Here is a 72,089-nt window from a genome sequence, read left to right as displayed (position 1 = left end):
AAAAAACTAATAAATTTTTTATTACAATCGCAAATTCCTTGTATAAGAAGACTATAATCTTCTTTTCTATTATAATACACATAATGGTGTTTGGAGGCTGATTTTTTAATTTTTACATGGCTTCCATCTATAGCTCCAACTACCCCATTAATTCGATGCAATTTATAAAATTCAGATTGTACTTTGTGTAGTTGTTGACCAGTGGGCCATACAATATACTGTCTACTTTTTTACTAGAAATGTTATTATTTTTGTGATGATACGATGATAAGAGCTTGTGGTAACATTGAACCTGACGGAACATTGTCGAAATGTCTCTGTATTAGAAAGATACCAAAGAGTCATTAAAACTGCTTTTCGTACACATATTTTTTGCCTTCCAAATTTATGTTAAGATAAAACATGTTCAATTTCAATCTGATCTGAAATTTATGCAAACATTGTAATATTTAAACATTGTAATTCAGTTCAGTTTATTTATCATATTTACTTATTATTAGATCAATAGTTGAATGATTTAATCGAAAATGTTCTTTAAATTCTTGGTCATCGTATTCTCTTACAATGTTCATGAAAGTAGTTATTCGATGTAACTTTCTTCTGGGAGGATTAGATAAGTCGGAGCAGTCCAAGGATGACGATTCAGAACAGGAAAAAATTTTAGATTTATTTAAATCTGAACTAGTCCAATCTGATTCCAAATTGTCTTCTAAAATCTAAAATGTATTATTCTGTATAATTTTAATGTATTTAATTATAAATAATAAACAATTAGCAGATATCAACTTACCTTCATAATAATATTTGAAACAGTAAAAGAAATCATATTTTTAGCGTCTTTAGTTAAAAACTAAAACTCACGATACAATTTACAATATAATGATTTGAGGTTGAGAAAATTTTCTTACTTGAGCGTTCCTTTTACTCATAGATCAATTGACATCTTATCTGAGTATAAAATTCACATAACTAAGTGACTCAGTATCACTTGAGTGCGAATGGAAAGCAGCTATTCATTGCATCCTGAAACCCTTGCTATATATGGAGACAGGGTACCTGACATGAAACATGAAGACATGATTTGGAATCTTTTGTCCCTCAAAGATGAGCGAGACAGAAAGAAAAGGTACGTGAGTGGTGGATGAGGATGAATCTTCTTGAGAATTCATGTGAAAGACTCTTGTAATTCTCCGATTCATTCTAATGACAACTTTGATACGGCTTGTGATATTGTTTAAAATCATATGCTCAATGAGATCTTGTGGAACGTCTCTGATAATGCCTTTCCTAGAGATGCGGAAGGGAGGAATGAATGATGCTTCTAGATTTTTAAGAGTGAGTCTCTTGTCTTCTACTAGGACGTTGGCAGTCTATCTAGTTTTGAAAAATACCGAGACTTTTGAATATCCTATTTTCATAATTTCCATGATCTCTTTTACATTAAGCTTGCATATTGCTCTTCCTACAAAAGTGAGATGTAGCGAAGACTTTGAGTTAGAGAGGCGTTGAATGTGAACGTCAAAGAATCCGGCATTATTAGCCGAATATCGATTGTCACGGATGCTGTTTGAAAGAAAGATAGAAGATCCAGAGGTTGGACCATGAAATGAGTTAACGCTGCTTTCAGTATTTGAGGTACTCAACATTATTATTCACCGAGAAAGCATCGTCACCATTTGTAGACTCAGAAGAGACTTCCGCCGAAGTGGTAGCCGATGTGCTAGTTGTGATTTTGTTACGAGTTAATTCAAGCATTTTCTACTGCTTTTTTCTACCAATTCTTTTCAGAGCTTCATTATTTTTACCAAGGCACTTTATTATACATAAAATTCAGTGCGCGGTCCAAGTTACCTCCTAAAATAGGGCGTCTTACGCCTCGGGTCTTTGTTCGGCGTTCGCCCGCCATATTACATCGCCTCATTCTTTGCGTCGTCTCTGTGCTTCTACCTATTATATTCTTATCGTATTTTTCTCATTAACCACTACTTATCTTGATTTCTTGCCGGCAAAAACCCAATGCCAGTATGCCTCCTCCTCCGGACCCTGGAGAAATAAAAGGACATTTTCATAACACAGCTAATCTAAATGTTCCCGACGCTGAGACACAGGAGATGGTTCTAAACCTCGTATCAAACAATTTTCCTCTTATTTCTGAAAATCTCAAAAACGACATGGCTACTAATCCTTTAGCAGACATCTTCTTAATGCAGCAATCAAAGCAAGATCAATTATCTAAAAATCATTCTTCGATCTCCGCTGATTCTAAAGTTTCAAGTACCAAAAATCTCAAAAGACAAAAAAAAGCAAGAAGAAGATTCATCCCTAACCAAAAAAATCAATACCTCAAAACAACTTCCAGATGAGACACTAAAAAATAGATACTCGATTAGCTCATTTGAAATAATCGTCATGTCTTCAGAAGAGGTTAACATTTCCCTACATCTCTTAACAATGGGCCGCCTTCTCAGCTCCACTTTAAAAAAAGACATCACGCAGCTTAAAAGAAATCAAGCAGCTTGATTTTTTTTAAATATCAGTCCTATTTAATTCGTAAAGCAGCCAATAATTTAATTAATAATCCTAAAATCCAAAAATCTAATAGTCTATATTCCTTCTTACAGAGTTTCGAGACAAGGAGTGATTAGAAACGTATCACTAGACCTGACTGAATATAATATCAAAGAAAAAATGATTGACTGTCTATTTGGAATTTCCTCTGTGCGAAGGCTCAAAAAAAAATTATCGATCCATCGACAAGAGCGGTGAGCTATTCACCATCCAAATCCATTGCAATCACCTTCGAGAGTCAGAAAATACCACAATATCTCTACTTGTTTATGGTCAGGTATGAAGTTGCCCCGTTGATATCTAAAATATCTAAAACCATCACTTTGTTACTCTTGTTATCATTACGGACATATTAAATCAAAGCGTAAAGGCCAACCCTGCTGTCCTCACTGTGGCGATAAATCTCATGACATTGATACTCCCTGTCCCAAAAGCAATCAAACTCCCTCATGTATCAATTGTAAAGGTCCCCATAAAATAAACGATCCATCCTGTCCAGAATGGCTCACTCAAAAGAAAATATTAGAACTAGCTGCTCACAAAAATATTGCTATTATCGAAGCTAGGAAAATCATACGCGGAAACAATAACATAGCAACCAATCCTTACTTAGATTTCTCAAATTTTCCCAAACTTAGTAACTCTCCTATCCTCGACATGCTCTTTCTAGCACAGCCTTCTCTTAGAGTTAACACCGTCCCTCTTTCCTCTCTTCCCCGCTCCTCCGCGCGCGGAGGCTACTAACACTTCGCACAAAATGTCTTCTAATCTTAACTATGGTCACTCAAATAAACCCACTCACCTTTCGACTTCTCTTCCTCATCTCCACTCTAATACTTATTCTCTGTAAGATATCGGTGAGGAAATAAACTCCCCTAGGCCTAGACTCTAAGAACCTTTATTAACCAGGAGATAACATCCCTAGGACAGTTATATATTAGCCCGCGAGAGGCAGCTCGAGATCTTCATCTTCGCATTCTTCTTCCAGTGAGTGTGGTGCGCAAAAGTACTTCAGAGAAAGTCGGAGCAAATGGCAGGAAAATTCCAAGGAAATCGACTATTTCTAGGACGACGGCAGCCGATGAGGAAAGGGAGGACAAGGATTCCAGATTGGAGCAGCCACGGAGCAGATTCCGAGCATCGGAGCTACATAGTGGCCACGCGGCATGCACGTCATATAGAGGCCATTTTGGAGCACGGCTACGCGGCGCTTAATAAAGAAGGCCACATATAGCACATTGCAGAGAGAACGCTGAAAAAGAAGTCACCATTAAAAATTATCCTCATTACATTAAAAAGACTATAAATTATTATAAAACTATCCCCAGCTTATCGAACCTGATAAAATTACACTATTAAAATCTTACACTCTCCATTACCATCTTCATCTTCTCTTCATTCCACCCACTCTAATTCAAACTTCAATCGATTTTTCCACTCAATTTTCTCCTAATCGCTCCCAACGGATGATTCCTCTTTTCATCATCTTCCTATGGTTTATCCTTCCTCTGCTCCTATCTTATCCTCCTCTCACGATCCCTCTTTCACCACCCATTCTCCTCCTATCTTCCAATTCCCTCCTTCCTCTTCTGACCATCAGATGTCTCTTACCTTCCTAATCTCTAATAAAATTGGTCATCGAAAAAATTTCTCCGCTCTTAAAAGCTTTTGGTCTCTATGATGATGTAATAAAAATCTTTCAACAATCTCACAAATTCTAGCCCTCTTACACTTCTACGACCTTGCTACTCAACATGTTTTCATTTAACAGGTTTACAATTTCGAATTCTTTCTCTCCATTAGAATTCTACAATGGAATTGCCACTCGATCCTAAACAAAATCGACTCTTCGCTCTATTGCGGAAGACTATGACATTATCGCGCTGTCTGAAATCTGGTTTAATTTAAACTCTACTCTATTTCTTCAAAATTTTCACATCTTTAAAAAAGATATCCTCTCACGCAACTCAGGAGGGCTTGCTTTAACTATCAAACTCAATATCCCCTTCAAAATTTTGGATAACTATCCTCAAATCCCAAACAGACTTGAATGTCAATCTGTAATTATCCAAATCGAAAACCAATTCCTTCAAATTACATCCATTTACATTCCCTCACTCCTCCCTCTGCTCTTTTAAATGAGACGAGTTACTTAGTTTTTGTAACTCCTCCTCCTCTTCTCTTTTAATTGGAGATTTTAATAGCCACCATACGGAATGGGGCTCTGACCGCATTGACAGTAGTGGTCTTCTGTCACTTAATCACTCTTTCATTTGCCTCAATGATGGTTCCCCACCTTTTTGTCTCGACCCAATTAATCCAAATCCGTTATCGATTTATCTTTTGGCCTTTCCTTCTCTCTACAATCTTTGTGAAATGAGAATCCTTCCTAACCTCTACAGCGATCACTTCCCCATTTCTATCTCAATCAACTGCACAATCAAAAGACGTACCTTCTTTTCTCATAAGATTAAAATAAAAAAGAAAGACCAACAATAATTCATCTCGAATCTCACTCCCAATTTTCCCTCTCTCTTAGAAAACTTATCCAACTCTCACTCCTTTATAGAAAAATATGACAACTTTACCTCTCATATCATGAATCAACTTTCTTTGCATCTTTCTCGCCTACATAAATCTAAATCTAATTTGCACAAACTTCTTCTAAAACAATCCACTCTTCCTGCCCCTTGATGCGAAACAACCTCTTTCAACTGAAAGAACGCTCTTAACACATACAAATCAAACCCTTCCATATATAATTTTATAAATTTAAAGAAATTAGAAGCAATTGCAAAACGCACTTTAAGAGTTGCAAAAAGAAGGGGGTGGAAAAATTTCTGCTTTTCTCTCCGTTGAACGCACTCCCATCCAACATCTATGGAAAATGATCAGAAGATTCAAATCCAGACATCTCGGTCTGTCATCCTTCCGAAACCTAGCTAATTTTGAAATCCCAGATGGCATAAAATCACTAATCTCATCTTTTTGTCCTCCTTCTGTTCTCTTTAAGAAATACTCTTCTCTCACAGATTTTCCCAACTCTACATCTTGTAATATATTCGACACCCCTTCACACTTTCGGAACTTACTAACCATATCAAATATCTTAAAACTAAATCCTCTCCAGGAATGGATCGCATAGATTATAAAATGATCTCACTTTTATCTAATCAACATTTATTTATTCTCTTAAATATATTAAACAGTATTTTCGAGGAGGAAACCTTCCCAGAATCATAGCAGCATTCTATTGTTTTCTTGCTTTCGAAAAACTCACCTAACAGATTTAGACCAATCTCTCTCACCTCCTGTCTCCTTAAATTTATGGAAAAGCTTATCCACTCTCGTCTAGAATGGTGGATTGAAAAGAACAACTTTCTTCCTTCGAGACAATTCGGTTTTAGAAAGAAAAAATCTTGCCACGACAACATGGGTATCCTTTTATCGGACATCTATAATGGTTTTGCTCTTAACAAACTCACAGCTTGTCTATTTCTTGATGTCATCGAGGCATTTGATAACGTGGTTCCTAACATCCTTATAGCTGATCTTATAGTCCTCGATCTTCCCCCCAAACTATGTCAATTCGTATATAACCTTATCCATCTAAGAAAACTGCAATTCATAATCAACGGGGATATCTCTAATACCCTATTCTCTTTTCTAGGGTCTTCCCCAAGGCTCGATTCTAAGCCCTCTTCTCTTTAATATTTACATCTCAAAATGTTAAAAAATTCTCAACAATAAATGTGAAATTCTACAATTTGCTGACAAAATTGTCCTATATTTCAGATCTTTGAATATCGACCAATCATTCAAGATTCTTGAACAATCAGCAAACAAATTAGCCTCTTACCTAGAATCTAAAAGACTTTCGATATCTCTTTCCAAGTCGGCTCTTGTGGTATTCTCCAAACAAAGAAAAAGTTCTCTCTCCTACTCTATCAACCTGCAAAACTTGATCAAATCAAATCATCTACGACTCATAGATTCCTTGGAATCACACTTGATTCTAAATTGCATGGTAATTCACACATCGATACACTCTTCAAAAAATGCACCAAACTTTTTAACATTCTCAAATCCTTACGTGATATCTGGTGGGGAGCAATCCCAATCTCCTCTTAAGCATCTACAAATATTTAATTAGAGGATCGATGGAATATAGCTTTCCGTATATCCGAATCAATAATTGCACCCAATTGGAAAAATTAAAGAAAAGACAGGCTCTCCGTTTATGTCTGGGTCTACGACAATCGACCCCTTCTAACGTCACTCTCGCAGAATCAGACATCGGACCTCTCAAATTCAGATTCATTTACCTGGCGTCCAAATTTATCATCAAAAGTTTCGCTTCTAACGACAGTTTAATTATTGACAAACTTTACGACTTGCAAATCAACCTCCTAAATAACAAACAATTTGATAATTCGAATAACTTCATCCTCTACAATGTTTTCCTTAAATTCAAACCTTACAAATCTAAAATTGCTTCCTTTGACCTCTTGCCAATGTACATTCATGACTTTGATTTTTCTCCTACCTCAATAGACATACATATTACGCCCCCCGATATCATTAAGGATATCAAAAAAGCCCCTGTTCCACAGATAATTTTCATGGTCTACTACTAATTCAGTGCTGGGATTTACTTGCACATTTCGGTCCGATTCTGTGGCTCATGCCTTTTGCTCCCCACTCCTCGCTTGCACGTTAGCAACGAGTTACTTAGTACGCGTAACTAAGAAGCGCGACGCTATGTCTCGGGAGCGTCCGTAAGAATGCTTAAATATAATAAGATATTTTTCTGAAAATATCGTAAAAATTCTCAAAATTAAAATTTTTTCTTTAATGTTTTATATTTCATTAATATAAAATATTATTATATTTTTTTTTTTAAATTATTACATCAATGTAATAAATTATTTAATCTGTTTATATAATTTACATATTTTTATGATACTTTATTTAAAGTTTCCTCTTAACCCGCTTTACAATAATAATTATAATATAGGACAATTGCAATATAGTTATAATATAATTATAATTTTAAGACAATAGATTTCCACATCACCAATGAGGTACTATTGTTAATGCGTTTTTTTAAAGTGGTTTCCCCAGGCCTATTCCACTAAAGAAGATTAATCCGTTCGCGTACACACACACACACACACACACACACACACACACACATATATATATATATATATATATATATATATATATATATATATGAAAAGGAAAAATTATATTAAAGATTAAAAAATAAAAGAACGAAAAAAGAGAACAATCGCATAAACAGTAATTTGATTGACATCAAAGTATACCAAACTTATAAAATTTAGTCTTCAAATTTTTTCTATGTTCGGCTCTACGTATTTATGTGAATGTTTATTTTCAAAATTAAAATATACAAAAATCGATAAACATTGATGTTTGAGCGATATATCATTATCTTCGTTGATGCGTTCTAATTCATCTAATATTCCCGTAGATATTTTATCCCTTGTAAATTCACATAAACAGCTTAGAAAATCAAATTAATGTTCATGCGATTGTTCTTCTTTTTCGGTCTTTTACTTTTTCATCTTTGATATAATTTCTCTTTTTCATATATATATGTACGCGAACGGATTAATCTTCTTTAGTGGAATAGGCCTACTGAGGAAACCACTTTAAAAAAAATGCATTAACAATATCGTTACTAACAACGCGCTAGCGAGGAGTGGGGAAGGGGGGCAAAAGGCGTGAGCCACAGAATCGGACCGAAAGTGCAAGTAAATCCCAGCACTGTACTAATTCATCCACAGAAGTCAATGTTTCTATACCAATGCCTCTAAAACGGATTCCAGTGACTACGTCGGATTCGCTTTCTATTCCTCTACTCCTCACACCCAACATCTATATAAGATTGATGGACATGCCTCAATCTTCACAGGTGAAACTTTTGCTCTTCTTAAATGCCTTGACTTTATCCTTTCAAATCAATTCTCGAATTCCACCATTTTCACTGATTCTCGCAGCCCCGTCTCTTTTTTTAGCCAAACCATTGAAAGATCAAAACCATTGAAAGATCTCATATTCGATATCAAAAAAAAATTAAAAACACCTGTCGAATCTCACTATTTCTATTATCTGGATTCCCAGCCATTCGGGCATTCTAAGGAACGAAACAGCTGACCTCCTAGCTAAAAGAGCCATCCGCACAGGGAAATCAATACTAGAGCTTATACCTCATAGTGACTTCTATTCCTTAGCTCATATATTACATATCTTTATCCAACCGCACCTTAGTTGCTCAGGCAAATCTCACGGGAAAAAACTACTTCAACCTAAATCCTTCCTTCTCTCCCCACCCTTGGTTCAAAAAGGTCCTAGGACTCGAGCGCAAAGAAATAACTACTGCATGTCGCATCAAGAGCAACCTCCAAGCCAACCTCTATAGCTGCAACATTTCTTCTTCACCTGCATGTAAGTGCGGCCATCCTCTTCAAGACATTGATCACATCCTCTGGGCCTGCACCAAATACCGGATCCACAGATCTCATCTACTTCATCAACTAAGAAAAAAAATCAAGAAACCTACTCCTCCAGACATCTTCAGGATACTCTCAAAACCATCCCCAGAAATCATCTCATGTCTAGCCTCGTTTTTAAAAAAATTCAACTTAAACATCTAATACCATAGTTTGATATTACTTTTATAGAAGTTCCACCCCCATCATTCATTGACTTGGCCGTGTGGGTCAGTGTATTCAGGTCCGGAGCCATTAAACAAAAGAAAAAGAAGAAGAAGTAGACTCAGAAGCGATCACTACGCCCTCAACTGCACCACTGTAACTTGGTTCCAGACCCCTCCTGCTCATGTGAATTGCCGAGACAAGACGCAGATCACATCTTTTGGAGTTACCCACACTACACGCACAAAGAAAGTTGCTTCTAACTCAGCTGACGAAATACAAGAAAACATTACCATTTGTGATTCAAGAGATTCTGAGGAACCCTTCCTCTAGAATCATTCACGCTCTCTACTCTTTTCTTAAATCCTCCAATCTCAACATATAACTTCACTCTTTTCCCTGTTATTTCTCTATTTTCTTTTTTACTCTTGATAACCAATTGTTGGTCCGAATATCTTGATCATACCTAGATCGGACGTGGCCAAAAAACCAAAGAAAAAGAAGAAGAAGCATCGTCACCTGCTGTAAGCTTAAAAGCAATCACTACGCCCTCAATCACATTTTACACCGCTGCAATCTGGATCACATTCTAAAACTATCCACTTTACTTTATGCTCAAAAGACGTTATTCTTGGCACAGCTGGTTAAACTTAAGAAGATCGCGAAGACTCCGCCGTTCAAGATACAGGATATTCTGAAAAAAACCCTTTTCTCGGGTCATCCATGCATTATATTCCTTTTTCCCTATCCTAAAACCTATCTTATAATCCTATAATCCTATAATCCTATATCCTATAATCCTATAATCCCTTCATATTTAATATATTCTGAATTTTCTCCCTGCTCCTTTACTCTCTTATATATTTCTCTAAACCGGTTGTTGGCCTAAATATATTGATCACACTATAGATCAGAAGTGACAATTTAAAAAACAAAAAAGAAGAAGAACAGATAAATTCTGTAATTGTATAATTACAATATCGAATAAGAAGAGATGACTTCACTTCGTCTCAAGGATGGAAATTCAAACAGAAAATAAGAATATCATATATGTTATATGATAACATATATGATATAATAATTATATTATATATGTTTCCTGATTTTATAATAGACAAAGGAAAGAACAGCCAACAGCCTTTCTTCTTCTATACTGCAACGTTTCCAACTACCATAATCAATTCAAAATTATTTCCTTCTTTCTCTATAAAATCTGCTCAGAAGTAGTTGTGACAGGACCGCCATCTTGGTATCGATTGTGTTAAGACGTATTTTCGAGTGCCTCCGTATAAACTACAAAATCAGCCTATTTCTGGGCTATCTTGTGTATTAAAAGTGAAAATATCAACGTTTTTCATCGTGCGCCTCCTCTGGAATATTGAATTTTTGGCGGCCCTTCAACGATTGAACCATTTTTCAACCTTCAAAGACATCGGCCTTTGTTCGAGGCTTCGGTCTTATGCCTCCTTTGTTCTCTTTCCAGAGATTTCTTATCTTTCATCTTTTTCTTCAGATTTTTTTTCCTATTTCTCTTCCTCTCCCTAGAGGAAGGGTTTTGGCGTCCTACGAAAGAATACATCATTCTTTGTAAGTAGATTCTCATCCTATCTACAAAATGACCATGGAAGTAAACGACTCCCAATTGGCTGCCGCCCTTAATGCTTTAATATCTGAATCTGGTTCTATACCTGAGTTACGCGCTAAAGCTCATGTTAAAAGATCCAATGAGAAAGAATCATCATCCTCTTCCACCAAGAATCCGCGTACAAACACTGATAGCAGCGGTAACTTGTCTCATGGGTCAGTCTCCGGATCTTCTATCTCTCTTATAGATAGCATTCGTAATAACCGATATTCGAACAGTAACGCCGGCCCATTTGACAATCATATTCAACGCCGCTCCAACTCAAATTCTTCACTACATCCTTACGTAGAAAGAATCATATGTGAGCTCAATATAAAGGAGATTTTAGAAATCAAGAAAGTAGGATATTCTAAAGTATCAATATTTTTTAAAAAAAGAAGCTGCTTGTACCTTAGTAAAGGACAAAAGATTTTCTCGTAAAGAGAGAGCTCTAATAGCATGTATTCCTCCTTTCCATACCTCCAAGAAAAGTATTATTAAGGATGTACCATTGGATCTCGCCCTCGGCCGGTGGTTGAGTACGCTCCATCTCAACGTCCGGCGTGTCCAGGAGTTCGCCGCTATACAGCCCTTCGAAGTATGCCTGGATCCGCTGTTTCGGCAACTGGCACGATTCAGCGGGCCCCTGCAGCACTTCTCGGACTGCCCTGCGACGGTTCGCCCTATACAAGGCCTGGAGACGCGTGGCTTCGCGTACCCAGCCCCCGCGTCCTTCTCCCGACTCCTGGGGACCAGCCGGTACCGGCCCCCGACTGTCGCCGTCTCGCGCCGGCACTCCCCCCGCACCCCGACGCACTCGCGCCCCACGCTACCGATCCGGGCGATCACGAACCCCCGCGAGCCACACCCGGTGCATCCTCCCCGAAGAAGTTCGCGACCAAGGCCGCCAACTCCTCCAGGTCCGCAATCGAGGCGACGGTTTCCGCCCGCGCCACCAGCCCGTCACGAATGGCCAAGCGTTCCCGCCTGCGTTGCCTTGCAGCAGCCGCAGGGATAGGCTGACCACCGGAGGGCCGATCGCGCGGAGCGGCCACACGCCGCGGGCCTCGGGGATGCTCCCCGCCTCCGCCCCTATAGACTGGCGGTGTCAACTCGCTCACTCTGGGGCCGCCGGTTACGGGTACGCCTCGCCGACGACCCATCACCCCGGGGACACTTACTTGGGCACTCGAATCTTACTGAACAAATTATTACAAGTAACATATCAAGCCCCATCAAGATTGTAGCTGCAAATAGACTGAATCGTAGAACCACTACAGCTTTTAATACGAATTCACAAGAAAATTCATCTTCTAATTTCTCTTATGTACCTTCTCTTTCTATTTCGCTCATTTTTGAAGGACAAAAAATTCCAAACTACGTGTATATATATCATGTCAGATATCTCGTATCTCCATACATTGTAAGAGTCTCACGATGCAATAATTTTTTAGTTTTAGATTTGGACATATACAAAACAACTGTAAAAGCCAACCACGCTGTGTACATTGTGGCGACAAAGGTCACGTCTTTTCTATGGATATTGTCCACATGTTCTCCATCCTCCGAAGTATGCCAACAGGGAGAACATAGAATAGACTCTCCTCTTTGCTCCAAACTTGCTACACAAAAGAAAATTAGGAAATACGCAGCCTATAAAAACATCTCTTTGTTAGATGCGAAAGAGATCTTCAAAGGTAACAAATCTCCTCCTCTCTACTCCTCGTCCTCTGAAGATTTCCCCAACTTATCTTCTGCTCATTTTAAATCCGATTCCCCTCATTATAATTCCCACTCTCTCATTCTTCTTCTCCTTCTTTTACTTCGCCTTTTATTTCCTATGCTAATGCGGCTAATAATTTCTCTTCTAGACTCAAATCACAACCTGCTTCCCTTCCTAACCTCAAATCTAAATCTATTTCTTCTTCCCTACCGAAACAGACCAAACTTCTCTCTAATTCTCTTTGCTCTCAAAAATCATTTCGTCTAAATGTTTCCTTTTCTTCTCCCCCCTCTCCTATTCCGGTCTCTTCTTTCAATTCTTCCGTCAACATCAAATCCTCCTCTAATCCAACAACTCTTCATGAGGTCTTGTCTTTTTATCATCCCTCTTCTTACTCAATTGTCCCCCTTGCTTTCTATTATTAATTGGTCTGATGCCATCCCAGCAATTATTCAAACTCTTTACGCTTTTTTTATTAATCTGACAAATGATTCCTCTTCCTCCACTGCAAATGACTAACAATCGTATTCGTGAAGACTTCTCCCTCTTTCAATGGAATTGCCATGGCATCTTAAATAAAATGGAAACCCTTGCGCTAATAGACAATCAATACGACATACTTACTTTTTCAGAGACATGGTTAACATCTGATAAAAATTTTTCTATTAGAGATTATAATATCATTCGACAAGATGGAACCTCTAACAAATCAGGAATCCTATTAACTATAAAACACTCAATTTCTTTTATGAAAATTGATTCTACTTTCAACTTAGATGGTATTTTGGAAACAGTTGGGGTAAAAATTCTATCTATCAATAATATCTTCATTTATATTTATTCTATCTATCGCCATCCTGTATACCTTGATTTCCCCATCTAGGATAGACTTTTGAATTCCATTACCTCTACTTTCTAAATTATAATTACAGGAGACTTCAATGCTCATCATGTTTCTTGGGGTTGTAATTATTCTTCCTCTTCTGGCATCTCTCTCTTTGCAACTTCTCAAGATTTTTCTTTTTTTCCTATAAATGATGACACTTCAACTTTTATTTCCTATTCTTCTCATTCCTCCTCTGTAATAGATCTTACTTTTGTCTCTTCGGATCTTACTGCCTTTTGTCATTGGAAACCTTTAGACAATATTCTTGGCAGTAATCATATTCCTTCTATTACCACTATTTCTCACCCGATTAGATCTCGCTCCTTCTTCTCTCACGATCTTCACACATCTAAATTCTTTACTCCTTCTTTTTAAATCAATTTTCTTCTCTTTCTCTTCGCTTAGAATCTGCCATAATACTCCTATTGAAAAGTATCATATTCTTTGTGATGTACTAAGAGACTCTGTAAGTTCTCTCCTTTCTTGTCGTAAAAAGAACGTTAGTTTATCTGGCACTATAAATAAAAATAATTTTAATAAGAACCGAAAGAAAGAAAAAAATAATCATCATTAATCTCTTCCGCCAGCATCCTGGTGGAATGAAAACTGTACCATAGCAGTTAATCTAAGAAAAATGGCCTTGAGTAACTTTCGAAAAAACTTTCGAAAACCTTCTCCATCTAACTATCTTTTCTTAAAAAAGCACGAAGCCGCCACTAAACGTGCTCTTCGTAAATCCAAACGTAACAGATGGAGATCTTACTGTGAGATTCTCACTTCTTTCATAAGAAGTCATCTCCACACTATGGAGAATTATTAAACGTTTTAAAAATAGATATCTTAATTCTGTTAATCTCTCCTCCACGTGCAGTTATGGCATTTCTCCCACTATTGAAAATTTAATTAACACTATTTCTCCTTCCTCATGTCTTTATAAATTTCCTTCCTCTAGCTTTGACTCGAACCATGAATATTCATGTTGCATATTTGATAGTTCTGTTCGTCTAAAGAAACTCTTTTATGTTACCTCTCCTCTTAAAAAAAAAATCGTCTCCTGGCTTAAATCAGATAGATTATAATATGTTATCCAATCTTCCCGATCATTACTATCCTCTTATCCTTTCCATCCTTAACGAACTCTTTTCTACTGGCGCTTTTCCTGAATCTTGGCAGCAATCATTAATTTATTTCATTCCACTCCCGGAAAATTTTGCCCCATTTCTCTTACATCTTGTTTTCTTGAGATTTTAGAAAAGCTTATTTTCCTTAGATTGGATTGGTGATTAGAACGCTTTGAAAAACTTCCTTCTTCTCAATTTAGATTTCGCAAATATCGCTCTTGTACGGATACTCTATTTTACCAATCTATTCTTACCACACAAATCCACACAAGTTTCACTCAAGGCACAGCCACGGCTTGTCTATTTTTAGATTTATCAAATGCTTTTGTTGATGTTATTCCTGTTATACTTATTTCCGAAGAACTATCTTGAAGAACTGGGCTTACTTCCTCGTTTATGTCAATTTGTTTATAACCTCATTCATTTTCGAAAATTACAGTTTGTCAACGGAGAGCTTACTGATGAATACTATTCTTACAAAGGTGTACCTCAAGGTTCCATACTTAGTCCTATTCTCTTTAACATATATGTTGCCAAACTTCATAAGCACATTGAGAAAGAATATGATCTCATCCAATTCGCTGACGACATAGCAATCTTTATCAATTCTAACAAGATAGAAAAGGCCCTTCTTGCATTAGAAAAATCGGCTAATCAAGTTTTTAGGTTTCTTTCTCGAAAAGATCTCACAGTCTCTTCCTCTAAATATTCCCTAGTTATTTTTACTAAAAAACATATTCATCCCTCAGCTTACTCCATTAAATTAAACTCTTCCACTATCCAATCCGTTCCTTCATGCAAATTCCTAGGAGACACCTTGATTTTAGACTTTCCGGAAAAGATCACATTCATGCTCTCTCGACCCGTTGCTCTAAATTATTAAATATTCTTGATGTTTTGAGAGGAACATGGTGGGGAGGAGCTTTCTCTTCCCTCCTTAACATTTATAAGTCTTTTATTAGACGTTCTATTAAATATGGCTATCTAGTTTTTCCTTTCAACAATTATACCTTAATGAACACTTTGGAAAAAATTCAATATCGCGCCATTCGCCTCTGTTTAGGTCTTAGGAGAACTACCCCCACGAACGTACTTCTCGCTGAAGCAGAAGAAGACCCTTTAAAATTCAGATTTAATCTTCTTTCATTCAAATACATTCTCAAAATCTTCTCTCTTGACTCTCATCCGCTTCTAGATAAACTTTTTTCTCTTCTTTGGTATTCACGGAAAATTCACAAAAATTAATCCCTCTGAAAAATTCCTTTTATTTAGATCCTTTTTCGATTTGCTTCAAAAGAAATCCTATATCGCTAAATTTAATTATCCAGCCGTCTATTCCATTGATTATAACGCTCTTACCTTCCTTCATTCTATTATTTTCACTACTCCTTGGAATATAGAAACAATCAAAAATGCTCCTATCCCTCAAATTATTTTCTTCGACATCTATAATCAACTTATTTCTTCCTGTACATCTTTCTTTATTGACGCTTCTAAAAATCAGCTTGATAATGAAGACACTACTGATAATTATATAGGTTTCTCTGTTTATTCGCCTTTCTTACATCTTCAATTCCTTCTTAAAACTCATTCCTTTTCTTCTATATTTATGGCAGAAGCATTAGCCATACTTCACATTCTAGAATACATCCTAACCAACTCAATCTCCAAATCAGTAATCTTTACCAATTCCAAAAGTGTTACCGAAACTCTTCTTTCTATTAATCAAGCTCATTCACTTAATCACATCATCTTTGCCATTAAACAGAAACTCTATGAGATTAAATCTGCTAGATTTTAAAACTCCATTGTATGAATCCCGGCACATTCAGGCATTCTCGAAAATGAAACTGCAGATTATTTGGCGAAGAAAGCTATTTCCAGAGGTCAGATGTCTCCTAAATTACTTCCTCACTCGGACATTTACTCTATTCCTCGGAAGAGATACTATAATACCACAACAAAATTCCTCAAGAATCAAGGCAACCGCAAAGGAATCAAATACTTTAGTTCTTTTAAAATAACTTCTTCTTCTTAATTTGGCTGAGAGACTACCCAAAGGAATTGTCTATACACCATTAGCTTGATATATCATAAATGATTGTAGATCTATATGGATAGATTCTTTGGCAAAGTTAAATAAAAGTCGATATATTTTGATATTATTAGTAAAAGCCAGTTCTGGAATATTCAATGAGATGTTGGGAGTAATTTTTTGCAGTGCAGTGATAAGTGCACTTGAGTTGTCGTATGTGATTGGGCAATGAAAGAAAACGTGATTAAGATCTTGGAAGAGGTGACCACAAGAGCATTCAGATGAGTTGGAGATTTTTTTCCCAAAGATGACTTTTTGTTGTTGTGTGATAGATTCTTATTTTTGAGATAAATGTTATGATTGGTCTAGGGAGATCCTCCTTAGTATTAGAGTACCACGGAGGAGAAAGGATGTTGTGAATATGCTTGAAATATCTTGATCCTTTAAATAGACTTTCCGATTGAATAATATGAACGGCCTTATTCTTAATCAAGGTTTTGAATTTGGAGTATAAATTAGTATAATGGCATTTACTAAGAAGAAAGGGATCAGGAAGGTGCAGAGACTCTTTGGCTAGCAAATCAGCTTTTTCATTACCCGGGACGCTCTTGTGACTAGGAATCCAAAAAATATGCATTTCTAGTGATTTTCTTGAGTATTCGAAAAGAGAATTACGAATTTGGAAGATTCTGTGGTGAGAGATGCTTGTCACAGCCGGATTATTTAGATTTGATATTACACTCAAAGAGTCGGAAAAAATCGCAGATATTTGTTTATTGTTTGTTAGTATAATATTAATCACATACTGGATTGCTAAAGCTTCAGTTTCAAAAATTGTGTTATTATTGTTGATTCTTTTTTTGTATTCTAAACCAGACTCTGAAGAGAATACAGCGAAGCCAATCTTATTATCAGACTCTGTCTTAGAACCATCAGTATAATAAGAGGCGTCGAATTTAAAAGTTGAATGAGATGAATGAAAGAATTAAGAGTATCGGAAACTGATAAAATTTGGGAACCTAATTCGGTATTAATAATGGGATTATAAAGATTACAGTTATATGGAAATTCAAGGTATCCTGGAAGGAGAAAATGTCCAATTTGATTTAGAAGTTCCGCATGCTCAATGAAAGAATCAATCAGAAAGCACACATTATCTTTTTCAGCATCGGGCTGTTTAAAGATATTAGATATTATTTGGTTTAACGGATGGGATTGACATGATCTTACTTAAAAATTTTAGAGTAAGATAATGCCAGCGAACAACAAGCGGATATTCTCCGTTAATATTTAGCAGGACATTGGTGGGGGTAGTTCTCATGAGTCCAGAGACGGCACGTAATGCCGCGAATTGCAAACGACTAGCCTTTAAGTATAATTGTTCATTTAAAGGGATAAATGCTTGACATTCCCAATCTAATATAAGTCTAATAAAGCCTTTATATATAGTGAGTAGGATTTTAAGATGGGCGCCCCAACGAATACCTGCAATTGCTTTAAGAATGTTGATTCTTGGCAAACGATTTTTCATATGGTTGATATGTGCTTTCCAATTGAGCTGAGAGTCTAGAACAATGCCCAGAAAACGTGAAGAAGGAGAAAATAAAATGTATTCGTTGTCTACTTTTAAAGAAAAATTATACCTTTTTAAAGGATGCGGAGATTACGTTGTTTAAAAGATAAAAAAATCATGAAATTAGATTTCAATGGGGAGATTTTAAAACCGAGATTATTGAGAAATTGATGTAAGTTGTTGAGAGTAGTGTTTAATTGATGTTTGATGAGTTCTAATTGATGATCAGAACAATAGATAGCGATCATCAGCATAATAAAGTATATTAACATTATTAGGAATAACAGAAAAAGAAAGAGCAATGTAAAGATTGAATAGAATGGGACTCAGTATAGAGCCTTGTGGAAGGCTAATAGTAGTGTAGCGGCTCTGTAAATTGATACCTGCGGCAAAGCCGATGAGATGTCTGCGAGAAATTAAAGCATTAATAAATTTAATATTATTTTGCGGAAGGCCAAATTTGGAAAGGAGCAATAAAAGGATTTCAGGGCGAACCTTGTCGAATGCATCTATAATATCAAGCAATACAACACCAGTGAACTTACGATCCTTGTCCAATGTGTATATCTGTAATAAGAGTGGAGATGTTATCTATGCAGGACAGGCCCTTTCTAAAAGCAAACTGAGTTTTATAAAAAAGGGAACTATTTTCTGCCCACCAAACGAGTCTTTTATAAATTAATTTCTCAAAAATTTTTAGGAGGTTGTTGGCGAGAGATATCGGTCTTAAAGAGTCTTTTTGGTTTGGTTTGGATATGAATATGGTGAAATATTCAGTCCATTAGTGAAAATATACACTTTTGTTAAATTAAAAATTTTTTAAATAAGATGTAACTCTTTGGGGACTTTTTTAATTATTTTGTTGGATATTAAGTCAGGACCAGAGGCTAATCTGATTTTAAGTATGGATAAGGCTTCCTTGTATTCATGTATAGTAAATGAAACGAGTAAAAATTCTTTATCAACATTTATGTCAATGTTAGGTAAATTTGAAATAAAATTGTGAATGTTAGGAAAGGGGGGTGTAAATAAGAGAAACCAGTTTATTAAAGGCGTCTAAAAAGGAGCTCTCAGATATATTAGATTGTGGTAAGTTATTAGAATTTCTATTAAACGCTCTTATATGCTTCCAGACATTCGTTAAAGGAGTGTTCATATTTAGGAAAGAACAAGATTTCTGGAAAGCTATTTTTTCTGTTTGGCGAAGAATTTAGAAGCATATTTCTTAAATTCGAGATATTCTTCAAGATTCTTAGATGAAGGAAAGCGTTTAAATCTACAAAAAATTTTATTTTTTTGGAGAATTATTTCCTTGCATGCTTTGTCCCACCAAGCAGTGGGAGGTTTTTTCCTTATACAATTAGAAGGCTGCTTTCTTGCACCAGATGCTAGTAGAGCAAAGTGAATGGCGTTAATCAAATTATCGTAAGTTGAATTTAAATCATTTGATATGAAACTGGTGCACAAATTTAGAACATTTCAGTTGAAAAAGATGCCAATCTATTTTGGACGTGAGGAAGAATGACCATAAGATGGAATAGGGATAGCATTATTAGAGATTGTTATGGTAATAGGATAATGATCGCTACCAAAATTTTCATCAAGGATCAATTCCAGAGCATTTATGAGCAAAGGATGGAGAAGTTAATGTAATATCAAGGGCTGAGGTAGAAGAAAAGTCAATAGAAGACCAGGTATAGTTACCAACGTTGAGGCAGGACAGATTGAGTTGTGAAATAGCATTTTCTAACAAACTTTCTTCATGATCCGGGCCTGATATGTTTGAGGACCAGAGAGAACTTTTTCCGTTAACATCGCCGCAAATAACGACAGGGTCGAAATTAGAACAATATTGGAGAAGGGAAAACCTTGTATAATTGCTACCGCGAGGACGGCTATAGAGAGAGCAGATGTGAATGGATTTATCTGAACCAAGCCAGATTTTACCAAAAATGAATTTAATATTATTTTGATTGCAAATGAGATATATATTATCATCAATAATTTGTGTGAATCTGAATTTTTTTCAATGAGAATACCGACACCGCCTCCATGACGATTACGGTTACAGGAGTAAATATCGAAATTATTTACGATGGGTCTAAAATGTTCATTTAGTCTGGTCTTTCAAAAAGCAGCGATGTTAATATTAAATTTGTCAAGCAGAAAAGCAATTTTAGGGTTTCTCCTCTGTAATGAGCGACAGTTCCATTGTAGGATATTGATGTTCATAGAATTAGAGATTTTAAAGATTTAAAAATTAAAGATTTAAAGAGGAAAAAATGGATTTTAAATTTAAGAAAGTAGCGCATTGTTGAGAAGGATTCCCATTTGAGATAAAATATCCGAATTAATATATTTGACAGAGGAGAATCAGTTTTGGCATTCCTGGATCCACTTATTTAGAATTTCGGAATGTGGAGAGAGGATATTAGAAGGACTGAAAGATGAAAGAGTGGAGATGGTAGTATGATCGTTGGAAGATGAGGACTTATGAAATTCGAACGTAGAAGAAATGCTAGGGGGGAGTTGGAAGTATTAGAAGAGAGAGTTGATGATGAGGGAATGGAAATAGAAGAAGTCTTATTCTGAGAATGAGAACAAACTTTAGATTTAGGTTTAGAATTAGGTTTAGATTTAGGTTTGAATAAGTTGAAAGAGGAGTTATTTAAATCCTGCTGAGACTTAATTACATTAGGAAGGAAAGTTTTTTTAGGAGAAGGGGCAGAGTTGTGATTGTAATTCGTGTAAGTGTTTATTGAAGCAGCTTCTGCATAAGACTTTGGAGGAGTCAGAGGAAGGAAATCTCCAAAAGTAGGAGAAGGAATACCATGTAAAGGGTGTGAGTAGAATTGTATGTCGTTTAAAATTTGTGATTGAGAATTAATATTTTCTAATAATGAATTAGCTTTCGCCTGAGAAATATTATGATAAGCCATAAGCTTTTTAATTTTTCTTTGTTTTTGGAAAATGGGGCAAGAGATAGAAGATGCCTCATGTTCCGCGACAGAGTCCGGCAACTTATGCCTTTTACAATTAATACAGACAGGCTTTTCAGCCAAGCAAGACTCGTTGTTGTGAGAGGATAAATTCTTACTGCAATGTTGGCATATGGCGTTCTTATCCGGAGTCCGGCAGATTCTCGCAACGTGACCAAATCTTTGGCACTTAATGCATCTTCTAACTTTTTCAATAAATGGGTTGAGATAGAATCTCTTTCCCATATATATCACGCTAGGAGGAATAGAAGTTATCCTGAAACGTATGAGTCTGAATCAATATATTTAATGGAATACGTATTATCATTATTTAGAGTGCAATTTGGTTTTTTAATTCTAGAAGCCTCAAATGGAGACTGCCACATAATGTTCCAATCCGTTGGGGGACGGATGTTTTTTATGATTTCTTCAGGGTATCGTCATCGTCAATACCTTTAACAATGAATTGTCTAATAACCCTATAATTGGGAATATAAGTTATCCAAATTTCATTGGGAAACATATTATAATGTTAACTTTTTTGTTAAAATTATACCAAACTTTATTTGCGGAGTTGTTATCTAAGAACGTAACCGAAAACTTGTTTTTGCCAATAGTTTTCAGATCATAAGCTGTTGAAAAATTATTAATGTCATTGGTGATGCGCTTACCAAAAGTGATGATACCATAAGACCAGTTGTGGATTTTTGATTAGGATTGGAATTGGAATTGATCTGTGAATACCTCAATGTGTGTGTTCTCAATATTATTGCTAGCATTTTTGTCTATAGAGTCCTGCACCTGAAGAGGGGGTAAGAGTTTGTGGGTAATCTTTTCCATTTATATTATGAAAGGAGGCTTGGCATCATAGTTGTATTTGTTTAAGAGTCGAAGAGAACATCGTATGCTTAGTTCAAAGTCAGTTTTGAGTTAATTACAGCATTACCTACTGCTCTTCTCTATCAGCTCTTTTCAGAGCTTCTTTATTCCTACCAAAGTGCTTCACCATACCTAAGTTTTAGTTGACCAAGTTATTCGCTCAAACACGGCGTTTTACGCCTTGGGCCTTTGTCCGGCGCCCAGCCGCCATATTTCATCACCATCCTTTTGTCGTTTTTGTAATTTTACACTCTTTCATTGCATTTTTCTTGTCGGCAAGAACTCAATGCCATCATGCCTCCTCCTCCGGACCCTGGAGAAACAAAAGGGCACCTCTACAATTCAGCTAACCTTAACGCCCCCGACGCGGAAATTCAGGAGGCGGTGTTGAATCTCATTTCAAGCAATTTTCCTTCTCTTCCCGAAGATCCCAATGAAAGCGACAACGAAATGGATACGGACCCTTTAGCAGAAATCTCCTCAAAGCAGCAACCTAAGCAAGATCAGCTACCAAAAAGTCATCCTTCGACCCCCGCTGAGGCTAAAGTATTAAGCACCAAGAACCTCAAAAGACAAAAAAGACAACAAGATCAAGATGAAGACCCATCCATAACCAAAAAAATCAACACTTCGAAGCAACTTCCTGACAAGGCTCTAAAAAACAGATACTCAAACAACTGTCATGGTCCTTTCGAAATAATCATCATGTCCTCAGGAGAGGTCAACACTTCCCTACATCCCTTAACAGTAGGCCGCCTCCTCAGTTCCACCTTAAAAAAAGACATTATAGAAATCAGGAAGCTTGGTTTTTCTAAAATTTCAGTCCTTTTCAATTTTCGTGAAGCAGCCAATAATCTAATCAATAATCCTATCCTAAAATCAAAAATCTAATAGCTTACATTCCCTCTTACAGAGCCTCGAGACAAGGAGTGATTAGTAACGTCCCACTCGACCTCACTGAAAATAACATTAAGGAAGGAATCGACTGTCCACTTCGGATTTCTTCTGTGCGGAGGCTCAACAGGAAAATTATTGTTCCATCGACGAAAATAGTAAATTATTCTCCATCCAAAACTATTTCAATCACCTTCGAGGGTCAAAAAATATCACAACACCTCTACTTATTTATGATCAGATATGAACTCACCCCGCTGATATCTAAACCTTCACTTTGCTACTCCTGCTACCGCTATGGTCACATCAAATCTCAGTGAAGAGGCCAACCCCGCTGTGGTGACAAATCTCACGACACTGACACTCCCTGTCCTGAAACTAATCAACCTTCCTCATGTATCAACTGCAAAGGTCTCCATAAGACAAACGATCCATCCTGTCCGGAGCCATCAGAATGGCTCACCCAAAAGAAAATTCTAGAATTAGCAGCACACAAAAATATCTCTATTATCGCCAGGAAAATCGTACGTGGAAGCAATAACATTACAACCAATCCTTACCTAGACTTCTCACATTTTCCTGAACTCAATAACTCTCCCATCCCCGACATGCTCTTCCCAGCACAGCCTTCCCCTAGGGTCAACACTGCCCCTCTTTCCTCACACCCCCGCTCTTACGCAGAGGCTATTAAGTCCGCACACAAAAAAATGTCTCCCAATCCCAATCTCATCCATGGCCACCCAAATAAACCCACTCTTCTCTCGACTTCCCTTCCTCATCTCCATTCTAACACCTACTCTCCTCTATCATCTCCATCTTCTTCTTATTCCACCCATTCTTACTCAAATCCCAACGCCAATCGACACTTCCCCCCTCCCCCCAATTCCTTTCTAATAGCTCCCAATGGACGATTTCTTCCTTCTTCATCTTCTCCCTATGCTTCATCTCTGGATTCCTCCTCCGTTCCTTCCCTATCCCCTTTCCACGATCCTTCTCCCCCCAACCCTTCTCCTTCTTACTTTCAATTTTCTCCCTCTTCTCCCGACCACCAGATATCTCTTATCCCCCTCATCCCCCTCATAAAATTGGTCATGGAAAAAATTTCTCCGCTCTTAAAAGCTTTCGGTCTCTACGATGATGTCATAAAAATCCTCCACGATCTAACCAATCCTAGCCCTCTCACATCCGATCTTGCCAACCAACATACCTTCACCTAATAAATCTTCAACCTCGAATCCCTCTTCCATCAGAATACTACAATGGAACTGCCATTCGATCTCAAACGAAGTCGATTCTCTTCGCTCCATAGCGGATGATTATATCATCGCGCTGTCCGAAACCTGGCTCAATCCAAACTCTACTCTATCTTTTCAAAACTTTCACATCTTTAGAAAAGATATCCTCTCACGCAACTCAGGAGGACTTGCTTTAGCCATCAAACGAGATATCCCCTTCAAAATCCTAGACAAATGCCTACAAATTCCAAACAAAGTCGAGAGCCAATCGGTTAACATTCAAATGGACAAACAACTTCTCCAAATCACATCCATTTAGAGATTCGCCCACTCCTCTCTCCGCTCTCTGGAATGGGACGAGTTACTTAATTTTTGCAACTCTCCTCCTCTCTTTTAATTGGCGACTTCAATAGCCATACGGAATGGGGCTCTGACCGCATCGACAGTAGTGGGGCGGCTCTACATTCCTCTACTCTTAACCATTCATTCACTTGTCTCAACGATGGCTCCTCCACCTTTCTATCCTATCCCAACCAATCCAAGTCCGTCATCGACTTAGCTTTCGCTTCTCCTTCCCTCTACAGCCTCTGTGAAATGAGAATCCTTCCTGACCTTTTTTTCAGCGACTACTTCCCTATCTCCATCTCAATCAACTGTTCAATCAAAAGGCGTACTTTATTCTCTCACAAGATTAAAATGAAAAAGGAAGACCAGAAACAATTCATCTCGAACCTTTTTCTCAATTTTCCCCTACTCTCGGAAACCTTATCCAACTCCCACTCCTCTTTAGAAAAATACGACAACTTCACTTCTCATATCATTAACCAACTCCCTTCACATCTCCCCCGTCCACATAAATCTAATCCTAATCTGCACAAACCTCTCCCAAAGCGATCCACTCTGCCTGCCTCTTGGTGAGACGATGAATGCGAAACAGTCTCTTCCAATCGAAAAAGAAGCTCTAACCGCATACAGATCGTATCTCTCTATATCTAATTTCATTAACTTAAAAAGACTAGAAGCAATCGCAAAACGTACTCTAAGAGCCGCCAAAAGAAAAGGATGGAAAAACTTCTGCCTTTCTCTCAACGAGCATACCCCCATCCAACATCTATAGAAAATGTTCAGACGTTTTAAATCCAGGCATCTCGGTATGCCATCCTTCCAAAACTTATCCAATTATGAAATCCCAGATGGCATCAAATCCCTAATTTCATCTCTTTGTCCTCCTTCCGTCCTCTTCAAGAAATATTTCGCGCTTACAGACTTTCCCAACTCCACTTCCTGCAACATATTCGACAACCCCTTTTTACTGAATTTACCAACCATATCAAATATCTCAAAACCAAATCCTCTCCAGGAATGGATCGTATCGACTACAACATGATCTCCCTCTTATCTACTCAATATCTAACCACTCTCTTAACCATATTCAATAGCATCTTCGAGGAGGGAGCCTTCCTTGAATCATGGCAGTACTCTATTGTCTTCTTACTGTCGAAAAACTCACCCAACAAATTCAGACTAATCTCTTTCACCTCCTGCCTCCTCAAACTTATGGAAAAACTTATCAATTCTCGTCTTGAATGGTGGATCGAAAAAAACTTCTTTCTTCAAGACAATTCGGCTTCAGAAAAAGAAAATCCTGTTACGATAACTTAGGCATCCTTCTATCAGATATCTATAACGGCTTTGCACTCAACAAATCCATAGCTTGCCTATTTCTTGATGTTATTGGGGCGTTCGATAACGTGCTCTCTAACATCCTCATAGACGATCTTATAAAACTCGGTCTCCCCTCCCAAACTATGTCAATTTGTATACAATCTTATCTACCTAAGAAAGCTGCAATTCGTAATCAACGGGGAAATCTCAGATACTCTATTCTCTTTTAGGGGCGTCCCCCAAGGCTCGATTCTAAGTCCCCTTCTCTTTAACATCTACATCTCAAAATGCCAAAAGATTCTCAATAATAAATGCGACATTCTACAATTTATTGATGATATTGTCTTGTACTCCAGATCTCCGAATATCGACCAATCACTCAAGTCCCTAGAACATTCAGCAAATAAACTAGCTTCTTATCTCGAATCTAAAGGAGGGATATCTCCCTCCAAGTCCTCTGGTATTCTCCAGAAGAAGAAAAAGCCTTCTCTCCCACTCCCTCAACCTGCAAAACTCGGTTATCATTTCATCCACGTCTCACAGATTCCTTGGAATAACACTCGACTCCAAACTGCACGGTAACTCACACATCGACTCACTTTCCAAAAAATACACCAAACTCCTCAACATCCTCAAATCCCTTCGCGGAATTTGGTGGGGAGCCAATCCCAATTTTCTTTAAACATTTACAAATCTCTAATTCGAGGTTCGATGGAATACAGCTTTCCTTACATTTGAATCAACAACTGCACCCAACTAGAAAAACTTGAGAAAATCCAGAGACTCCGTCTATGTTTGGGTTTACGTCAATCGACTCCTTCTAATGTCACTCTCGCAGAATCAGGCATCGGACCTCTCAAATTCAGATTCATTTACCTGGCGTCCAAATTTATCATTAAAAGTTTCGCTTCTAACGACAGTTTAATTATTGACAAACTTTACGACTTGCAAATCAGTCTCTGAAATAACAAACAATTTGATATTTCGAGCAACTTCATTCTCTACGCTTTCCTTAAATTCAAACCTTACAAATCTAAAATCGCCTCTTTCGGCCTCTTGCCAGTGTACATACATGACCTCGACACTTCCCCTACAGCAGTAGACTTACACTTTATACTCCCCGATATCGTCAAAGATATCAAAAAAGCCTCTGTTTCACAGATTATCTCCATGGCCACTTACTACAAACTCATCCACGCAAGTCAATGCTTCTACACCGACGCCTTAAAAACGGACTCTAGTGACTACGTCGGACTTGCCTTCTACTCCCCTACTCCTCACACCCAATTATATAAGATCGATGGCTATGCCTCAGTTTTCACAGGTGAAACCTTAGCTCTTCTCAAATATCTCGACTTTATCCTTTTATATCAATTCTCGAACTTCACCATTTTCACCGACTCTCGCAGTCTCGTAGAATCTCTTTTTTTAGCCAAACCTCTGAAAGATCAAAACCATCTCATACTCAATATTAAAAGAAGACTAAAAGTAGCTAACCTGTCGAATCTCACCATTTCTATTATCTGGATTCCTAGCCACTCAGGCATCCTAGGGAACAAAACAGCTGACCTTCTAGCTAAAAGAGCCATCCGCACAGGGAAACCATTAACAGAGCCCATACTTCACAGTGACTTCTTTTCATTAGCTCTCACTCACTATATATCTTCATCCAACCATACTTTAAGCGCTCAGGCAAATCTCAAGGGAAAAAATATTTCAGCCTACACTCTTCCTTTTCTCCTCATTCTTGGTTCAAAAACCTAGGCCTCGAGCGCGAAGAAATTACCACCGCTTGCCACATAAGGAGCAATCACTACAACCTCCAAGCCAGTCTCTATCGCTGCAACATCACTTCTTCACCCGCTTGTAAGGGTGGTCATCCTCTTCAAGATATCGACCACATCCTCTGGATCTGCATCAATTTTCGGCTCCATAGACCTCACCTACTTCAACAGCTCAGGAAAAAAACCAAGAAACCTCTTCCTCCAGATATCTTCAAGATTCTCTCTAACCCATCTCCAGCAATCATCTCATGTCTGGTCTCATTCTTCAAAAAAAATAATCTAAACATCTAACTCCTAGATTGTCACTAGTTCTACTGCAATTACTCCTCCACCACTCATCGACTTGGCCGTGTGAGTCAGTGTGCTCAGGCCCGGGCCAACAAACAAAAAAAGAAGAGCCGAGAATCTTGAGTAATGGGTGAATCCAGCGTGGATCTCTTTGTGGAAGAGGGCTTCTTAGTATCGGGGCAAAATTTCTCTTGCGGTTTCGGTAAATAATCTCGCGTACCTTTTCAGCAACATTATCATTTGGTTCAGAAAGGAGGAAATGAAGCTTGGGTTCTATTCTCATAATCGTTTTCATTTTCAGGTGAAATCTTCATTATGAAAATAATGATCAGGAATTGTGCAAGGATTTATCACACACAAAAAAAAATATCCAAGGAGAACAAAATGGCCGTAGCCACAATCGTATGCCGGCGCGAATTTAGCGCAACAAGCTAGAATTGGCTTAAATTCACAATGCTACCCGAACCGGTAAGCAGGAATGGATTAAACGTAAATTAAATACAAGAACTAATAAATATGTACATGCGAATATAGAATTAAATCACAAATTATTTGCGAAAGCGTAACAGCGATGCTCACTCTCCGAGAGAACAAAAGCCTTTTGAAATAACTACTCTAATCTTAAATCATGGTTCTACAAATTAAAACTTAATCGAGAGAATATCGTCACTATTTCTAGACTTAGAAGCGATCGTTACGTCCTCAACTACAGCTTACACCGCTGTAACTTGGTTGCAGACCCCTCCTGCTCATATGGATCATCGAAACAAGACGCAGATCACATCTTTTGGAGCTGTCCACATTACAACGAGCAAAGAAAGTTGCTTCTAACTCAACTGACGAAACATAAAGAAACATCATCATTTGGAATTCAATAGATTTTGAAGAGCCCTTCCTCTGAGATTATTCACGCTCTCTACTCCTTTCTTAAATCCTTCAACCTCAGTATATAAATTTGCTCTTTTCCTTGTTATTTTTCTTTATTCTTATTTCTACACTCGATAACCAGTTGTTGGCCCGAATATCCTGATCACATTTAGATCGGACGTGGCCATTAAGACTAAGAAGAAGAAGAAGTAGTTTTGACATATGCATATTTATTATAAATTTTATTAATTTAATTATATCTCAGGTTTATTATTATATGTGCATGTATATAAGAGTTAGAATGATTATAAAAAAAGATTCTCTTTAATTATTCAGAAAAATACATAAAATGTCTTAATGCCTTTATAGACATAATCCAGGTAAAGAACAAATATTTGTTTATAATATAAATATTTGGGTATTTTTTGATTGATAAGTATATCACTATACTAAGGATACACTTATATTTGGTTGTAAAATTTAACCAACCCTTAGTGTAATATGTTTTATCTCATTAGAGAAAATTCAAAAAAGAAGAAAATGTGAAATATCATATCTATGCCTGAACTTTTGAATATTTAATATACAGATTAAAAATATAAAAGAAAGAATATTGCAATTATTTAAGAATTATTTATTAATAATCATATATATATATATATATATATATATATATATATATATATATATATATTTATAGTGATAAGAATAAGAGAAAATAATAAAAACATACATATACATTCGATTTATAAAAGTTCTGAATACCGATTAAACACAAAAGATAATGTTTTGCTTTCTAAAAAATCTATAAACTATCTATTGTTATGTTTGTGTTATGTATTTCTCTCTTTTTCAAAATATATTATTTTGGAAAAAATTATATTTTTTTCCTTTTTTTCTTTTCGCTCTGCAAAAATCTTCTTAAATATTATTTATTAACCTTATACTTATTAAATAGACTCAATAAAACAAATTTTGCGTCTAATTATAAACTTTATTTATTAATTTATAAAATAAATCGATTTGTAAATATCTTAAAAACTATGAAATGAAAACTGTTATCTTTTTCATTTTCATATTGAGATTTATACACAAATATTTTGTACACTACTTTAATAATTTTTTAAAATCATTCAATGTGCTGCCATGATATCCACTATTAAGAGAGCTCATAGAAATATAAAATTTGTCATAAATAAATATTTCTATTATACTTAGAAGAAAAGATAAATTGCTTTTAATAATGAGAATTCGTGAGTTTTCCAATATATTATAAGATTTCTATTTTATGATAAAAATTTATGAGTGTTTTTCGAAAAATCCCTTCAAATTAAATGTCTATAATGTACCTAGAATACCACCCTTCTCTTTCTTTACGAATTTCAACGTTTAAAAAATTAAAGTTTTTGAAAAAATCAAAGACATTAATAATATTTAAAATAACATTTATTTTGTTTTTATTTTTATCACACTAAGAAAAATTATTTGAAAAATTGTTTTGCACTATCCGCAACTAAAAGGAAAGGGAATGTAATCAGGTACATTCTGAATCCTATTACAATAGCATTCTATCAGTCGGTTGTAGTTATTAATGATTGTGCGTCTAATAAGCTCTCTGTTAAAAAAATCGAATTGTTCATAATTGGGGCACTAATAGTATTTTTCGATCTTTTATTACTAAAGGGGTAAAAGCTATCAATATTTGTATGAAGAGAATAGATATCGATCTTATCTGTATCTATGGGTGAACCGCGATTATCGTTTATATTTATTCTAAGTTGATTGATGTTATTTTGTAATAACCTAATATAAAATTCGATATGTCTTTGTCCACCATTATGAATCTCAAGCGTTGGTATCCAACGAAAATAGCATTGCGTCCAAAGTTCTAAACAGGAAATAGCATATAAAGGTTTTATAACTGTCCTATTCTCTATCTTCTTGATACTATGAGAAATAAATAAAGGATTGTAAAATAACAATATATCCTGATCATTGAATTGCTCCCGCCAATCCCAAACACTACGAAGTACTAGAGGTGTATTAGGATCCTGAAAAAGGAAAAACATAATATTATAGTTATTTGTGTGATAAATCTAGAAGTACATTTTTGGCAGTAATTAATTAAAAATCTAAATAAATAATATTTATTACCATAGCTGCCACTGCTCGATCTCTTTCACAGTTGAAGATAAAAGTGTCAAAAATGGAAATATGTGCTGCATCCCATAATGTTGTCAAATATGTTTCCGTAAATTCAAACTCTGTTGGATATTGTTGATATGATTGCCAAACACAATCAAGGTATAAAAGAAATAATGGAGACTATATTAATAAAAAATATTTTTAGTTAATGTTTTAAGCATTTTAAATGTTTATAAAAATAAATATGATATTGTGAATACCTTTCCTGAATTAGATTTTACGATATGACCTAATCTATCACAAAATGGATGGCCTCCAGCAATCCATTCTTTTTGTAATAATGATTGAAAACCAGTTATAGTACGAAAATGAGGATCCAATAACAGTTGTGCTAAACTTGATATAACACAACATAAATCTCTACCAGCACCTTCTAAAAAAAATTTCTGTTATAGATCATTAGTTTCATAGATTTCTTAGATCACTATCTTCATTGTTTAGCAAAATATAATCATTTAGCAAAATATTAGTTCTATTCAATACAATATTAGTGTCATGCATGTTAACAAATATATATTATATATATTAAATATATATTATATATATATATATATATATATATATATATATATATATATATATATATATAATTATTATTATTATTATTATTATTATTATTATTCTGTTACAATATTCATCATTATCATTATTTATACTATACAAATTTTGACATCATAATACTGCATTATTTTAAGCTCTACCTTGTAAGATGACAGAAATTCCTAAATTAAGTTGTTCACAGACTTCAACTGCCTTTTGTAGGCAATATGATATATATTTAAGCCATTTTGTATTCTCTAACAATGAATAAAAATTATTATCTTGAATCCAGAATTGTCTGATATTTTCTGAAATATATACACATATATACATATGAACATGCATGCATACATATACTCTATATATATATATATATATATATATATATATATATATATATATATAGTGTATGCATGTATGTTCATATGTATATATAATATATTATGAAATTATATTTAGAAACTTTAAAAAATCATACATTTATATATACATATATATATATATATATATATATATATATATATATATATATATATATAAGTATATGCAATGTGTATGCATGTATGTTCATATGTATATATAATATATTATGAAATTATATTTAGAAACTTTAAAAAATCATACATTTACACAATATAATTTAAATTTTACCTGGTGAACATAAACTAATAAATTTAGTAAAACTTGCTGCTATTAATTTAACATTAATTTCTTTATTCAATTCAATAACAACTGGTGGCATCTTTTGAGGATGACTTTTACGAACATTTTCAAACATAATATTTTCCTGTATTCTCTCTGTTATCGTTGACAGCAATTCAGGCATTTTTACTAATGCTGCACCATGTGAGTTTGTCCAGGACCATACTGGTGGTCTATTATCTTGAAAATGTCGAGCTGCATCTATCAACTGGCTATCAGTCACAGATGCAGGCACAACTATGTATTGTGACAAACTGCAAATAAACAATACATAATAAAAATTAAAAAATTATGTGTTTTAAACGTTATAAATATAATTGTATAAATGTATTCAATGTATCTAAGATAGAAGCTAATAAACAAGCTACCTAGGACAAAGTTGAAATTTGGCATTAACCATAGATAATCTCCAACCTTTCCGTATTTCATCGCTACACAATATTCTATTCAATTCATTTTGCCAATCCAAAATATCTCGAAATAATTGAACATTTTTATCAAGGCTACTATAATACGCCTCCCTGTAATATAAGTGAAACAAAAATTAATTTTAAGCTAAATATTATATAAATTTTTTTTTTAAGAGTAGTGGATATAATTTTACAACTTTTCACGCAAAGTTATACAAAAAATACAATTTTTTTTATACTGTAACTACAGCTTTTCAGATTATTTCCACGATTTGGGTCATATTTGTAATTTTTCATTAGTTTATATAAATAGTTTGATTTGTTACAACTACATTACATAATTTAGTTATAACTTTTACAACTTACTACATTGCTCATAAAAATATTTGTAAAAAATTTTAGAAACTTTTAAAAATTTTTAAATATTTTTTATAATTCACTATAACTTACTATAAATTTTTACAATTTACACAAATTTGTAAAAAGTTATAAGTTGTCAAAAATTTTAATTTTTCATACAAATATGTAAATTGCTGTAAAATTATTTCAGGGAATTTTTTGTTACAATTGTAATACAATTGTATATTTTCCGCTTATATGATACTAACTTGTAATCATAGGCAAACAACAGCTGATGTCTGCTAGGAAAAGCATGATGTAGTAATGCAGTCAAGAGATTCTTACCATGTCCAATAGGTGAAAATTTAAAAGAAAAAGACCATGTCCTTAGATTCTGTAAGTTATAACCATAATACATATACAAAAGTTATATTACAACTATGTGCAGCATATATATAACAAAATTGCTTTAATTTTAAAATAATTGTTAGGTAATACACATAAAGAAAACTGATTACATTTATTTATATTTTTCATTTATGGCATGATATTAATATTAATAATAATTAATAAATGATCTTAATATTAATTGAAGAGTTAATTTATATTAGCTTGTTATATCATAAAATTAAAAAAACTCACTTTGCAAATAATAAATATTCCTTTTACTTTTGATGGTACTGTATTTCCAGAGACTAGCTTTCTTTTCTTATCACCTACCATTACATAGATCTCATCGATATTTGTCAAACATGTATCAGTATATCCATATAAATGATTTTGTTGATGAGTAGTATCCTATAATAGAGATCATTTAATATTTTATAAGTTATGCTTAGACTTGACTCTTTAATAGTATATAATTATAAAATTATAAAATTATAAAATAGTATATAATTATAAAATTATAAGTGGTTGTTACCTCTCCATTTGAGTCATCACTGGTAATAAATGTAAGTTTGAAATTAGTCACTGACAAAATACCAGATATACCTTGTTTTAGATCACTGACAGGTGAAAACATAAGAACACTTTGTGCTTCGGCAATAAGAACTTCTCCTGGTAATAGCTTTATACTATTTTCAATTAATGAATTACGTCGACTAGAGCTAAAAGTCTGCAGAAAAAGTTGATTAGAGATATTTGATTTGTTCTAATTTTATAAATTAAGAGATTAGAATGAGTTCATGCACATAAAAACATTAAAAAAAACATGTCAATTCCAAAAGTCGAAATGTGTACATAGATGAATATAATTACAATTACCTGCATCTTGTGCTCTTCCAATTCCACATAACTAATAAAATTGTTACTATTTTTATTTTCCATAATAATTATCCAACATACAATATCTTAATATCAATAAAAATTAAAAAATTTGCAGTTTTACTACGGATCATACATAGATAATAGTAACAAAAATTGAGATAATTCTATGTTTAATGTTGTTCTTGTCATTTCCATTACCGCAATGTGTGAAATAATATAAAAAATAAATGATTAGCAAGTATCGAAATTTTTATATACGCATAAGTTGACATACATAAAAAAGTTGTAATAAAATATAATAACATATAATGTAAGTAAACAATGTCTAAGGAATAACAAATATAAGATTCTCCAATCACGTAAATAAAAAAATATCGATATGAATCGCAATGTGTGTAGAAATTCTTTATATTTTATTTTCAACCAATGTCGATTAACTTTTCTATGTATGTACTTCACCATAGACTATAGACTTCTATATATTTAATATTATCAGAAAGAAGCCATTATCAGAGAGAGAGCGGTCATTCTGGCGTTTCTTGTACGCCGATAACTCTTGGTTCCGCAGCGCCTCTACGTCCGCTTTTACGGCCGCTTGGAACTACATGACCACGTCCATTTTCAGACAGGATAAAACAGCCGAATGGTTCATTTACGTGCTACGTCCTTTCCAATTTTGGTTCATGCTGTGCTATATCCACTTTTCGATATTGTCGATAGTGATAGTACTTTAATTATTAGACATCTCATCGTTTCTCTTTCATCGCGTATGTGTGTGTGTGTGTGTGTGTGTGTGTGTGCGCGCGCGCGCGCGTGTGTGGTGTGTGTTAATTTTAGATATTAATTTTTATTTAATTTGCAAAGTATATTTTATTTGGTTAAAATATTTAAGAAGTTTAATACAATTTTTTTTGCTTATATAAATATACTTTTTTATTTAATAATATAAATTTAATAGTATCAAATATATGCATATATATATATATATATATATATATATATATATATATATATATATATATACATACATACATATATACAGGGTGTCCCATTTTAAAAGTTTCACCCTCATAACTTTTCAGGATCAACGTTTGAAGGAAAACAATTCGGATAAAAGTTGTAGGGAACAAAGGGAGCTATCTAATAGTGATCTTGGATTTGACATTAAAGGTCATTTTCAAGGCTATTTGACTTCAATTTATAATCTTAAAATATCATAAAAATAAAATTCACAAATTAATAACATTAATAACAACAAAAATAATATTTTAAAAGTTTTTAGTAATTTAAATTTTCCGCCAAGAGTGTAGACACAGGCTGGGTTCGGGGAGCACGCTTTTAGCGCTATGAGCGTGCTCTATCCTTGTTCAACTTTCAATAAATAACAAAGATAGAGCACTCTCATAGCGCTAAAAGCGTGCTCCCCGAACTAGCCCACAACTTTAATGGCCTCCGGTGTTCTATTGGTCACAGTCTCTGATCAGTGCCAATTAGTCTCAACGACTAATTAGTCTCATATGATGATAATCATTGGTGAACTGTAAAATGTGATGTGATATGATGCAAGAGCAGCCATTTTCAGTTGAGCAAAATGTCATATCGGGTGTCGCAAAATTCGATATGCTCTATCTCTTTCCAATGAATAATGTTAAAAATTTTTGAAAAAAGTTTTTAAGAACATGTAAATAAATATGTAAATTTTTAAAAACATGTAAATAATTAAGTACTCTTTTAATCATTAAAAAAATATTTATATTAATATCCAATAAGCAAAGAGTATTTTTTAAACATATTTTTAATATTTATTATTCATTAATTGTATATTGTACAATATTTACATACAATATTATTTATTAATTATATATTGTACAATTAATGAATAATAAATATTATGAATAATAAATATTAAAAATACATTTAAAAAATATTACCTGTTCATTAGATATGAAAATAAACATTTTTTTAATGATTAAATAGGACTTAATCCATTATTTTAACGTTTTTCAAGACATTTGTAAAAATATTATTTTTCTCATTAGGTTGATAGTGAACATATGTATGTACAATCAGGGTCAGAAATATACATATTTATATACATAATCTGACATATACATAATTTGTAAAAAATTATCTTAAATTTTATGCTTTTATTTTAAACAACAATTTTTAAACAAAAATTAAAATACAACAAGTACGTATGGGCTCTTCTTTTATTTTTATTAATATAGTTCTACACAAGGAAATATATATTAACTTATTTCACCAAGTGGGTAAAATAAAAAATACAATACATATGTCTCGCGCGCGTTGTTTTTTTTTCACAGTCTTACATGCGAGAAAAAAATAAGAAACGAGTAATATAAATATTATAAAATCTATAGACAGCATTCGTTACGGCGAGATACTAAATACATAAAGTTTGGTTTCCTTTCTGGCTAATAATAGCTCGCACACAATATTTTACAATAAAATACAACTTTTATTTAACGCGCAAATCATATTTTTCTATATGTTTTTAATAAATATTGCAAATAATGCATTATTATTATAAAAATGTGTATGAAATAAAAAGAAAGAAAAAGGACAGAATGAAGGAAAGAATAAAAGAAGAAAAGAAAGAAGAGGAAAAGAGAAAAGGAAAGAAAAAAAGGAGAAAAGAAATGGGAGAAAAAAAAGAAGAGGAGAAAATGAAAAGAGGAAGGAAAGAGAGAGAAGGGAAAGAAAGGGAGAAAGAAAGAGAAAGCTAATCTAATATGCAAAGTAATGAACAATATAATCTTACTGTTATATATCAATAAAGATTAACAATAGAGTGAAACGCTTTGTTTCTTCGACCCTCTATAACCCAATTACTATAGCATTTTTTAATGTACGCCTTGTTCTATAAACAATAAGTAATTGACACCATACGCTGTTATTTTTTGATTTTTTGGGAGGCAAAATTATCTATAAATAAAGAAATTATTTATTAATTAATCATTATCCTCTAGAAGATAACTTGAAATAATGTTTTTCGGTATATAAGTTTTCTTAATTCGTTGCGTACATTGCAAAAATAGTAGTACAAAATAACATTATTCAAAATGTTATTTTGAATTACCTTTAAATATAAAAAAATGCTTGGATTATACAGGATAAAAAAAAGATAACTGTCAATTTATATAAAAAATGCTACTTATGTTCATACAATCTGTATACATAAAATGTGTCTATGTTGTACAGAATACCGTATATTTCAGTATTTGATAAAAACAATACTTCTGTATAATATCGTCATTTTTATATGTGAAACGATGAATTGGTTAATATTCTTTTTTAGTAGCCCTATAAAATATGTATAATATAAATAATGATAGACTTGCAAATCAATTGGGATCATTGGGAATATCTTGGATAATTCTTTACAAAAACGTACGTAGCACAGGCGTGCATAAATCACGAATATATTTATTTATTGTCTTAATCTTGATAAATATATGTTGTAAATGATTTATTTTTAAGTAATATATACTTGAAATCAGGCAGCGCTCTCTTATAGTTATTGAGATATTTTAAGTTAAAGATACATGGCTAAGACTAAAACTGAGAAAAACATTTTTTAAAGTTATATAGTGTCCAAAATATATTGTAAAATATTATAAAATATTTTAAAAATTGGAAAGGAGCGGGTTGATTTCAAGCGCATGTTATTCAGAAATGAATTCTTTACTCTTATAAATCAAGATCAAGGTGATCAACAGTAAGTTTTTGTAAAGAATCTTTCTATATTTTTAAAATAGATTCGAAAAGTAGACCAAAACTGAGTTATTTATAAAGATATATGAAATCATGTTATATACAGGAATGACAATTCCTTTCGTGTATCGATGCATCGATCGCCGAAAAATGACGAGACAATAATATATGAACAGTCGATATTTCTCACCTTTAAACCCTTAAGCAATAATAACGGAAGATAGGCTGATTATTGAATTCTATCGATAAGTACAGTGGTACGTCCATTTCATATCTCTTTCGATTGCCATTGTAGTTCACTTTAAATTCCATTTCACTTGCGTTTACTTTTTAGTACGGACAACAGTGCATTATATATACGATACAATTGTTCACGACAATAATACTAACCGTTTCTTAGTATAACATTTCTTCTTCCATTTAGAATAAGACTATTAGGTCTATAATAGTCATCTTATAATGATAGTTATTTATTATATAGTATAGAGGGAGAGAGCAAATATAAAGGTATTTAAAGTATAATTGCGTAATGTTTCTCAAATGTCGCGCGATATCTTCGTATCCTTATTTAGTTATATTTGTGAATAATTCAACTTTTTAATTTTGCAGGTTTTTACGAATTTTCTATAAATTTTAAAAAATTGTGTTAAAAAGATGTGCACAGCAACATAAAACTATAATCAATGAAATTATAGCAATTTGTTCGAGTCTTTTGATCATTAAGTAATATTATATCGTACTTAAGCTACTGGCATAGTATCCTGAGACAGTTGTCTTCTTGTACCAATCCTTATGATGATTTTCTCATGGTTATCTTTTTAATAAATGTATATATAAATGTATATATCTTTCTTATACTTTAAAATGTATACATTTAATTGTTTCAAAGTGCGTTTCAAATAATTTAATTTAATTAATTTAATAATTTAATTTAAATTTAAATAATTAAATTCTCTCCTTGATTTTATATATCAATGAATAACTAAAACTATAAAAAACCGATAGCAAAAAAAAAATCATTTAATCATAGTTATTAATTACAAAACGCTATGTATTTGTCTGAAATAAATTTGTTCCATTTGATTTTACATCTTGCATTCTCTGCGCCTTATACACTCATTACATAAAAATAATGAAAGCATTGTAATTTGTAACATATACGTCACATTATTTAAAACATAATTCGCATATATAAAAAATAATTTATGATTGATCTTGACTCAATGATAATATTTCCTCGTCTTCATCCTCCTTATAACAATTTCCCTAATTTCGATACATTATACTTAAACGTATTTAAGTGTGATCTTTTTTATATATTAAGTAATTGCCAAACTGTAATAACTTTTTTCCTATATTTCGCACTGGTATTATCAAATAATCCACGCTGAGAGAGGTTGTATTAATTGATTACGACTTCGATCAAAAAATGAACATATAAATTGTCAAAAGACAATACTTTCTTATTCTATTTTCAGTTGGAATACATTCGATATACACACGATACATATTCCTGGCGCGTATCTTTGATACAACGAGGCACCACGTATACCCTATAGCGCGTACAAGTGAGTGCAATAACTTTTCTTACTAACTATTATTATCAGCAAGAGCTCTCTCGCAACACATTACATGATTATTCTATTATTCACACGCCAAATAATACCATGTATAATTAGTGCATTATGACATAATAAAAAACTAGTCATAAGGCATCGAATCGATTCGCGCTGTATCTAAATGCGTCTTGTTAACGTCGCAAACGGAATAGTCACGCGAGGCGATAAACACTCTTCCAAAAGCGAAAAATCGATCGAGCAATTTTGTGAATTATAAACGTCAACTTTATTGAATTCACTTATGAAAAAAATTCCCGCGAAAGAACTATCATCTATTTATATATGCGGTACATTGACGTAAATAATCTTGTTATGTGTGTGTAACATGTTATTATTAAAGAGTTTGTTCACCTTAATGAAGATACTAATTACATAAAAATTGAATATTCTTTGTGTTAACATATTCGCAGTTAAAATTTTGCATAATTAATCTGCATAGTTTGTGAAAAATTCAAAGTTATAAAACGCTATTTTTACGTATGTCTTTACGAGTCAGAGCAGGACAAATATACGCAATGGCAAATATTACGTTAACTTCGTAAATTTTATCACACCTGAATAAAAAACTCATCATTGTAAACTTTACAAATCAAGAAATGCTTCGTAAAAGAAACATAAATGATAAATAACATTCATTCGTTTCTGTGTAACAGCTGGAAAACTATTGTTTTCCACATAGAAACGGGAATTAAGAGCGCGATAGTGAACAAACTCCTTAAGATACTCTTCGCGCGAGACTAATTAAGAATCGTAAAAATCGCGCAGCTATTCCGATTATTAACGATGATTATATTTATATGTTCGCAGCTACTGTTTTTACTTCTAATGTCGAGAATATGTATAATACATTAAATAGTTTATATTTTATTGCTAGTTAATTTGACTGAGATTCCAATTTTTTGTTATATAAAATGCGAAGATATTCTTGTCTCAAGATGAAAAGAATGACAACTATCGAAAGAAATAGATATGGCATCGCAAAACGGGCTTAACAATCGTCAAGTGCGTAAAATATTTACAATAATTTACGAATAATGATTCATTTCTTCGTTAAGAATGCATTATAAATTATTACATATAGATTCTTAAAAACCAGAAAATTATAATAAAACACGGTTGTATTTCTTTCATAAAGAAAATTGACTGTATTATACATATACATATACATATCATACATACATACATACATACATACATACATACATACATACATGCATGCATACATACATACATACATACATACATACATACATACATACATACATACATACATACATACATACATACATACATGCATGCATGCATACATACATACATACATACATACATACATACATGCATGCATGCATACATACATACATACATACATACATACATACATACATACATACATACATACATACATACATACATACATACATACATACATACATACATACATACATACATACATACATACATACATACATACATACATACATACATACATACATTCATACATGCAGACATACATACATACATATAGATATACATACGTATATATGTGTATGTGTATGTAGGTATATATATATACATATATATAAACAATTGCACACACACACACACACACAATGTATTCGTTAAAACGCATTGTTATGACAATATATTACTTGTTTGAGACTCATATACTGTATAGATGATTAGATATACGAATTATATTGCACGACAAATACCGCGTGATAATTTTTCACTTTTTCAATTCGAAGATCAAACACGAGTACTAATTTTCTGCAAAGTACATCACACAAATATCTAACTATATATGTTAGGCTTGGACATAAAAATTAAATTTCAAATTATTGGGTAGCTATGTTTTGGAGATTGGCAATATTCATTAGTCAACGCGATGATTCGCATCGAAATGCCTTCTTAATAATAAAAAAGCAGATGGAGAATGAAAAAGTAGGTAGTAAAAATATGTAAAAATATGTAAAAATACGAGCTTAACATATATATACACATATATAATATATGGATGCGCATGTGCGCATATGTATGTATATATCTATGTGTATATGTATATACTAAATTGATCGTTTTTCAAGTATGCATATTTTGGGTACATACCACTTTTATTTAGATTCCGTAAGTGTTAAATAAATCTACGAATCATACGATGATGATCCATGATCGTGGGCTGGACTCGGTGGCGTCGATGGATTTGAGCTGTTGTTCGAAGCGATCGAATGTCTAGGGCTGCCTCCAGATGGATGCTCCTGTATATAAAAAATGCATATGTATGAAAAGTATTTAACTGTAATTTTAGACAGCGTTTCCGAAGTTTATATACTAATTTTATAAATGTGTTTATAGCTTTAGATTTTTGTTCTAAACTTTTTGAATTTCTTGTTTTTCCTCTTCAAATTCTAAATATATTTCTATCTCATTTTTAATATACAAGCGCAAAAAATTCAGTGTAAAGAATAAATCTTATATTAGTCTGTGCCAAGGATTAATCATTTTTGCTCTTTTATTGAATTACTTTAAATTTAAAGATGAGACTATAATAGCACACAATCATAAGTGCAAACAAATATAAATTTCTCAAGATAGGGAATGATGGAGTTATTTAAATAAATATAAAATTTTTCGCCAAGAAACAACAAAGAAAATTAAAAAAAATATGTTTTATATATGCATACATACACACATATAATAGGCACTCATATTATATTTTTAAAACTTATTATAAAGGCCGATAAACATATAAATTTGTGATAAACTTGTTCTTTGTCTTGTGACAATAAGCAACTGGTAACTTACCAATATAAAAAATAATAAGATTAACATACCTTATTATGTAACGATGCGATACTGCCAAGAGAGAGTGGAGTATGTGAACGCAAATGTATCGATTCAGAATCAATTTGGTCCACTGGAGTGCGTGGTAGAGAAGGTGGCGTAGCCGTTGGTCGTGGTGGTGCAGGACCTCTTCGTGATGTTGTTGAACCTATGTGTATTTCATTTGATTATATTTAATGAAAATGGAAAATATATGTTCTCCATAAACTTTTACTTTCTCTCTCTTTCTTACCTCTTCTGTTATTTACAATATAAAGTTCAACAACAATTATAGTCTACCAAAGTTATATAAATTTCATAGCTACAGTTACATGCGTTTCACATCTGTACAATGCATTATATAAATTTACCATTATGTGGTGAATAGCCAGAATTTCTCGACATATGCGAACTTAGGCGACGTGTATCGGAAGGAGGATGCCTAGGAGGCAGTGGCGCTGGTTTATTTGGTGTTTGCAGCGTAGAATCATATAGCTGGAAAAAAATCGAATAAAAAAGCTTGATACATTATGATTTAGTATTAAAACGTAAAATGTAAAAAAATGTAAAAAAATGTACAAAATGTAAAAAAAAAAGAGAAAATTATCGTCTTATTTATTAAATGAGCAGCAATATCTTCATATTACTTACTCTTTGCTGACTACTGTGAAGATGAGAACTACTATGATGACTCGTATGTTGTTGATCAGCAGTTTCTAATGTCGTGGGTAAATCCAATAAACGTTGTATCTGTAATTTAAAAATATATATGAAATATAAACATGTACATGTATATATAAAAGTAGGGTTGATAAACACCAAAATAAAATATTACCTAATTATTTTTTTTTTAAATTTGACCATATGCATAGTATAGAATAAAAAAGCATTGATTAAAGAACTTTCTAAATGAGTTCTTTTATGTACCTGTATCCCATTTCCTGGACCCATATGGCTGATATGATTGAAATTTGTGGGCGCAGAAATCATTTTCGAACGTCTGTCCGTAGGGCGAACAGTTCTATTGCCTTCTCTCAGTGAAAACCGTCGTCGTGGTCTCGTCATTTGTCTACCACTCGTATCTAATGGTGTCAGATTTAGTAGTTCTCCTAATGCAATGTATAATATTGTTAAACAATAATTGATTAATCCAATAATGTGAAAATTGGATAGTATATAAATATAGCAAAAATTGAGATGTATAAAATATACTTACGCTGACGTAAATTGCTAAGATAAATAACATACGGCATGTCATTTATTATGCAAGACGTAAGAGAGCCCGAAGTATTTAATGGCCGGGCTCGTTTGACATTAAGCGTTTGTAACCAATCTCCAGAGTTACAATCAAACAAATCAATATGAGTCTCGCTATACACTAATAAATATCCTTCGCAATAACCTGAAATTCGCGAGAATAATAAAATCAATGAGAAAACTGACTTGCAATTTTGATATTCAAATTTAACACTTAATATGATTAAGTTAGTCGATACTTACTAACTGCTGTAGGAACTGCAGGATACATTATCTCTCGGTCTCGACTCTTTCTTCCTTGGCTATCAACATATACCGCTAATGTATGGAAGACTAATAAGAATTCACCTCGTGCTAATTCAATGCAACGTAACGCATCCACAGCACTATAAGTAAGAAAACCTAAGAGCGTATTCTCAGCATGGACCAAAGCTGAAAGAAATATAAAAATATTCGATGAAGATAATATACAGATTGTTATAAGAGTGAGATTAAGAAAAAAAACTTTCGTTTTATATTTTACTTACAAATAGGATGATGATCTCCCAAAATGCTATAAATAGAAAAACCAGACGGATAGCCAACGCACAAGCGGCCTTCGGAAAGAACTTGCAGGGTTTGTGCATGACATGGTAACATTAATTCGCGTAAACGTTTATGTCTTGTTTTTGTACGCGTTATTTCGTAGATGATGATTTGAGATGCATTCTACAACAAGAATAAATCGTATGGAGTTACATACGATATACAAAAATAAATCAGTTGTCGTAATGTTACCAAAAATGTTCTACAATCATCTTCTTACTTGTTTCTTTATTGCAACGCATAAGCAATAATTAAGCGGATTTCGGCGCACTACTCCTGTTGTTAATGTAATGCATCCTTTAGTCTCCGCGACTTTAATCCATTCAACTTCGTCTCCATCCAAGGCACGTACTGGAACTAGCCGTACATGACGTTGTTTTCCGCTTAATACAACAATCAATTGTTCTTCAATAACATATTCGAGAAGATATATTTTTTTTCCTTCTCCGACTCTTGCAATTTCTGCAATGCATTATAATTTGTACTTAATTTATATTATAAGATACAATCATTTATACTGCTACTTATGAATACTTTTTATAAATAAAAAATATCTTTTATATATTTTATATATTATATATATATATATATATATATATATATATATATATATATATAAAATATATAAAATAAAATATATAAAATATATAAAAGATGTTTTATATATATATATATATATATATTTTTTTTTTTTTATAATAAAAGTCTACAATGCAAAATATCTCAGATAACTTACCACTACGATCTAAATCTAAACAGAAGAGACCTTCTTCTGTACCAATGACTAGACGATCCGGATCAATAATTGCTCCTGACATTACATTTTTTATGAATGCCAAGGTATTGTCCAACAGTTCTTTCGCTCTAAAAATCTACAACAAAAGAGAAAAATATGAATTAATAAAGTACTAATATTCGTAAAAAATAAATACAGGATTTAAAAAGTTCTCTTAATGATAAGTTTTCGAAGATATAAAGAAAAAACATATTTATTACAGATGTAATTACAGATGTAATTAAATATATACCGTTGTGTTTGGAAGATTGTTCCTCTTTAAAATCCTATGAAGCTCGCTTAAAGCTACTACCCATTTTGTCTTTTCGCTTTCTGTATCTGCCAACATTAACGTATGATTTCTCAATCCAGGAGGCTCCAATAGCGACGTTGTTATCTAAATCAAAATAAAAACCATTTATTATATGCAAAAAATAATGCACAATAAACTTCCAATTATATGCCTAATTTGAGAACAAAATTATCGCGTAAAATGAAAATAATGAGCCCAAATTGTCAAAGTGTAATATTATGTCAAGTAATACTACAATCAAAATAATTTAATCAAAAATAAGTTAATCAGAATTTATTAATTAATATGCAGAAGACAATTCATCAATTATTTTTTTTTTATTTCTATTACGCAAATATAAACGTTCTTATTGTATATTTCCAATCTACAATTTTCCCAAAGAACAATAACTAAATGCAAAATTTTTGCAAATTGATTGATTTTGAAAAATATAATAAATATAAGAATCTATTGTATAATTACAATTAAAATATCAAAAAACTTTTACCCTAAATATACATGGAATATCCTTTTTTGTAGCATGGATTACATCAGAATCACGAACCGAGCTCACACTAAATTCTTCATCTCGCATATCTAGTACTTGCGAAACATATACAGATGGCAAAGCATTGCGATCTGGTGAAATATCATAGAGAAATAATTTGAAGTCGCAGACTACAACGAATTGGCGAACCCAACCCTTCTTGACACCACCCATTTTTGGCACTTTGACATATCCTTCATATGCAGTTCCTATCCCTCTTGTAGGATCAATTCCCAATGGTCGTTTTGCTGAAACAATACGTCACAAAATATAAAAAAAAGCTTACATAACAAGAAATTGCGATGATATCGTAAAGATAGAGGAGATGTGACTTAAATAATATATTTTGAATGTAACAAGTTTTTTAAAAATTGAATGTTACAGTTTATATATATAACGAAGAAATAAATAAAGATGCTATCTGAAATTGGAAGATTTTCACAAAATATCTCAAAGTGAAATTACATTGCATTATAAAAATTTGCATAAACTATTTTAGTATTACTTACTTTGATCATGGGGTACAGGACACATTGGAGGTACTTTATCGCAACAAGGCATATGGCATGCAAAGCCACACACTTCGCATACAACTCCTTGCCTAGTTAATCCAACCATTAAAGATGTACAATGATTACACTTCGTGGGTGCCGAGAATGTCCGTACGAGAAACTGATGTGATTTAGGCTTTGGTTGCAAATTAGTTTGACCATGAGTAGATGAAGACTTGTTCATAAGTTCATGAGATAGTGGTGATGTTGGATCCTAAAAAAAAAAGAATAAAATTAAGCTATATATATAGCACATTATTAAATTCTATTTTATTTGTCTCTTGTGTTCTAAAAATTATTATTTATACCTTATTAAAAAAATAGTTCGTTTCTGTATCAATCCGTTTTTCTTATAGGACGAGGATTATTAATTAACTCGTTTGTAATTTCTTTCTTTAATTCATCAAATGCATATTAAGATACTTACGATACTAAGTTCAGACAAATTACTTTTGCTGCTTGTAATACTAGGTGCACGATTGTCTTCGATGTCACCTTCTACACTGTCGACGCTTCCATGACGTGTACTACCTGTCTCTTTAAGAAAGTGCTCGAGATATGACATCTGTGATGTAGGACGCTCTAAAACTAAAATAAAAAAAATGGACTTAAAATTTTAAAATTACAAATATTTATAAAACTTGTAAAACATTTGCGAAAACAGGTGTAAAAGAAATAACACAATCATCCTGGTATTAAAAATTCGGCATCTAATATTAAACATTCACATATAATATCTTACCTGAAAATTAATGGTAAACTATTTAGCACAACATTTATATATAATTTATACATGCTTCTCTGCTAGCCAAAAAGAGAATAACAGCAGTAATTATGAATTTTAGTATTACATAAAAATAGTAGTATATGTACAAAAATAATATATACATAAAAATATAGAAATACATGCTTCATTATAGCAGATATAATTATATAATATAAATATGACTATTATAAAATGTGATAAAATTGCCCTAACAAAAAAGGAGCTTAGAAACATTACAAGTTTTAGCTAGTATTAGTACGCGAAACATAATTCATGCAGCACATCTATTAATAGTTTAATTAAAATAATCAATCAATTATATTATAGAAAAATAATTAAAACTAATATCATTAAGGAACGAAATTTATAAAACCTGTCAACACTATCATAACTTAAACAGAAATGTCATTGGGCGTACACAATATAATCGTTTTCTTATTATAAGTGTTAAGAGTAGCACAGTGCTATGTTTTTGCTAAATGTGGAAGGACAAAGCGAAAAAGATTGTACAAATGGACACAGTTAAGAATCTTATTTTCCAGATTTTCTACTAAAGAAAATGGAAGATATAAAGATATAAAAGATATATAAAAAAATAGCTTATGCAACATAGTCCTGTGCTGCATAATTAGCAGTAAAATATTCAATCCAAAATCGCTCTCTTTTGCTGCCACATCATTTACCGGGTGGCGATACGATGGCGATGGCATTCTGATTGATGAATGTGTTGACTGGAACGAATCTATTTAATAAGCGACAAGTCGTGATGCGGGGGACACGCATTACTGGTAAGGGTGACGACGGCTGATGTACGATGATACGTTGGGGTTTGGTGCTAACGATGTTTGGAGATTTGCTTGATGTATCGCTGGATGAGACAGCTGTCACAAATATAGTTTGAAGATGAGCAATAAGAGGCCCCACACGCAGCTCGTTACGCCAATAAACAGAGGCACTTTGTAGTCTAGAAATCAGAATCGCATACCGTACTGGAGAATCGAATTATTATACTAGATAGATCCCAGATAACGATCTCTATAATTCAATATGAACAAAAGTTTTTAATGCACGTGTAAAATTATAAATTTTGTCGCACATAGCAGGTTCACAAAGCTATTTTTTGTAATCAAGAAGAATTTCAATAACGTGTATTCAACCGGTAAATGAAATTATTACATTGAATAACGACCGTAATAATAACAATTTAGTGATAATTGTCTTTTATATATCGATATAACAAATATATAATTATCTTTTCAGTAATAAAATCTTATCTATTTGCTAGCATTTTCGTATTCTCGAGTAGATTAATATATTTATAATATAAAAATTAAAATATATTGTGATCAATAAATAAAAAAGAGACCACAGTAACTTATAGACTCTCCTTTGGTATTTTAAATATATTATAAATAAACACATCACATATAAATTGTTCGTGTAACATTTATCGAACAACGCCGATTTTTTTTGAATTGTGATAATAAAGATGGAGACCAAAATACTTTAATTTTGAAATAATTATTAATAATGCTAATGACAATTAATCGATTACCTATAACATTTTTTTCTCTTCCTCTGTTAAAGAGAAACTTTTTAAATACGGTCTTGTAAAAAAATAAATAATAATTATTAATTTCACGCTCAGAACTAAAAAAATTAAAAAACAGAGCTTGAAAAAAAATATAAAAGAAAAAATTAAACAGTGTAAAGCAAGATAAAATAATAAAAAAAAATGGTTGAATATGTTCAGAAATTTCTTTATAAACGATAAAACTCAATATTCAATTTTTCTAAAGGTGCCCCTAAAATGTATTCAGTTTTACTTTGTAATTAATAAAAAAGAAATAAAAATTATTATTAAGATCCATTACCAATGTTACATTATCATTTTCAATAATTATATTTATAATTTATAATTAAATTTGTAATATTTTAACGTTTTCAAACGTTTTATTGCCTAAACTGATATTCTTACAAAAAAAAGTAAAAGTATTATTTTACTGCTGTACTGGTGGCACATTATTTTTACCTCAATTTAATATCAAAATCCCCGTGTAGAGTAAAAAAAAAATAGTGTCGTATTCTTTGAAAATCGCACATATGTAATATTCTAATCTCATTCAACTCTGTAAAGTAATACTTTTTAGATATGTATTGATTTTAAAAAATATTTTCTCTCAAAAACTGAAAATTTTTTCCTATAACAGATATTTAAGGCCAATTTCTTCGTTTATTTATAATTAAAAATAGGAAACATTAGAGAGTGAACAGAATTATAAATTAATAAACAAATAATATTGCATATGAGCAACTATTTCATATTCCTACTAAATTACATTGGCTCAAAGATATGCATGCAAAAGCCGTCACCGAAAATGCAAGTATAATTATATAGAAACCTCCAGAAGATTAAAATATCCTATATAAAAAAAAGTGTACGTATGTGTGCACGCGCGTGTGGGCGTGCATACATGCGTGTGTGTAAGATCTACTTTCTTTTGACTCCAAGTGTAAATTTGTTTATTTTATTCAGATTATTTTAATCTTGAAATAAAAGGCTTTGATATTTATAACTGGAAATAGAGATTGAGCTAATTAAGAGCCAAACGCGTTAAAACAATGTATAAAATATTGTGATTGTTGAGGTATATTTATTGAACGTTTTGATCCTAGATTTTATAGTTGTGTCTTGTTTCCTTGTGGCTACCGGTGTCACGTCTCACGACATAGTTCGAATTTTCACGAAGTTATACAAAACCAGAACCAATCTTTCGTCCTTTACGGCTAAAAATGGAAAAAAGCGCAGTATATATTCGCACGTCCATGAAAATTGTGGGGCGTCACAGATATATACATGCTTCCATTAACATTATTTGCTGAGAATAGTAATAAATGAGAACTGAAATGTCCAATAAATATTTCTCAACAATTACAATACGCATTGTTTACTGCGCTCTTAATTAGCCCAATCTCCGCTGCCGGATATTCTTTTTGAAATTTCTATATAATTCCTATATAAGTTAAAAAATATTGATTTGTAAATGTAATGTGTGACATACCCTCTATATGTTTCTATGGCGTGCGCGCGCGCATGCATGTGTATGTCAATAACATCTTTATAGAACAAAATCAGAACTTAGGATATGTTCAATGCTTGAATAAAGATTAACACATCCACAAATTAAGTACATATCATGTACAATTGCAATTTGAATAAAGTGTAGATACAATATTCCCATAATATACAAAGTTTTGTGTATTTCTTGCTTCGCATGTTATTAATTAAAATGTACTTACAGCCATCACCGGTATCGAGGCGTGCTTGCAATTCTTTTATTTGCATATCTTTTCGCTTCAATTCGTGTGACATGGTATCTAATCGCTGTTTAAGATCCTTTAGTTCTCTAAAAAAAAAAAGAAAGAAAAGAGAAATGAAACAAAGATATCTAATATGTCGTCTTTGACATGCAAGTTTTCATGCACAAATCTTCAATGAAAAATTTAATTACTTTTGTGCAGCTATCAAATCTGATCTAGTCTTAGTGAGTTCCTCTGAAATTGCTTGCTTCGCTTGTATTTCACTCTGTAAGGAGCTCTGCAAGTTCAAGAGTTCCATTTTATCGAGTTTCTGCGACCGACGATTTCTCCAATTTTTATCGGTCAGAGTGGTTCCACTCCCAACACTACCGCTTATTCCACCTGAGTGTTTTAAGAATTCTAATTCTTCTGTCATTTTTGTGGCTAAAGCCTGAAATTGAATTTTTTTTTTTTTTTGTAAACAGGCTAACAAAAATCTCTCTCCCTCTCTCTCTCTCTCTCTCTACGCACGCACGCACGCACGTGCTTGTTATCATCTTTAGTGACTGTTCATTAAAAATATTTAGGAAGATAAATATTAAATTATACATGTGTACAAACCTGTAAATATCCACGAGCGTCTTTTTCATCCGATACCCATTGAATAATTTCGGTAATTTGAGCTTCCCATTGCGCGATTGCTTCTTTTTTATTTCTTAACTCTTCATATTCATCTTCCAGTTGTCTTCTTTCGCCTTGTAATCTATTAACACTATCGGTGAGAGCACTGAGCTCTAATACAAGCTTCTTATTCTCTTCGACTAGCATAATCTTTTCCCTCTCGTGACGTCTATTTAATTCGCTTATAGTTTCTTCACTATCTGTGATATTTTCCAATCTTGCAGCATCCAACTTCTCTTTTGTAAGTTGTACTTCTCTTTCTAATAGTTCTTTTCTAGTTTCTGCTTCATGTAATTGTTCCTGCAGACTTCGAATCTCAAGATTAAACCTGCTTTGTTGTTGAGTCAAGTTTTCGTTATATTGAACTTCAAGTTTCTCAACTTCTGCTTTTAATCTATTAATCTCCTGAGTTGCCAAGGCATGATTTGCACTGACATCGTTCCCAATAGAACGTTGTCGAATTTTCTCCGTCTCTTCTTGCATTTGCTTGCAATATTCTTCACTGCGTTCTCGTAATTTCCTTTCTTTACTGGTCTCTGCCATAGCCTCATCGATTCTATTTTCTAGCTCTCTGCGCAATTTTTCGGCTTTTCGAATATCATGGCGTAAAGTATCGACTTTCTGCATTGCAACTTCTAATTCTTCTTCTTTGTCTCGAACTTGCCTTGACAACTTTTGCTTTTGTTGTCTCAGCTCGGACAATTTATCCGACACTTCCGTGTATTCCGCCATTGCAAGTTTACGTTGCGTAAGCGCATCTTTTAATTCCTTTTCTTGAAGTTTTAATTTCTCTTGGGCATCTAATTTGTCTTTAATAATTTCTTCTTTTTCCAAGCGTAGACATCGGACTAGCTTTTCGAGTTCACGGAATTTCATCATATCGCCATTATCTAAAGTTCGTAGTTCGCGTGGAACATCCATAGATTTTAATTGTGACTCCAATTCTATATAGAATAAGCAAATTTTATGTCAATAATGTGATTAAGACTAACAAAAAAAGATATTATTGCAGTTTAAATATAATATTTACCACAATTGCGTTTTGTAAGCATATTTATTTCATCTTGTAGCTTTCTGGTTGCATTATTAGAATCAGGTGAGATACCAGGTGAAGAATGATTTATACTTGACTGATTTTTCATATCATCGATAATTTGCATCAATCGTGCATTTTCTTCCTCGAGTATTTGTACACGTTTATCTGTCTGAGATAAAGCAGAAATACAACCCAGATCCGATATGCAACTGTAATGTTAAATTGCAGTGGTGAAAAAGAATATATTTCTAATGTCAATTGATTAATCCAATATATAATATATATACTATTCGCGATATTCGACCATCATATCCTCAATACATTGTAGATACAGCACTCAAATTCATTCACTCAAATGAACTAAAAAAAAAAAAAAAAAACTAGAATACTTTTGTAAGTGATTTGGTTAAACAACTACTATAACTAGTGTTTTGATTATATAAAAAATGTAATGTTTTGAGACCATAAATTATGGTTTTAAATTTATTTTGATATCAAAAAGAAACATTTCTGCTACTAGAATCAGGCTGGTATAAATAACAAAAATTCAATACAAATTCTATTTTTGATTTATAAATTGATAAATAGTTATAAAATATTCAATTGTGTTGTTAAAATTAAATTCACTGAAAAAGTAGGACAAAGATATAAATTAAATCATATATGCATTTATCAATGCAGAATAATAAAAAAGGGGTATTATATTTACCAATCTATATTACTAAACACAAATGATGAAAATACAAAAAAATAAAAACCTTAATATTTTGATCAAGTAACTCTTAAATTGAAACACTTTTTTGTATCATTGTTAAATATATAGAGAATTTACAATGGGCGCCTATTGTATATAAAAGTAGAAAAAAAAATACTTCGTACCTTCCTTGTGTAAAACTAAAACCAACAAATGGTAGGTGAAGCCCGGAGAAGGCAGAATTAGCGGCTGGCGGCACAGCGTCGGAAGTACGAATATCGGTATCATCGACATCAAAATTTGATGTATCACTGGGTGACGAAACTTCGGGAATGTACGGCGCAGTACTATCTCTAAGCGTATCCCAATCAACTCCATTGAACCAAGGATGCTTCTATTTTAAAATATATACAAGATGCGCTTTAAAATTATATTGTAATCATATGTGACATCATATAATACATTTGTTACAAATATTACACATTTCTCATTTATAAAAATAATATAACAGTTACATGTCATATTTCTTGAGATTCTTAAGAATTCTTTAGACTTCATCACCACAGTAATTAAAGAGAATATTACTAGCCACAATTTGTTAATTTTCAACTTAATTTTCAATGTGTGTATGTGTATGCATCGTGTGCAATAATTAAATGCTTTTCTTTGTTAAAAGATTATTTATATAATTTGCAAAAAAGATTTCCTTATCTCTTAAAGATCTTTAAAGCTAAATAAGGATTATAGGCTTTTCTTCCTCACATTTTTACAAAATAAATTCATTGAGTAATAAATTCATTAAAAAATATCTGTAACCAAGAAAAATTTCTAATATATATATCTAGTATGACAGAGATGTGTGTCAACAAATTTTAATTGCTGATTATAAAATAGATTGTAAATGATGTATAAAATATATTCGCACAATTATTGTAGCAAAACTTTGTAGCAAACTTACCTTAAAGTCATCAATTCCATTTTGACCTAGTCTAAATTCAGAACTGCAAATCAACTTCCGCATCAGATCTTTGGCTTCTTCAGAAACATCATATATAGCGTCCGTAGGAAAATCAAAACAATTCTAGAAGAAAGCATTAACTTTTCTCAATAAACAAATATCTTAATTAAATAAGAAAATTTAGAATTTGAAAAAACTTACTTTGTGATTCATAATTTTTCCATAAGTTTCAACTAGGGATTCTGCATAAAAAGGTGTTTCACCATAAAGCATTTCGTACATACACACTCCAAGAGACCACCAATCGCATTCAGGTCCATATTGTCCCTGACCATCCTCCATTGCCTAAAAGATATATGAAACCACATATATACATATATACATGTAATACATATATTTGTTTGTAATATAAAGCATAATATGCAAAATAAAATTACCCTCAATATCTCTGGTGAAATATAGTCTGGAGTACCAACTGCAACATTACTTTGTACCGTCCCATCTTCAAATAGTCGTAAACAAGAGCCAAAATCAGCTAATCTGATATGACCATTTGCATCCAATAAAACATTATCAGGTTTAATGTCACGATGCACATAGCGCAAGTCATGTATAGAACCTATAGCTAGCACCATTTCTGCTATATAGAATCGAGCCATATCTTCGGGGAGACGATCCTCAAATTTGCTCAATAATGTCAATAAATCTCCACCACAATAGTAATCCATGACCAAATACTATATAAACATTATGCAACAATCAGATAGTTAATTAATACTTTTTATACTTTTATAAATTAAAATTTATATTAATTTATTAAATTTATATTTTTCATTATTGTTTTTTGCCACATGAATCACATACGCCGTATGCAAAACTTTCCACATAGACTGTTTGGCATTTTCATTATTAAATGTAATATTGTTATAAAAGATATCTTATAAAATTATAATATATTAATGCCTAAATATTATGTATTGTGCACTATCACATTGCAGAGCATATATCTGCTTAAATATTATTATTTTTTTTTAAGCTCTTATTTTAAAACTGTTATTCTATTTATTGTTGTATCAGCTTAATAAATACTTTATTACAGTCTTTCTGGTAACTTATAATCAATTATATAATATTATAATTAAGAATATATATATATATATATATATATATATTCATTTTCATTAAGTATAAAAACAAAATAAATATAAAAAGAAGTAAAAAATATACATATGTGCAAGTATATGAAACCAACATATATATCTACAACACTATATACCTTTATAGAAATGATATTGTAGATTATAACAAATACATGTTTTTTATTTGTTTAATTTTTGCTTTGTTTTATAGAGCATATTTAACATTACATTTTATTTAATAATATTAATAATAATAATGATAAAAAATAATATTTGCAATATTATGAATATTATAAAATTTTATTACAACCAAAATAATTATAGTCTAGATTTTTTGTACAGTGTATGTAACTCACATAGCATGAAAAAAAAGAATTGATCTAGTATGAAATGAGTTAAATATTAATAATAAAATCGTATTACCAAGTTATTGTCATCTTGAAAGGCATAATGCAGATTTGTGATCCATCTGCGGTCACCATATACTAATACATCTCTTTCTTCTCTAAAGCATGCAGTTTCAGCACGCTTTAACATCTCCCATTTGTTTAAAATTTTCATAGCAAATACTTTGTCCGAGCCACGCATTCTTACGACGCATACTTCCCCAAAAGCACCTCTGCCAATGACTTTAACAATTTCAAAGTCTTCTCGTGTCAATTGCAAATTCTTTATACATGAAGCTATTGGTTTCACTATAAGGAGCCAACAATATAATTAACATTTGATAGTTAAATATATTTAATGCTAATAATTAAAATAAATTATATAGTTTACTTAATATCTAAAAACTTACCAAACTCAATAAAATCAGAAACAGTTTTTTCACGACGTAACGAAGAATTGCAGCATTCGTCGTATAACACAAGTAAAACATCGATAAGTGTCTCGATCGAGATAGTACGACCCACTCGTCCACCTTGGGTAGGACCACCAATAAATAGGTTTTCAAGCTGACGTAATTTTCCTCCTATGCCTACAATATATTTAAAATAATCACATTTTTTTTTTTTTATATATATTTATAATATTAAATATATAATTATAATTTTCAATGACATAATAATTATTACCAATGTTTGGAAATCCTTTTGGCATAATATCAGGAGGGGGATGACCATAAAGATATTGCGATGAATCTGACATGTCTCTTTATTGATAAAATTGTTTCTTACCACAATTTATAGTGGATATTTTCATTGTCATTATTAACATTGGTTACCTCCTTATACCACATTGTTATGTTATCTGTGATAAATTTCTCTGTAATAAACAATTTATTATTATTATATATATATATATATATATATATATATATATATCATATAATAATAATAATTTGAATTGTATATTAATATTAAATAGAGTGTAAGATATAGATAGTGATAAAGTATATTTGACATTTTCACAAATTTAAAATATGTAGATTATAAATTGATCTATATAGATGCCTATATAAATCAAATTTTTATTTATAAAATAATATAAATATATATTTTAATAATATCAAGATTTTCAAGTTTTTTTTCATAAAATTACTTAATTTTTCATTTTTGTTGTAATTATTTTTATTATTATGAAAACAAAACATAAGAAGATAAAAAATTTATAAATATATAAAGAAATAAGAAAAGATAAAAATATAAAAAAGAAAGAACTGAAATAGAAGAATATATAGACAGAAGTGATAAGGGAAAAAATAGCAATGAAAGAAAATACAAAAGTGTATTACACAAAATGCAATGTTTTTTTTTGCAAATGTGCATATGCATCACATCATTGATAACCTAAAGAAGAATTCTATTATAATCGCGATATGTTAATTTCGAATATCACAAAAAAATAAAGTTCTAAGTTTTATATTTATTAATATATTTAAAAAAATGTATGAAATAAAACAACTTTTCCTTCTTTTTCATCATCAATATTGTGCATCAATATATGCTTACCGATATATCAGCATGCTAATTAATCAAGTTTTATTCATTTCGCTCTTGATCATTGTACAGAGATCGTTCACATTGGAAATTACGTAACTGCGGTAAAGATAACTAAAAAATAGTTAGCAAAAATGTGCAATAAGAAAATTACATGTAAATAAAAAAAAAAGTGCAACCGAAATAAAAATAGAGTCTACTGAGATAAGATTACATTCGCGGGTAGAATTTGACAAAATCGCAAATAATCTCTCCTAATGATACGAATATAAACGTGCAAATGTTGTATCGTAATTCTGTCAAATAATTTTGTCAAATGGATACAGTATATATACGTCGTTACATGTTACAGCTCCAATAATCGTCCTAGATTTCGAGTTTATAACCTCGTCATAATCTCTGTATACACTGCCATCCGCGAGCAAATTTGTATAATGTAAAGTTTCTCCTATTTCTAGCATATATAGGAAGCTGTTTCGAATAAAAGGGTTTTTTTTTTTTTTTTCTTCGTCGGCGATTCCAAGTGACCGCTCAATTAACGCAAACATACCTGCTGTAACAATGCACTGAACTTTTCAAAATCTTCCTCAATTGTTTATTACACGCACTATGCTTGGTTATAGGAAACTATCTTGCATTAGCCATCCCCAGACTTTATCCGAACCTCAACAATTTAATTAACCCCCTAACAGGCCCTATGCAGAAAAAATATGGCAGCTCTACGTCATTAAATGTAGCCATGATAACTGACATACAGAATAGCAACGCTATTCGATTTTCTAGCACTTGGATTTTCTAGCATTAAACTTAGAGGTCGCTCGAGCTGATTTCACGCGTAGAAATTTGGTGGATAATATACAGGGTGTCCCATTTTAATCTATCACCTCTTTTATCTTCACAGGATAAGATCGAATAAAAAAAGATATATATATATATATATCTTTTATATATATCTATATAATAATCTATATAATAATAAATTTTATATATATATATATATAAATATATGAATCATAAATATGTTTAGACAAAAGTTATTTGGTTCGAAGGAAAGAAAAATAGGTAAGAGATACGGCACATTAAATTTTGCGGAATACTCGGTATGATATTCTGCCCACCCAGAAAATGGGTCTGTTCGTTTTAGCTGACTGGCTGCACTAATTCAGAGTTTATCTTTTTCTCTCCAATATGGAGAGAAAAAGATAAACTCTGAACTAGTGCAGCCAGTTCAGCTAAAACGAACAGACCCAATGACTGCTCTTGGCTATCACATTTCCCATGTGACAATATATAGAGAATAAATTATTTTCTGTGAAAATAAATTATTTTCTGTGAAAATAAATTATTTTCCATTTATATATATATATATATTTCTTTTTTCTTTATATCGTCGTTAATATTATTAATGATTTCTCAGAAAATACGAAATAAATATCAGTAACAACGGAATTTTACGAAGAATTTTATATGTAAGTGTTTCTAACCTTTTATTTTCCATTATAGATTACAAGCCGGTTATTCTTTCACACGAATAACTTTATTTTAACAAATTATATCTCTCAAATAATTCTAATTAGTTGTGTTAAAGAAAATTAATAAATGATAAATTTATAAGCAAATGTATGAAGCAAATATTGTTAAAGCAACATACCTATATTTCAAAATACATGTAACAGATAACATTTATTATTTAATTATAAAATTATAAATGTTATTATAATAATACTATTATGATTCTCAGGTTTATTTAAACAGAAAGATTCAAAGGCTTTTGAAATTATTTTATATGTTCTTAAATGGGAGATGGTATCTATATATTTATCTAATAATAGAGCATTTAGCTCGTTTCCTCAATTTTTTACTCATATCTATCATTCATTTAGACTTCTTAATCACATTTTTTTCTTTAATTTTTTTTAACTTAATAATATCCTAGTGATAATAGTGATTATTATATTTTATAATTTACAGAGAGATTACTACTACAGAATAAGAACAATTTTGTATATAATATGGACAGATCTCTAAAAAGATTGTTGCGACTATATCCAATAGCACGTAATTGGACAGTCCTATCAAATTATAAAAAACCATTTCAATCAGTCCAAAGTGTATCACGAATATATAGCACTAGTTTGACAGGTAATTGAACAATTTAGATATATTTATGATATAAATATAATACATACACTGCAACAAAATTTTTCTCAGATCATACACAACTGGAAGATCATACATTATTAATGAAAAAGAACTATGCATCCAATGATATCAAAATACCATATAAGCATATGAAAATCTTAGAAGATGCAGCAACAAATTATGTAAATATGTCTACGCATGATGTTGTTAATACAATGTCTACATTATTTGAAATATCTAAAAATATAAAAGATATACAAGTGATCAGAAAACACATAGGCTTTATACGTTTGTGTGAAGTATTAAACAAGGACATTAGACTCATGAAAACAAATGACATTATTGAAATCCTGAAAGTATTTACATACTTTAAAATCCCAACCAATAGTATTTTAATTCAATCACTGCTGCAAATGATTCGCACAACTATAAATGAAATATCTCTTCGAGATATAATCTTTATATTTTTTTTATTAAAGAAAATGGATAGCACACCATTGCGAGATGCTTTACTGATAGCTCTGCCTTTAGTATTTCAAACACAGTTACCCACAAAGTTAGACTCAGAAGATATAGTTCTGTTAACATGGTCTTTAAGATTTGCATGTGAAAATAATTTAAATAATCCAATAATACCAGATACAATACTCAAATCACTGTGGAAATATAAAAATCTAGATGTACAAACAGCTTTGTCCATCTTTCACAGTTTGTGTTATATATCTCATCTATCTCCAATAGTTTTTGATGTATTGTCTGACGTAGAAAAGATTCTTATAGCTAATGCGAAACAATTAAATATTCAAGAAATAATCAAGATACTTAAAAAACTGGTGTTTGCCAATACAAAGAAGTATGTTATAAAATTCTTATATTAATATCTAGTAATAAAAAGTAAGATATATAAATAATATACTATTTATTATAGCGAACATATTAGAGAACATGGATGCAAGTTCTACAATGAGACATTAATCGATGTTTGCGTTAATTCAGCATTATCTTCAAACATTGATTTCTCTAGCGGTATTTCTCTACTCAAGCTATTAAATGACTTAAATTATGCACATATATCTTTCTTGGAATATTTAGCAGCAAAATGCTTTGAAGAGCCGAATCTATTAAAAGATGCACCATATTTTAAAATATTCATCTTTTTAAAAGGACTTACCAATGCTGATTACAAGCCAGTATTTTGGGATACTATTCGAGATGCGATATTGGCAAATGAAGTGGAGAATAAGCTCTTCAGGAAATCTATGATCAGATTTGCTCTGCATTTAACTGCATTAGATTGTTATAGTCCAAATTTAATCAAGAAAGTTTTTTCTGAGAATATAAAAGCTAATGATAAAATGAAGGATATTTATGCTAGAGAAATATTACTTTTATATCAAAGTATTAAAACATTGCATCCTACATATGATGGACCATGGCCGTCGCAAAATATACTCAAATATGCTATTGATAATGTCAGCCCAATTCTTCCTACATATTCTATGAGAGCAGCACTAGAGTTAGCACTAGGTGGCCCTCAGTATATTCACAATGATTTAAGAACAAGATTAGGTCATTATATTGGTAAGTAATGAGCTCTAGTTTTTCTTTTATTGTTATTAAGTGCAAAATATATTATTTGCTAAGCTAAAAAAATAATCATTTTTATTTTTTAATTATTGAATAATGTATTAATAAATTAACTACATACACAATTTTAAGTCTCATAAATATATTAATTAAAAATAATATAATTTTATTATAATTATCTTTAAGTTATTTAAATTATAATAGTAATCTAAAATTTTATCTATCATTCTCTGTAGATCATGTTATTGTAATGAGGAAAGGTAGATACCCTATTGCAATTAATACAGTTACATGCAGCGAAACCAATACGATTTATGTTGAAGATATACAAACTCCAAATGACAGTCAAATGTAAGAACATTTCCAATTTATTTAACACATTACAGTTATTTAATCATTTATTTATTATTATGATGCATATGTTATATTTCAGAATACTTATTTTCAATTTACCTGATACTGCATATGCTGCAAATTCACAAAGATTGAAAAGTACATGGTTGTTAAAAATAAGGTCTGCTGAGGCGTTAACAAAGTCCAATACAATTGCAATAAATTCTAGCTCTTGGATGAAATTACCTGAACATGAAAGAGTTCCTTATTTGATGCAAGCTATAAGACTGAAAAGTGAGGATCTTTCAACTGATTGAAATATTTTGTAAGCAATATTATAAAATATGTCTCTACAAATGTGGATTTATCATCATATATTCTCAAAATTGTAAACATTGCAATTACAACAAATGTATATTAACTATTAATGTACAGTTACGTAAATAGAGAAATATACACAAGTAATAAAATAATAATCTATTTAAAAATATGGAAAAACAAAACAAGGATGTAAAATAATACATAGCTAACAAGATCAATTAATATACTAATAAAAATAAGCTTTTTTTAATATAAATTATAAATACTGCAATAAGATTATTATAATATCTGTATGTGTGTGTATGTATAGAGAGAGAGAAATAGAGACACAACTATTTCATAATTTTTATAATTAATGGTCAGATATATTTCTCTTAGCTGTTACACACACACACACACACACACACACATATATATATATATATATATTGTGTGTGCATGCGTGCGTGTATGTGTGTATACAGGGTGTCCCCCTGATATTTAAAATAAATATTTAAAAATATTTATTTATTTTTATTTTTAAAATTGAATTATTGAATCTATTTCAATATAAATCAGAATTGTCATTATAATGTTTAATTGAATAGTAGGAATTTTGAAAACAAAAATGAATAAATATTTTTAAAAATTAATGATATACTTAGGGCCAATTTCACCACCTTCGTGCACGCGCGCGCGCGCTATTTGTCCATACATGACTTTGGTATATTTCAAACTTTTTTTGTTAATAACTTTTTAATAAGCAACGAGCGACAATTAAATTAGAAGACAAAATTACTCAGAATTATGTCCTTGACAACATATATAAGTCATTGAAATCGGTATAGTCGTCTTTAATCTTAAGTTTTACCAATCCCTCTCCCGCCATATCATTATTACATTAGTTTTTTTCGTTTTTCAAGGCAAATATGAACCAACAAACGTTTTAATTAGTTTTTCCGTGACCAACAAACGATTGCGCATCGATTGAACTAAGATTAAAACAAAAATAATATCTTCCGGCTAACTTCACATAAAATTTTATTTTCGTATTCTCAAAAAAAAAAATATTAACAACAAACATTGTAATTAGGCCAACAATCACCAACAAGCGATTCGTAAAAAAAAAATTATAAAAGTGAAAATTGATCGGCTAACTTTATGAAGCTTTACAAAGTCTGATTAAGGACCAATTTCATCACCTTCGGTTAGATTAATCGACGGCAGGGTGGCAACTGAAATGATAAGAATGCTTGGTTTTCATTCACCTTTATTTTCTGTTGCCACCCTGCTGATTTTAACCGTAGGTTAACTTAACCGAAGGTGGTGAAATTGGCTCTAAAAAATATTCGTAACTAACAGTCATAATGCATAAATAAATAAACGCATCGCGTCTAGTTATTATTATTGGACTCGAAAGCGGCTATCTTCAAGTTTGCATGTACACTAGTGCATATTATACTAGTTAAGCTAAAAAAAGAACAAACCTTTGATCGCAAATTATTCCTTGTAATATATCCTCTCAGAAAAGATTTTATCTATATGTTTTATATATCTAATGGGTGAAGTAAACCACCGGGATCTGCTGCCAGACATATCGGAGCAGATGAAAACAAGCGATGCTCAAGAGTGAAGGTTCGCATTTCTTGGTTGATTGCTATTTTTCGAGAGAGGTACGCAAGAAGGAAGCGAACGAGAAATCGATTCGCCGTCGTCGTCGTCGTCCTGTTGTTACTTCCAGGAGATTTTGAGTGAATCCTATAACGTGATTCATCTCCTTTCTTTATTTCCTATACTCGCCAGGACGTCCAATCAACGGGAACGATGTAAGTATTCTCCTCCGGCAGATCCGTTCCCCGATCGCCACATTGGGGATGTTGGCGCGATCATCCGCAACTGCCACCATCGTCGACGGCGATCACGAGCGGCCCGGTTCCGTAATAGACATAGTAGCGAAGGGAGTGCCCTTTCGAATCCTTAGGAGATGTCTTACAGCGATGGTGCACGTCCGATACGAAAATTTGGCACGAAATCGCCGAAGAAGCTGTGTGTGACCACCAAGAGCGAGAACGGCGAGAAAACCACGACGTCGGTGAATTGCAGCGGTCATCATCACAATCACTATCATCACAGTCATCATCGCTTCCTAGATCCCGGCCCGCAGCCATCGGTGCACAAGCGTAATCTCTACGTTGTCTCCTTCCCGCTGATACTGCTGTTTAATGTGCTACGGACTCTGCTATACCAACTGTTTATGGTGTTCAAGTATCTGTATACCTCTACATCTCAGCTGATTCAACGTAGACAAGCGTCCAAACAGGTCTGCCAGTTAGAGATTGTTGTTGGGCAAAAGCCGACGGATGGTCGTTTGACCAACAGTGGTCAAGTAGAGGGAGAGATCATGTCGCAAGTGCCTAGACGTCCAATCGGGCCAGGTCCCGGAGATCCATTGCTTGCCAAACAAAAGCATCATCATCGCAGAGCATTCGAGTTTATCAGCAAGGCACTCAAGATTGATGAGGATAATGAAGGTACACTATTAATTAATGCAATTGTAAAAAGATTAAAGACAACAATTAGAATATAGCTACAATGTGCAGATTTAAAATAATATTTATATTCTATAAAATTACTTGTAGCCTAAATTACATGCAATTTAATTGTCTTCATATCTGATCAATATTAACTTCTTGCAACAGGGCAGAAGGAAATGGCGATCGAGTTATACAAGAAGGGAATTGGAGAACTTGAAAAGGGAATAGCTGTAGAATGTACTGGAGGGCATGGCGAAGTATGGGAGCACGCGCAAAGACTTCACGACAAAATGTGTACAAACTTGGCAATGGCGAAAGACAGGCTTGATTTCCTCGGTTAGTATGATCGTCATTGTATTTGCTTTGCGCATCGACATCTCTTAAGCTACTCCACGCTTATTTACCTATGGTATAAACATGTATTACTCGTGAATATAATAAATTTGTCGGTATCGATAATTAGCAATATTACATACTCGTGCCAGTTCTATTTGCAAAACAAAGTATCCACAGGTAAATTTTAACAATGACGAGAGAAAGAATATCGATGATTGGCATGCTCGTGTGCAATTTATTTTTCTTTCTTTCACATATACGAACGTATGTGTATATGCATGTTCCGCGTTTAATAATTTTCTCTACAGTTCATATTGTGCACAAATTAATTTTTATTTTGCATTCTTATGCGATCGCAAAATAACAATCAAATTTATCCATGTAAATTAACAATTCAATATTATATGGGAGCATTTTGATAATAATTGAGATAATCACACATTTAAAATCTGATATTAACGACAGTAATATTTAATACATCGGTACTCTTTCGCTACAATTGTGAAAGAGATCAGCCTGATTTTCTCTTTAGCCTACTGCAGCATGGCAGAGAATGTTTTTTTCCTTTTTTGTAGCGAGTGTGTGTGAGCTGAGAAAGCTGGGTATCAACAATCAATATCGCGCTCCTGGAAATAAAACGGACGGCAAACATTTGGGAAAGCATCTGAGGGCTCGCCGCAATATACACACTTTTCAAACCGCTCAAACTTCATTTAACGCTAATCATAATAAGAACACGAACAATATAAACGCGACAGTTAATAGTGGGCAGACCATATGTACCCAAATTCCCAAGCTAAAACCACGTTCGCCAAAAAACTGTCATACTACTGAAGGTATTATTCGTCTGAGATTTTGCGCTTAAACATAAAAGACTCGAATGCATGTAAATAATATAGTGCTCTTCTTTCCCTTGATTCATATTATCCATTTTGAAGAAATGCTTTTATCTTAGCCCTGCATGTTAAATGTTTCACACATAAAATTAGATATATAAATGTAAGCTTGTAAGTTATTACTCATGCATCAATGTGTTATGTATATATTTTTCATTTGCTTCTTTGTGTTGCTGTAAAAATTGCCAGATTTTTATATGTAAATTCTAAATTTCCCATTATAGTGCTTTGCAAATAGATCTAACATATTATTTATAGAATATAGACAAAATTTATTAAATATGTTAATATATACATATAAACACAATTGTGTTTGTAAAAATTATAATTCTTTACTGTATATTATTTAATATATTTAGAATGACAATGAGATATTTATATTTTTTGTTTATAATTTGTTTCTCTCGAGGTTTAAAGTTAAAAACTTTATATTAGTTCTATTACTTATAAAATAATTTGATCTTTAATACAATTAGTTAAAATTTATAAATTAGTTAAAATTATAAATTAGTTAAAATTTATATATGTACAAAAATATTTTATATTTAAGTTGAGACCAAAATATCCAAAAAGATATGCAAAATTTTAAAAATGTATTAGACAAAAGTTGTTTAATTTTGAGAGGGATATCTTGTAATGAGCACGGTTTTATTCCAGATGCAGGCATTTCCAAAAGTGTAAGTTTAACTGGACCTTGGTAATATAACCCAAGATCAAACTGTTAATATCACAAAATACATCATTTTATACTTTGCAAATTTTGTCTAAAACATTTTTCTATAAAATGCATACTTTTCGAAAAGTTCATTTGTTACAACATATTTCGGACACCTGGTATACATAACGTTTATTTTTTTTACATCAGAACCGAAAAATGTATTTTGCTGATATAAGAGAACCTATTTTATGTTAATTCAAATAATATTTCTTTAAGTATTTTATTATAAAATATAAATATTAGACTTAATTATATTAGAATTCTCAAAATTAGCAAGAAACAGAGTAAATACATATTGTATTGGCATACTAAAAAAGATGAGATATAAAACCATACATTTCTAAAAATTTTGCTAAAAAAGCTTATTTTTTATAAATAATATAGAATAGTTTTGCGCATATACAGGATGAGGCAATCTAAAATACATCGAATAACTTGGTTGCTTTTTGGCAATAGAAAAAAATGCATCGGACTAATTTTGCTTGATTTTAAAAGAACTATAACTTAATGTCAATAATTTTTTGTAGGTGCAAAATTGATCGGATGCTTTTTTTTTATTGCCAAAAGCAGCCAAATTATTCAGGTGATCTATTTTAGATGCCTTGTCCTGCATACATATTTCCATATATATTTATAGTGATTTTTCTATATTATCAAAATTATACATTACTACTTTTGAGTTTTATTTGCAAATGCAGATATTATTTCAGCATCCGGCAGGAAATTGTCAGTTCCTGGCAAACGAATAACGGGAACATCTCTAAGCAAGAGTCAGACATTGCCAAGAAGCATGGGTAGATCGACGCCTATTCAACCTTGCCATAGGACCATGCCAATCAAACCATCATCCACACCACCTTCTGTAAAAAGACAACTGTCCGTACCAGGCAATGGTTCACCTATACGACGCCCAGGGACACCCACTACCTCGAACAGTAACAGAAGTACTCCAACTAGGAAAGTACCTATCTTAAAAGGCGTGGATCCAAAACTTACGCAAGTGATTCTCGATGAAATTTTAGAAGGAGGAGCACCAGTACAATGGGAAGACATTGCTGGCCAAGAGGTACATTTCTCTTCCTCTCTTTTCCTTTTTCAAATTATCTTTCTTGTTTGCATCGGTTAAATTGATAGAAATCTTGTCTTTGACTTCCTCGATTTTGTCTTCATTTCTATTAGTTATTTTGTAATATATTGGTGACTTTTAGACTGCAAAACAAGCTTTACAAGAGATGATAATTCTACCGTCACTACGACCTGAACTATTCACCGGTTTGCGAACACCTGCTAGAGGACTGTTGTTATTTGGACCGCCGGGGAACGGAAAAACGTTGCTGGCGCGTGCTGTCGCAACTCAATGCAACGCAACGTTTTTTTCAATTTCGGCCGCTAGTCTGATGTCCAAATACGTCGGAGAGGGTGAGAAATTAGTAAGGGCTTTATTCGCGATTGCACGTGAATTACAGCCATCCGTTATTTTTATCGACGAAGTAGATTCGTTGTTAAGCGAGCGAAAAGATAATGAACACGAAGCTTCCAGGTATGTATTTTATATTGTATGTTTCTTTTAAACGCAGCCAACTATATCGAGAAAAAATTGAGGAATCGATTAATTTAATATTTTAGGAGATTAAAAACAGAATTCTTAGTCGAATTTGACGGTTTGCCTTGCAATCCCGAGGAAAGAGTACTCGTTATGGCTGCTACAAATAGACCACAAGAATTGGATGAAGCTGCTTTAAGAAGATTCACGAAACGCGTATATGTTACATTGCCAGATTTGCAGACAAGAATTATATTGCTTCAGAGGCTCTTAGCCAAGCACAATGATCCATTAACACCTGAAGAATTGAACGAGATGGCAGTTCTGACAGAGGGATACTCGGGAAGTGATTTGACTGGTTTAGCTAAGGATGCAGCACTTGGGCCTATCAGAGGTAATATTAAGTCAATTTTATTGGGCTTCTATATTTGTGTTTCCAAGTTACGTTATCATTATCAAGTTACATTATATAATCAAAATATGCATTTGGTTATTTATTTTAGTTTCTTATCGATTCTAGAAATAATTTTATCAGTTGAATGCACATGCACATTCTCCAATAATATGATGTTTACTACATAAATTAATATCATGTTTTGAAACTTTATTGTATTTATTCCTGTTGTACATTTTAAAACCTGATAAAGATGTAAAAAGTTTTATTAAATTTCTATATCACTTTTTAATTTGCTCTAAAAAGAATCTATGAAATTTTGTCTTAATTTAGCATTACTAGATGTATTTTCATATTATTTTTAGAACTGAATCCAGATCAGGTGAAAGAATTGGACCTTAATTCTGTTCGTAATATCACAATGCAAGATTTTCGTGATTCTCTAAGAAGAATTCGTAGATCTGTTTCGCCGGCAAGTTTAACTGCTTATGAGAAATGGAACTTCGAATACGGAGATGTGAGTCTTTGATTTAAAGTGAGTTGTATGGGCTCTTGAAATAATCACGTTTTGAATTAAATATAATCTGCAAAACGGAATTACAAATGTTCCGCAAAATAACTAAAAAGAAGTGTGTAATATCGAATGTCTCGATATAAAAACAATTTTTGCACTTTTATTCAATTTCAATGAATGATATATTGATGTTTATAAAGAGGACGGCAGCGAAGATAAAAAAGATATGTTCTTCAATTCCTAAGATACTTTTGTCTTAATAACAAAGAAGTTACTAGATTTACTTGTATTGTTATTGCATCCAGCGTTGTAAATGTAGTTATTCGAATCTTGCCTTATTTTTACATTAGATTTAATCTTTTGCGACAAATAAAACTTACATTTTTGACAGTGATTTAAAGTAAAATGTATCTCGAAGATATATTCCATATTAATTTTACGAGATACAATACTCCATGCCTCATTTCTAGCTAATGTTCAAATATTTTCAGTACGTACAAAAAAAAATCAAAAAATAAGGTTCACAACTCGTATACTTTTTTAATAGTTAACTTTTGGTTCAGTACTTACGTCTCTTAAATAAATACATCCTTACACAACATAATCACCTTTTTCGACACAGTCACGTTTTTCATTGAGGCACTTGTCGAGATCGTAGGAGACATCTATGCATCAAAATATCGTGTCAATAAAAAGTTAAATCTTATTGATACAGCTACTTCTGCATATGCTTAACATCATTCAATTGGAATCAGATTTTCACCTGTTTTCACACTGAAAAAGGCACCTTCGAGCAATTCCAATCAGATGATGTCAAGCATGAAGTGCAAAAGTGGCTACATCAATAGAATCTAACTTTCTATTGATAGAGTTTTGATATGTGAATTCATTGCCTAGACAAGTATTTCAATAGAGAAGAAGACTATTAAAAAATAGTATGAGCACGTTCATATTTGAGAGACTTTAGTCTTAGAGACTAAGTACTTTATCAAGAATTAAATATTAAAAAATACGCGAGGGATCTTACTTTTTGACTTCCCTTAATAGCTTTAATGTTAGCATTCCAAAATCAAAAATATGTATTTATTATTTATATTATTTATATATTTATTAGCTCCATGTGATTCTCTCAATTTCTTAACGATAACTAGTCTTTGAAATGTATGATATTCATTTGTTATATGATAAATTAGATCTGTTCTTTATAACTAAACTAATTGCTTTAGTTCAGCTATAAAAAATAGACTTATAACATTTAAAGAAAAAAAAATATCAGAATGTTATATATTATTATAGTTATCTTTAGAAACTTAAAAAAGAAAACAGATGTGATTAAGCACACAGTCTGCAATCGTGCAATATAATGAGAATTTACAAAATTATACTCGATTATATATATTATTTATAAAGTTGACGCGCGAGCGCGAACCAATTTAACACCATGACATGACCCGATCCATTATCATGACAGTAGATTACATTTACAAATGAAACAGTGCACGTCCAATCAGATAATAAAAAAAAGTATTAATGACGTACAAATAACATTATATAGTCGTATGATTATTGTGCGCGACATGATATAAGTGTAGACTTATACAAAAATATATATATAGGGTGTTTATTTGATAAGTTTCCATCTTGTTTATCTATAACCGAGCTTTTGCAAAAAATGCCAAGAGATGTTAATTTTGTTTTCAAGAGGCATAATTTCAACTGAGAATAACTACCCCGAAAAGGCACTGTTGAATTTATCGCATATTTATTATAAGTCCCTTTTGAAAACAAATTTGATATCTTTTATTAATATTCTTTGCAAGCCGATTACAAAGTAAATAGGATGGAAACTTCTCAAATAAACACATCCTATATATATATATATATATATATATATATATATATATATATATATATATATATATACACACATGAATGCATATCTTTACAGTATGCGAAAAGGGGCGCGAAAGAAGTAAATATCGTCTAATATGCGTCGTTTTCGCACAAATCGCACTAATAGCTGTATATCCAAATGTTGCATTATATAATATTATTATGTTTGATACTGATTCACAAGATTTGTTTGATATTTCTTATATATCGATGTTTTGCGCAGCGATGTATACTTGCATGAGAAAAAGAAAAGATAAAAGCAGAACCCGAGATTCTGTTTTGATACAAAATTCTATAAGACAACGAACTAAGAATCTAATCTGTATATGAAAATTTTAAGTATTTGCTGTGAAGTTTGTATAAGCGATGCGGACATTATTATCATATACAATGAAAGATATACATATATTATATATATGTATATTATTATATATATGTATGTGTGTGCATATGTGTGTATTATGCGTGCGTATATATATATATATATATATATATATATATATATATATATATATAAACACATACACACACACGTATGGAACTACATTTTTTTATGACGTTTATCTACTTCCGGTGCTCAAAAGTAGGATAATAATAATATACTTATGGAATTAATATATTTAACTAATATATTTAATTAATATATGAGACTTTTGCGCGCATGAAATATATATGCTACAATTACGTGATATCACGCAAATTTACTCCCGAATCGAAGTATATGATACAAAATATGCCACCATATATAGTTTTAGAGTAAGATTTTACCACGCAAGATATTGAAGATAGCGATTTCAGTCCCGATAAAGTTTCATTCATGTATAATGCTTCCTTTCTGCAATAGAAAAATGGAAAATGCTATTTAAAAGTTACTGATACGCAATTATTAAATGACACACTGATTGCGCTTCGTGCACGAATAGAAAATATGATACTTATTAAGTAAATGATAAGATATATTTCATGTGTGTGTATGTGTGTGTGTGTGATAAATGATTGGAACATAGGACATATGCAATTTGAAATATTAATATGAGCATAATTCCATGCTTTCTCTTTGCGATATTTCGACATTTCTAAATCTATGTTTATCCAGATAAAAATCATGTGATGCATTTGAAAGCTGTAATGTTATTATGACAATGTACTTGATATCTTGTATGTACAGCTTCTATTATTTATATAAGCTATGCTTTAAAATGCATTCGGGTACACAAGAATGCAATATATACAAATATTCGGGAAGGAAAGGAATCTTTCCAAAACCCACATGTGACTTGATAACTTTCCAAGATGATGGGCATATAATGCCGTGATAAGTATTTGATTTGTTTCGTTATGCAACTGGTTAACAAACTGAGCTTCGGCATCGTCGAGATGTTGACTCTCTCGAATTTTATTTTCGAGTTACATTTGTGATATTAGTTTCCTTAAATAACAATCTTTGCACTGCCTATATATATATATATATATATATATATATATATATATATATATATATATATATATGTCGAATTATATATGCTTTTATAATACATACATTGCAAAATGTAAATTTTGCATCAGTTATGTTAGATGGGAATTTATGATAATTTTGCACACAAAAATATTATCTTGCAAAATGGATCATTTAAAGATTCTGGTCTTCCATTGTGAAATATTCTGAGGCTTCAAGTTGTTTTGCTACTTTTATAATATGTTAATAATAAATTAATTAAAATAATAGAATCAGATATAATGTTTTTTTTTATGTTAATGATGAATACTGATGCTATTTAATCTTAACAATAAACACATTAATTGCGAATTGAAAAAAATATTTGCGCATGTTTTTTTGCACATACAAGAGATTTCTTCTTTTAAACATTATCATCTATAGTTATTAATTATCTTCAACTATTGTACCAGTGATATTGACGATTTTTAAAAAACCATGATA

The 72,089-nt window shown here is 32.1% G+C and overlaps 4 protein-coding genes, 1 long non-coding RNA gene and 1 pseudogene across 16 annotated transcripts; 3 read left to right on the top strand and 3 right to left on the bottom strand.

Moving 5' to 3' along the window:
- The window catches only part of LOC126858226 (uncharacterized), a 3,791-nt pseudogene extending 553 nt beyond the window's left edge, over window positions 1–3,238 (bottom strand).
- A 22,548-nt stretch (window positions 3,239–25,786) lies between these two features.
- On the top strand, window positions 25,787–29,405 carry LOC126858227 (uncharacterized). Of its 4 annotated transcripts, none has more exons than XR_007688629.1 (5): window positions 25,787–26,442; window positions 27,026–27,188; window positions 27,629–28,138; window positions 28,238–28,404; window positions 28,675–29,405. It is a non-coding gene; the product is annotated as an uncharacterized LOC126858227 (long non-coding RNA). The 4 variants fall into 4 exon arrangements; XR_007688630.1 differs by having other exon boundaries at window positions 26,372–26,442; window positions 27,947–28,138; XR_007688631.1 differs by lacking the exon at window positions 27,026–27,188 and having other exon boundaries at window positions 26,359–26,442; window positions 27,947–28,138.
- An 826-nt stretch (window positions 29,406–30,231) lies between these two features.
- Window positions 30,232–34,800, bottom strand: LOC126858200 (myotubularin-related protein 10-B). 3 transcript variants are annotated; one of them, XM_050608340.1, is made up of 11 exons: window positions 34,467–34,800; window positions 34,266–34,296; window positions 33,922–34,116; window positions 33,642–33,797; window positions 33,269–33,393; window positions 32,619–32,771; window positions 32,200–32,504; window positions 31,710–31,856; window positions 31,209–31,378; window positions 30,958–31,128; window positions 30,232–30,854 (listed from the first exon to the last, which is right to left on the bottom strand). In XM_050608340.1, exons 1-11 carry the CDS (start codon window positions 34,571–34,573, stop codon window positions 30,375–30,377), a joined length of 2,040 nt encoding a protein of 679 aa, XP_050464297.1. In that variant the 5' UTR covers window positions 34,574–34,800; the 3' UTR covers window positions 30,232–30,374. The 3 variants fall into 3 exon arrangements, with proteins under 3 accessions (XP_050464297.1, XP_050464296.1, XP_050464298.1); XM_050608339.1 differs by having other exon boundaries at window positions 31,209–31,381; window positions 34,467–34,799; XM_050608341.1 differs by having other exon boundaries at window positions 31,209–31,381; window positions 34,266–34,800.
- A 1,660-nt stretch (window positions 34,801–36,460) lies between these two features.
- LOC126858192 (serine/threonine-protein kinase Genghis Khan) lies at window positions 36,461–57,696 on the bottom strand. 2 transcript variants are annotated; one of them, XM_050608305.1, is made up of 27 exons: window positions 57,511–57,696; window positions 56,973–57,074; window positions 56,097–56,286; window positions 55,820–55,999; window positions 55,447–55,718; window positions 54,322–54,621; window positions 54,086–54,229; window positions 53,885–54,007; window positions 53,112–53,320; window positions 52,227–52,441; window positions 51,137–52,140; window positions 50,728–50,966; window positions 50,516–50,622; window positions 46,877–47,037; window positions 46,408–46,663; window positions 45,860–46,146; window positions 45,313–45,456; window positions 45,021–45,156; window positions 44,505–44,746; window positions 44,227–44,407; window positions 43,943–44,131; window positions 43,659–43,844; window positions 43,370–43,551; window positions 43,094–43,192; window positions 42,814–42,937; window positions 42,454–42,611; window positions 36,461–41,877 (listed from the first exon to the last, which is right to left on the bottom strand). In XM_050608305.1, the coding sequence occupies exons 3-27, from the start codon at window positions 56,167–56,169 to the stop codon at window positions 41,764–41,766; spliced, it is 5,325 nt and encodes a 1,774-aa protein (XP_050464262.1). In that variant the 5' UTR covers window positions 56,170–56,286; window positions 56,973–57,074; window positions 57,511–57,696; the 3' UTR covers window positions 36,461–41,763. The 2 variants fall into 2 exon arrangements, with proteins under 2 accessions (XP_050464262.1, XP_050464263.1); XM_050608306.1 differs by lacking the exon at window positions 56,973–57,074.
- A 467-nt stretch (window positions 57,697–58,163) lies between these two features.
- On the top strand, window positions 58,164–61,618 carry LOC126858202 (FAST kinase domain-containing protein 2, mitochondrial-like). Of its 2 annotated transcripts, XM_050608344.1 has the most exons (7): window positions 58,164–58,429; window positions 58,932–59,102; window positions 59,172–59,284; window positions 59,582–59,955; window positions 60,031–60,683; window positions 60,926–61,040; window positions 61,123–61,618. In XM_050608344.1, exons 2-7 carry the CDS (start codon window positions 58,973–58,975, stop codon window positions 61,337–61,339), a joined length of 1,602 nt encoding a protein of 533 aa, XP_050464301.1. In that variant the 5' UTR covers window positions 58,164–58,429; window positions 58,932–58,972; the 3' UTR covers window positions 61,340–61,618. The 2 variants fall into 2 exon arrangements, with proteins under 2 accessions (XP_050464301.1, XP_050464300.1); XM_050608343.1 differs by having other exon boundaries at window positions 59,172–59,955.
- Window positions 61,619–61,717: 99 nt separating this feature from the next.
- LOC126858199 (spastin) lies at window positions 61,718–71,643 on the top strand. Of its 5 annotated transcripts, none has more exons than XM_050608334.1 (8): window positions 61,718–62,995; window positions 63,126–63,853; window positions 64,022–64,192; window positions 64,768–65,028; window positions 66,505–66,872; window positions 67,015–67,346; window positions 67,433–67,743; window positions 68,109–71,643. In XM_050608334.1, exons 2-8 carry the CDS (start codon window positions 63,307–63,309, stop codon window positions 68,270–68,272), a joined length of 2,154 nt encoding a protein of 717 aa, XP_050464291.1. In that variant the 5' UTR covers window positions 61,718–62,995; window positions 63,126–63,306; the 3' UTR covers window positions 68,273–71,643. The 5 variants fall into 5 exon arrangements, with proteins under 5 accessions (XP_050464291.1, XP_050464292.1, XP_050464293.1 ...); XM_050608335.1 differs by having other exon boundaries at window positions 61,718–63,148; window positions 63,304–63,853; XM_050608336.1 differs by having other exon boundaries at window positions 61,718–63,853; window positions 66,517–66,872.
- Window positions 71,644–72,089: the final 446 nt, after the last annotated feature.

This window comes from Cataglyphis hispanica, chromosome 24 (assembly GCF_021464435.1).
Source record: "Cataglyphis hispanica isolate Lineage 1 chromosome 24, ULB_Chis1_1.0, whole genome shotgun sequence".
In the NCBI taxonomy this organism is placed as follows: Eukaryota; Metazoa; Arthropoda; class Insecta; order Hymenoptera; family Formicidae; genus Cataglyphis; species Cataglyphis hispanica.
This window is presented reverse-complemented; position numbering and strand designations above follow the sequence as displayed.

Bases quoted from the DNA above. Each gene is read 5' to 3' on its own strand.
- LOC126858202 (XM_050608343.1), top strand. From the start codon at position 58,973: ATGGACAGATCTCTAAAAAGATTGTTGCGACTATATCCAATAGCACGT. The intron at 59,956-60,030 runs GTATGTTATAAA...TATTTATTATAG, and splicing joins GTGTTTGCCAATACAAAGAA to CGAACATATTAGAGAACATG. The intron at 60,684-60,925 runs GTAAGTAATGAG...CATTCTCTGTAG, and splicing joins AAGATTAGGTCATTATATTG to ATCATGTTATTGTAATGAGG.
- LOC126858200 (XM_050608339.1), bottom strand. From the start codon at position 34,573: ATGTTATTATATTTTATTACAACTTTTTTATGTATGTCAACTTATGCG. The intron at 34,117-34,265 runs GTAATTGTAATT...CTTTTTCTGCAG, and splicing joins TGGAAGAGCACAAGATGCAG to ACTTTTAGCTCTAGTCGACG. The intron at 31,382-31,709 runs GTAGAGCTTAAA...AATTTTTTTTAG, and splicing joins AATTTCTGTCATCTTACAAG to AAGGTGCTGGTAGAGATTTA.
- LOC126858199 (XM_050608334.1), top strand. From the start codon at position 63,307: ATGTCTTACAGCGATGGTGCACGTCCGATACGAAAATTTGGCACGAAA. The intron at 64,193-64,767 runs GTTAGTATGATC...CCTTTTTTGTAG, and splicing joins AGACAGGCTTGATTTCCTCG to CGAGTGTGTGTGAGCTGAGA. The intron at 67,347-67,432 runs GTATGTATTTTA...TTAATATTTTAG, and splicing joins AATGAACACGAAGCTTCCAG to GAGATTAAAAACAGAATTCT.
- LOC126858192 (XM_050608305.1), bottom strand. From the start codon at position 56,169: ATGTCAGATTCATCGCAATATCTTTATGGTCATCCCCCTCCTGATATT. The intron at 54,008-54,085 runs GTAAGTTTTTTC...GCTTTCTTCTAG, and splicing joins GAAAAATTATGAATCACAAA to AATTGTTTTGATTTTCCTAC. The intron at 43,845-43,942 runs GTAAGTATCGAC...CGCGAATTTCAG, and splicing joins TGCAGTTCCTACAGCAGTTA to GTTATTGCGAAGGATATTTA.